Source organism: Thamnophis elegans, chromosome 3 (assembly GCF_009769535.1).
Source record: "Thamnophis elegans isolate rThaEle1 chromosome 3, rThaEle1.pri, whole genome shotgun sequence".
Classification (NCBI taxonomy): domain Eukaryota; kingdom Metazoa; phylum Chordata; class Lepidosauria; order Squamata; family Colubridae; genus Thamnophis; species Thamnophis elegans.
In genome coordinates this window covers 75,850,296-75,922,384 of record NC_045543.1, presented here as the reverse complement: position 1 = coordinate 75,922,384, position 72,089 = coordinate 75,850,296, and the positions used below count along the sequence as shown (strand labels likewise).

Here is a 72,089-nt window from a genome sequence, read left to right as displayed (position 1 = left end):
TTTCTGTGTGATGCAGCAGGATAAATGGATTTTCATCTTTCTCACCATCTGTTTATTATTGTCACTAGTACTATCAGTCAGCAGTGTGTCCCAAAATACCTAAAGTACGTCATTTTTGTTAGTTTGGGGCTAAGACCATTTTGGCAAAGTAGTGATGCAAAGGAAGGTCAGGAAGGCACTATTATATCAGTGCAGTTTTTATTGAGAATTCCAATGAAACGATTATTGGGGTTAAAAACCATGCATTCTTTTCACATTGATTTTACGACTCCATTGTTGAGAATTCTACTTTGTACCTGTATGCTGCACAATCTAACATTCTTTCTTTCAATATATAACTACAAGTGTGCTCTAAAAGGGAGCATTTTAAAGTGCGCAAAGGTAGTCAGAAAAGCATTTTAATGAATCTAGTTGATTTCTGTATAACCTCCTCCCCTTCCACAGGGGTCTCTTCTGTTCACTCACTCTCAATTTTTAAAACACTGCAGTTAATATGGAGCTAAATGTAGAAATAGCAACTTGGTTTATTGTGATTAACACTGACAAAAAAGCAGTTTTTTATTGCCATATCTACCCCCCCCCCCACTTCTATTTATAAATTCAGACTTTGGTATGATCTGCTGCTGTAAAGTCTCTTCTGTTTATTCTCAGGCTTCCAATTAAATAAAATGTTTAGGGATGCTCTTGGAAATGTTCTGAGGGAATGTTGCATTGAACATTTGAATATTTTTTTTAAAATCTACCCTGTTTCCCCAAAAATAAGACCTTCCCAGGTAATAAGCCCAATCGGGCTTTTGAGCACATGCGCTAAAATAAGCCCTCCCTGAAAATATTGCAACACAGTAGCAGGCATGAGGTGACCATGCTTGCCGCCTCCTGCACCTCAAAAATAATCAGACCTCCCCGAAAATAAGGTCAAGGGCTTATTTCGGGGGTCAAAAGAAAATAAGACCCTGTCTTATTTTTGGGGAAACACGGTACCTACCTACCTTCCTTCCTCTCTACCTCCATCCCTGCCTCCTTCCCTGCCTCCTTCCTTTTTTCTTTCATTTTTTCTCTTCTTTCTTTTTCTTTCTTTCTTGTTTCTGTCCTTTCTTTCTTTCTTTCTTTCTTTCTCTTTTTTAATCTGAAAAAAGAAAAAAGAAACACGGCATGAGCATTTCAACCTCATTTTGAACCTAGGGCTGTCAGAACCAGGTTGTGAAAATCTAAACCACATTAGAGAGAGCAAAGAGTTCTAGATTTCTGCAACATATATAGCTCATAATTATATGGATCCACCTGTGTGGGTTTATTGTTTGAAAGCTGTAATATTAGATATGCCTGCATGAGAAAAAGTATGCTTTTTTATTGGAGACTCCAACATAATTCATGGAGAATGTTAAATAATTTTTGATTCTGCTTCAAACCTGATTTGTTTTTATGTTCCCTATTGAAAAATTAATTTTGGCATCAGAATCTGTTGGTGTTTTTAAAGGCCGACTGAAGGAATATTTTTATTTAATTAGTTAAAAGCTTCCTTTTGTCATATTCACTCCTTTTTCATCAGTAGCGCTCCTTTACTGATTTTTCATTACCCTTCCTCCGTCGTTTCTTCCTGAGAAAGAAAATCAATAATAAAAATATTGAACGGCTTAGTTACTGCTTTTCTCTATATTCTCTTTACAGCAAAAAGCTACTATTTTGTTACAACACAAAAAGACAGGGAAGTTAAAAAGTAATTAAATTCTTTATGGCAATGAAAACTGCTTAAGGATGATGTAATGATAATATCCCAGTTGGACTTAACAGGAAACAATAAAGAGACAAAATCTTTAAGCAGGAAGCTATTAATTAGACATGTACGGGACCTTTGATAAATGACATTTGTAAATAACCATTATAAAGAAATCATTGAAAATGCTTTACAGGGTAATACTGTATTATGTTAAGTGTTGTTTGAAGCCACTGTTTTAATAATCAACAGACATGCTCTTGACAGTATAATTAGAGTGCAATTTATCATTCATTCAATTAGGAACTTAACATAATATTAGGCATGACTACTATACAGCTATAGATTGCATCATAATTGCATTAATATATTTAGGGCTAATTTAAGGCCTGAGCTCAGCAGGAATAGGTTACATGAATCAAGATAATACACTGATCACTATTATTATTTCAATTAAATTAAGTCAAATTTTTGGAATAAAACATTTCAATGTATTTCCTTGTGGGCATATCACTTAGAGACTTTGATAGAAGAGAATATTTGCATCTCATGGTTGAACTCTTGAGTTTGAATGTTTCCTTGCAGACATTTCATTAACAAACTTGGTAACAACATCAATGTTAAAAGGTAGTGGGGTTTGCTCTTATTTTTATATACTAGTTGCCAGTATTGGTGGAGTGTATCTTGGTGGTTCCTTGATTAGGCAGTTGTTTACTGTTTGTTAGTCTGCATTGGTAGTTTCTTCGTTGGGATATTTGTTGACTTGATTTCTTATTAAGTGTTGGTCTCTGTTCATTGCTGGTGAGGATGGGTTTTGGTCTTTTTGTTTGCTCTTGGGCTTTTTGATTATCTCTTTTGAGTGGTATGTAGATGTTTATCTCTATGTGCCTATTGATGGCCAATTTGTCTGAGTGCCGTCTTTGACGTTCTTGGACTTGGCTTGCTTCTAGGATGTTCACAGTTTCCTAGTTGAAATGATAAATTCAGTCCTCCACAGATTTAGTTTGCCTACTTTGGTAATGAAATGCCTATAAAAAAAACCCACAGAGCTCAGAGAACACCAACAACTAGTTAACTGGCCAGCTGAAATATTAAAGGTTCTTTATCTAAACCCTAATTCAAGAAATTTCATCCAGCAGTTGAATAGCGTGGGTGAGGGAACAGCATTTCCAGTAAAAAGAACCAGTCTAGATGGACTAAAGGTTTAATTAACCCTTAAGCTGCATATTTGTGGCACATTTGCATTCTCAGATTTATCTAGGCCATGATGAGTGTGCAGCCCTGTGATACGATATGAAGCTGTTCAATATTTTATCAAATGCTGCTTATTTTTCCGTCAGCCTCCCCTGGACAAAGAAGCAAGACATTTTCAAGTATTTCAAGCAAGTAGATGTACTCTACCATTAAGAGTGACTCATCCATTTCTCTAAGAAATCTTTTCCAGAGAAGTGGAGGATTAAAGGAGTGAACAACTTGCTTGGGATTGCAGGGTAAAGAAAATTTGGCACAAGTTGCCTCCCTGCCTTTTTACTAAATCCTATTGCATCTGTAGAAGGACCAAACTACATCATTGCCTTTTGCTGACACACACACACCGCACCCTAAAATGCTCTCTCACCTAACAGTTGTTAATTTTATATACATATTGATGCTTAATTGTTTGATAGATGATAGAGAGACAGACAGACAAAGAGACAATGATAGATGGTAAACAAATGATGGTAGATGATAATATAAAAAGGATAGATAGATAAATCGGAGAGAGAGAGAGAGAGAGAGAGAGAGAGAGAGAGAGAGAGAGAGCGAGATAGAGAGATACTACCAGCATACATGGAGATATGCTTAAATTAAGGTGACCAGATTTTCAGATTGGTAAAGAGGGACACCTTTGACCGGAGGGGGGGGGGGGGGCTTGGTTAAAATTTTTATATGGAGCAACAAAAATTTTCATACAACGCAAAAATAGTATTGTAATATTTTTTTTATTTCAACTTAACTACAATTTACAAATATAAATTGTAACTGTTGCCAAACATCAAAATTTTGATCACGTGACCATGAGGATTCTGCAACGGTCGCTAAGTGTGAAAATCATTGTTAAGTGTGAAAAATCATCATCAGTCACTTTTTTCAATGCCATTATAACTTTGGTCACTATATCACCTTTCTTGCCACAGTTCTTAAGTGAATAACTGTAGCTGATAAGTTAGTAACATAAGTGAATCTGGTTTCCCCATTTTACTTTGTCAAAAGGTGATTATATGACCCCAGGACACTGAAACCATCATAAATACGAATTGAATTGAATTGAATTGAATTGAATTAGTTTATTTGTATGCCGCCCTTCTCCCTGAGGGGACTCAGGGCGGCTCACAATTCAGGAGGGAGGGGATGACAAACAAATTATAGACATAAGACAATACATTATTAAAAAGAAAGCACAACAGTAATACCATTCGGGCGGGGTTAGGGTCTTTAGCCCCAGGCCTGCTGGGACAGCCAGATTTTAAGGGCGGTGCGGAAGGTCTGAAGGGTGGTGAGGGTACGAATCTCCACGGGGAGTTCGTTCCAGAGGGTCGGAGCAGCCAACGAGAAGGCTCTCCTCCGGGTAGTTGCCAGCCGACATTGGCTGGCTGATGGAATTCGGAGGAGGCCTAATCTATGCGATCTTATCGGTTTAGTGGAGGTAATTGGCAGTAGGCGGTCTCTCAAGTACCCAGATCCAATACCATGAAGGGCTTTATAGGTGACAACCAGCACCTTGAAGCGCACCCGGAAACCAACAGGCAGCCAGTGCAGCTCGCGGAGGATAGGTGTTACGTGGGTGAAACGCGGTGCACCCACTATCGCTCGCGCGGCCGCATTCTGGACCAGCTGAAGTCGCCGAATACTGTTCAAGGGCAGCCCCATGTAGAGCACATTGCAGTACTCCAGCCTAGAGGTCACAAGGGCACGAGTGACTGTTGTGAGAGCCTCCCGGTTCAGGTAGGGGTGCAACTGGTGCACCAGGCGAACCTGGGCAAATGCCCCCCTGGTCACAGCTGACAAGTGGTGTTCAAAAGTCAGCTGTGGGTCCAGGAGGACTCCCAAGTTGCGGACCCTGTCTGAGGGGCATATCATTTGACCCCCCAGCCTGAGAGATGGAGCACTTGGCCAATTATTGGGAGGGAAGCACAGCAGCCACTCGGTCTTATCTGGATTGAGTACAAGCTTGTTAACCCCCATCCAGTCTCTAACAGCCTCAAGGCCCTGGCTCATCACGTCCATCGCTTCATTGAGTTGGCATGGGGCGGACAGATACAACTGTGTATCTTCCGCGTACTGGTGGTATTTTATCCCGTGCCGTCGGATGATCTCGCCCAGTGGTTTCATGTAGATATTGAAAAGAAGGGGGGACAGGACCGAACCCTGCGGCACTCCATATGTAAGGGGCCTAGGGGTCGATCTCTGCCCTCCAACTAACACCGACTGCGACCTGTCCGAGAGGTAAGAGGAGAACCACTGTAAGACAGTGCCTCCCACCCCCACCTCCCGCAGTCGTCGCAGAAGGATACCATGGTCGATGGTATCGAAAGCCGCTGAGAGGTCAAGGAGTACCAGGATGGAGGCGTGGCCTCCATCCCTGGCTCTCCAGAGATCATCAGTCAATGCGACCAAAGCGGTTTCAGTGCTGTAGCCAGGCCTGAAGCCGGACTGGAATGGATCAAGATAACTGGCTTCCTCCAAGGACCGCTGGAGCTGAAAGGCCACCACCTTCTCAACAACTTTCCCCACAAAGGGGAGGTTGGAGACTGGACGGTAGTTGTTTAGAATGGCTGGATCCAAGCATGGTTTCTTCAGGAGGGGTCTCACCACCGCCGCCTTTAAAGCGGGGGGAAAGACCCCCTCCCGTAGGGAGGCGGTAACAACCGCCTGGATCCAGCACCGTGTCACCTCCCTGCTGTTAACAACCAGCCAGGAGGGGCACGGGTCCAGTACGCATGTGGAGGCACCTACAGCTCTCATCGCCTTGTCCGCGTCCTCAGGGGTAACAGCTTGAAAATCAATCCAGCGATGGTTTACCAGATTATCCCTTAGTGCCTCGGCTGGTTCTGCAGAAGTGGAGTCCAAGTCCGCCCGAAACCGAGCAACTTTGTCCGCGAGGAATTGGACGTAATCCTCAGCCCTTCCCTGCAAAGGATCACCCGTATCCCTCCTATTTAGGAGGGAACGGGTTATCCTGAACAGGGCAGCTGGGCGCGACTCGGCGGAAGCAATCAGAGAGGCAATGTGAGTTCTCTTGGACGTCCTGATTGCGTGGATGTACTCTCTGATGCAAGATGTTAAAAGTGCTCGGTTCGATTTGGATTTACTGGATCTCCACTGGTGCTCTAGGCGTCTCTTTCGGCGCTTCATCTCCCGGAGTTCCTCAGTAAACCAAGGAGCCCTCCTGGATCCACTGCCTCGGAGCGGCCGTAGAGGCACAATCCGGTTAAGAGACTCCGTCGCTGCCGAATTCCAGGCAGCAACCAGAGTCTTCGCCGGACTGCGGGCGAGAGTATCAGGAATAACCCCAAGCTCCGTCTGGAACCCCAAAGGGTCCATAAGTCGCCTGGGGCGGAACCACCTGGTCGGTTCCTCCTCCTTACAGTGGGGGTTTGGTCTCCGAAAGTCAAGCCTCAGTAGGTGGTGGTCCGACCATGACAGGGGTAAGATCTCACTACCCCTCAGACCAAGATCACAACTCCACTGCTCCGAGAGAAATACGAGGTCGAGCATGTGACCCGCTGAGTGAGTTGGTCCCTGGATTACTTAGGTCAAGCCCATGGTTGTCATGGAAGCCATGACCTCCTGCGCTCCGTCAGAGTGTTCACCGAGCGAAGGCAAATTGAAGTCCCCCAGAACCTTGGAGTGGGACTAATAGGGCCGGAAGGAGGGATCTCTATAACATAGCGAACCCTCCTTCCCCGGTAATGGCTCGCCCTAAAGTCCCCACCATATCTGCCCCTCCCAGTTAAGACCGTAATGCTCCGCCCCACTCCCGGGTCCATAGGTCCCCCATCCTCCCTCAAAGCCGCCGACATCCCCGGCAGGCCCTCCGAACCATACATTCTAAGGATGGAGGTTAAACCAGGCCCCCCTAACACTTCTGCAGAGCACTCAGTGTAGGAGGAACCCGGTTATAGTCCCAGCCTTATCAAACATACTCAATCATACAAACAAGCAATCCCCACGACAAATTAAAAACACAAATACAGCAATATAAAAAATAAAAGTGGGTACAAACATACAGCCTAATCATACCTCAAGCACTCACCATACGTTAAAAAGTACGGAGCACTGTGATAGTGCGCTATCAAACAATGGTGTAAAAATGAAGAGAGAGCTGCTCCGCTCTTCTCCCTCTTCTATGTCCCAGAGAAAAGTCCACGGCTGGAAGACCAGAAATCAATGGTGTACAAGGCAGTCGCACGTGGAGAGGGGCAAGGCAAAAATGCCTGATGTTCACAGATAGAAACCGTTCAGTCTTACCCCCCTTAAAGTCCCAAAGGAGATCAGCGGACCACGTGGAAGGAAGTCTCTTTCCTGAGATTATATAAGGTCCATAATCCGGTGGGCCAAAGTCTGAAGCTGGCCCCAGCTGCTCAAGAAGGAGGGGGAGAGAGCACCTATTTTCTCGATACCAAGTCCTTGCCCCTGTGGCCGCCATCATCTATCGCTCCTAATAAACGGCTAGGGAGATGGTAAAAAGGCTCCCCAATAGCTGGGGGGGGGCGGCAAAGGAGCAATGTCTGAAGGCGGCTGTGATGATAAGGAGGCCAAAAGGTAGAAAAAGGAAGGGGCATCCAGGCCTCTTTTTTCCTCGGAATCGGAGCACAGAATGGTGATAAAACTGCTCAGGGCTCCGTCCTCCTCTCCACTCGATCACCAACCAGACAGACAAGCGGCCAGATCTTTTTTCCCCAGAGGACCACAGGACAAACAAGGCAGCTGGCAGCAGGGCGAGCAGAGTAGAACGGGGGGGGTGTCCAGGGGGGCTACGGCGGCGGCAAAACACAGCCAGCTGCCCGATCCGCCGCTCTCAACGATCTCCAACAAGTTTCCGATGACCCCCACCTTCTAGATCACAGGAAACTGAGCCCCCAAGCTCACCGCACCACTCGGATCAGTCACAGCAAGCGGGGAGAAAGGGAGCGCCGAAAACTTACAAATCGCTGTGATCAGCAGCGCGGCGCTGCCATCTTCTCCTTCACGCCACAAATCACTGTTCCAAGCCGCCGCAGTTCTGCTGCTCAGGGAGACGACCACGGGCAGCTACCAATTAAGTACCGGCCCTTACAAGATTCCTGGGACCGAGCCCTACCAGGGGGCTTTGTTGAGAGTGTAAATGGACTCCGGAGGCTCTTGAGATCTTCTGTATTTATCACTGGCTTCTGTGGAACAAGAAGCCAGGCAGCCATCCGAGTCCCGCACGAATCTGTTGCCAAACATCAAAATTTTGATCGCGTGACCATGAGGATGCTGCAACGGTCGCTAAGTGTGAAAATGGTCCCTAAGTGTGAAAAATGGTCATCAGTCACTTTTTTCAATGCCATTGTAACTTTGGTCACTATACCACCTTTCTTGCCACAGTTCTTAAGTGAATAACTGCAGCTGGTATTTTGTATTTTGGATAGAATCTTTTTTTAAATAGTCTAAGACAATTTAAAAAAAGAATCTACACAGAATAAATTGAAGTAAAACATTTCAAACTATTCCACACAGAATAAATGGAAGTAAAACTATTTTAAAAAATTCTATGCACAATATATTTCAAAGTATTGTGCATAGAATTTTTAAAAATGGTTTCACTTCAATTTATTTTGGATAGAATCTTTTTTTAAATTGTCTTAGACAATTGTTGTAAGTTGAGGACAGCTAATATTTACAGGACCAATATATATTCTAGAAACAAACTTCAAAAACTTAATCTCTTTTGGTATACTGCAGATTTAATAATATATTTTAGGATTTTATGCTGAATATTGATATTACACAGGTCTTTTTTTCCTTCTTTTTCCTTCTTTCTCCCCCCCACCGCCCCCTTTTCTGCTTCTTAGCATTATTATGAGATATGGTTATTTAACTGTACGGTCACTGGTGTATTTTCATTTATTTAGTATACATCGATAATAAAAATATATATCTAAAAAAAACAACTGAGCACCAAGAGGAATATAACCATTAAATCTGTCTGTGGCATTGGTACTCCAGCCACTAATTAAGTTACCGGTAATATTTTTTCTTGCATAATCAGGGCCTGATTACCTCCCAATAGTGTATTGTAAAATCATAAAGATATTGATAAAATGCAGTCTGGGCAGTGTTTTTATCTTTCCTGTATATACCCATTTTTACACTAGTTCAGGAAATGGAGCGATAACCTAATCAACCCTAGCCTATCACTCCAATTCCTGAAATGGTGTAAAATGTGTATGCGCGCACACACACACACACACACACATGATCGTTTTTCACACTTGTGACCGTTGCAGAATCCCCATGGTCAGGTGATCAAAATTCAGAAGCTGGCTAACTGACCCACATTTATTACAGTTACAATGTCCTGAGGTCACTTGATCACCTTTTGCATCCTTCTGACAAGTAACATTGATAAGGAAGCCAGATTCACTTTACAATTGTGCTACTGACTTAACAAGACCAGTGATTCACTTAACAACTGTGGTAAGAAAGGCTGCAAAATAGAGCAAAAATCACTTAACAACTGTTTTGCTTAGCAACAAATGTTGGGCTTAATTGTGGACATAGACCACAAGATGAAGAGCGAGAGGGAGGAGGAGCCAACGTTGTGACGGCACATCATGCGGACTCGACTGTCAGAGCCCGGCGATGACACTTTTGCCCTTGGACAGTCTGGCAGGACCTAAACCGTCCAGAAGAGATGGTGACTGGGAAGATAAAACCTTGCTGGTCGCAGGGACACCACAAAGTCCCTGATCGATCCAGGGGTAGCACTTCCAAAGGTGGCAAACAGGCAGCCCCTAGGCTGATATAGTTGGAGACGGCTCCCAAAGGAAGAGAAAAAGTGAAAGCGTTCCATCTGATGAGGTTTCTTTTTCTTTCTCAAGATTGCCCTAAGAAACCCTTTAAAAAAATTAATCCTCTAAGCAAGAATAAAGCGGAGAATTTAATCCCTATTGAGCTGCCTTAAAAAGTTTTTTGTTCCTGCTTGTAACGATGTTTTGTGGATTGAAGTGATTGCAACATTTCCTGTTTCTCCGCTTGAAGTGTACGGACTGATCCTCTATTTTTTTCTACTACCTTAACTGTTTCTCTTGGTTTAAACTAATTTTTTCCCTACTTTAACAAATTCTATTTGTTATAAAATCACACTAAATATACTTAAGGAAAAAGCATAAGGAAAAAATAATTGAATCTGCCATTTGAAAGCCTGAGCTTGAAGTTTTCTCCTACATTGAAACAATGTATCCTTTGTTCTTTTCTATTTGACTTCACTGACTTTGCAAGGGAAGGGTTTGGAACTTGTTTATAAAACCTGATAAAGACTCAAGGGCATGAACAGTGTTTTGCTGGTGCTCTTGGAAACTATTTTGGCAAGAGAAGGAAAAGGAAAGAAAGAGATAAGAACCCTTCTGCTTTGAAAACCACAAAAGAACTTGTGCTTAAGATTGAAAATAAATATATACAGGCTAGAGTGGCAGATTCCTCTCTCTTTTTCTTTTTCTTTACATTGGATCAATATTCAGATGAAGAAAACTTAATAATCCAAAACATCCTGGCTGGTCTCCAAAACATTTCAGAAGAATTTGAGAGAAATGGGACAGACTATGGGGTGCCACAGTAAAAGAGGAGAGGGTTGGAGCTCCAGAGATTAAAGAAGAGAATGAAAATACAGAAAACAAAGACAAGACCTTAGATGAACCCATTAATGGAATAAATGTGAGTGAAAGTGAAAAGAATGGAAATTGGAAAAGTGACTTTGACAATTTGGAGCTTTCTCCCAAATTCCAAGATGCAGGAGAAAATAAAAGAGCGAAAAGGATGGAATTAAGAAGACAAATTCATCCAGAAATAAATTTGATAACCAAAGTTAAGCCTACGTTAATAACAATTCAAGGGCAACAAAACTACATGAGAGATCCTTCAAGCCACAAAGTGCAGAGAAGTTCTAAACTCTGAAAAGGTGCTAAAAAGAGAATTGACCCAACAGCTGGCGAGAGAGAAATGACCATTTTGCTACTGGAAAGACACTGGTTGATAATGCCACTCGATGATAAAAATTAGCTAACTTTTGATGATTAATAAGTAGGGATTTTAGTATTTGATAGACTGTTTTAGATCATCATTGAATTTTTATTCATTAACATATAATTTACTATGATATTAATAATGAAACTATAACTTTAATTAGGATAAATAACCGGGCCATAAATTATAAATTGAGATCTGGTGAAAAGACTTATAAACTTTATAATTTTTTTGTTTAGATCTTGTCATGAAGGTATAAATAATTTGGATTAGAAGAGAGGAGACGTGATATAAACTAGCAAACAATTGGGTTTTTTTCTCTTAAGTATAATAAAGAGAAAGAAATGTTAATGTATACTTTTGGTGACTATTAACTAGAAATGTCAACACTTTTCAGATTGTCTTAGATTTTAAATGGTTATTTTGTTAACACTTATTAATAAATTTCTGTTCAGAGATGGCTATAAAGGTAAATCGCTCTTGGGCCTGTGGAGAGGAGAGGTGAGAAAAATAGTAAAAAAAATTAGCTAATTACAATAACAATAAAGAAATATTAATGGACAATATTTAATGATATATACAGGTGTGTTGTACTGGTAAAAGTAAAACAGACAGAAGTGTTAATTTGTGAGTTTTGGAGGGGGGGGAAGGAGAGGGAATGTTAGATATCCTTTTAATCATCTTTCTTTTAGAATATGGTATAAAGATGTAAAGTTATGGCAGATTCATTGAGACTGGGGGGGGGGGGGAATGCCAGTAGGTGATTGTGTCCTTAAAACCCTAATTCAATGAAAATTGTGGCATAGTGATAGTAAAATATATAAATTCTATAATGTACAACCCAAACTGAATGAAATATATGTAATGATTGTGGAAGAAACACACGAAATATACCTGTAACCAATGGATATGCTTTCTACAAGATATAACAAACGATTATTTTTTCTTTTGTGTTTCTCTTTAATAAAAACAATAAAAAAATTATTAAAAAAAAGATGAAGAGAGAGAGGAGGAATTCTGGGAGATGAAGTCCACAAGTCTTAAAGCTGTCAAGTTTGAACACCCCTGGTGTTTTTCTAAAGGGTTAGGGGTGCAAGGATCTTGTAACTTGATAGCTTTAAGACTTGCATGGTTCAAATGCCAGAGTTTATGAGCCAATATTTTGGTTGCTAAGCAAGAGCGTTGTTAAGTGTGTTTCACCACATTTTACAAGTTGGCCACGCCCACCCAGTCACATGGCCGGCAAGCCACTCCCACCCAGTCACATGGCTGGCAAGCCACTCCCACAAAGCAGGCCACACTTATAGGAGAGGTTCTAAAAAAAATTGAAACTCACCACTGGTACACACACAAATTTTGCAGAGTGATTGCTTCAGCAGTTTATCCTGGCATTAAGCTTCCAGCAGAGAACAAAATGGGTTAATGAAACCTATGTTCCGAGGTTTAACTGTGGTCGGGGGAGTATAAAAACAGGAATTTTTCACCAGTCTCTTTTAGCTAACCACAAGTGCACATATTCAATGTTCCCTTTTTTTGTGGGGGGGGAGCAAGTTAGAAGATTTCTGGGGCAAACCTTCACTGCTGACAGAGCAGCATCCACATCAATGACATAATGAAAGATATAAAGTGAAAGCATGCATTAGGGAATAGCAAATGAATAGATGTGAGCAGAGAATAATGAAAAGGTTAAGAATGTCTATTACTGGACTAGAATGGTAACTTTTAGAATATTGCTAGAGTGGTGGTTGGAAAATTAATGTATAGGACAGTGATGACTAACCTTTTTCTCCTCACGTGCTGAAATTGCACGTGCCCACACCCATAATGCAATGCACCCTCCCCCCTGCCCATGCGTGCATGATTCTATCATGCTCCCACCCTCACATGCATGCAACCCACGTGCCCCATTTTTGCCCTAGCAGGACTCCCTGAAGCCTCCTGGGACCAAAAATGGCGCATGAGGTTGCACTGCACCCCCATGCTCCCCCGTCCCCCACACGTGCAGAGATGATCCTCCCACTCCCTGTGCATGCACCTGCATCTCCCACATGCACGGCGGAGACCCAAAAATCAACTGGCCGGCGGAAGGCCCAAACGCATGCGTGGTAGAGCTGAGCTGGGCAACGGCTCGCTTGCCCAAAGAGAGGGCACCGTGTGCCACAGGTTCTCCATCACAGGTATAGGAATTGTATTTATATCTATTTATATCTAATTTATATCAATGAATCTGCCATAACTTTACATCTTTATACCATATTCTAAAAGAAAGTCGATTAAAAGGATATCTAACATTCCCTCTCCTTCCCCCCCTCCAAAACTCACAAATTAACACTTCTGTCTGTTTTACTTTTACCAGTACAACACACCTGTATATATCATTAAATATTGTCCATTAATATTTCTTTATTGTTATTGTAGTTAGCTAATTTTTTTAACTATTTTTCTCACCTCTCCTCTCCACAGAAAGATAAGAAGCATTCTTAAAGTTGCTTGTTTGATATTTTGGGATGTAGCTCTCTGTTCTCCATCATTTTCTCACGCCCCCTGAGTTCACTGCAGTTCTATATCCAGGTTCAAGGAGAAGAGCCTTTTCTGCTGTGGCCCCATCCTTGGCCCCAACTTTGTGCAACCCTCCACCACCAGAGGTGAGAAATGGCCCTGCCCTTTGGACCTTTAGGAAAGGTATTAAAATTTGGCTCTGCCAGTTGGCTTGGAGTCTCAAGGGGGACACTCAATGCTGGAAGCGGCTTACAGGGTCAGAAGACCTTGTGTCATCTGTCTCTTAGTGTTGGTGTTTTTTGTAGTTTTACATTATTAATTTACATTTTAATAATTCATATTTTGATTATTAAGGCCCAGAGTCGCCTAAAAAGGGAGATGGGCAGCATAAAAACTTAATAAACAAATAATTATTTGTTCACAAACACAGTATGCTTTTCTATACCATTTGCATCTATAGGGTTTGCTCCAAAACCCACCTAATAATGGCAACACTTTTCTTGTAAATGTGTATTTCCACCTACTTGCTGGCCATCAAATGGAACAATTTGTTCAGCAACTACAGCAACCTTCCCATTGAAGCTTGAAGTCTCCTTCCTTTAACCCCATCTACTTGTATTCTTCTGGGAGTTGATTGCAGAGAGAATTTTCTGGAAAATTTCTGGACTATGTCAGGTGAAGGGGATGCGCTCAAGGGGAAAGTTTATAGCCAGCATGACTCCAATCCAGGTGTTCTTGAGGGCATCCCTTTTCCCAGACTAAACTCAATCCGTCAACTGTTAACGCTTCCCACAAACTTCTCAGCATCAATCATTCTCACAACTGGGGTTCTTCCCTTCAAGAGTCCGACAGATACCAAAGAAAATCCTGCAGCCAAAACTACTCAGGTGTTTTTCTGTGGACTCCCACAATGGCACCTTTTCTTGTAGCCATTTTATTCTGGGGCGTCCTTTACCCGCTTGGTGTGTGTGTGTTTGCTTTGCTCGCAGCAAAAGCCGCAAAAGGTTGGTTGAGGTTGCTCAAACTTGACCTCAGCATTGTGACTTTTGACCCATGATAACTCTTTGGAGTACCAAAACAGGGATTTCTTCCCTCTTCCCTTCTTTCTCTCCCTCCCTCTCCCTCTCCCTCTCTCCCTCCTCTCTCCCCCTGTCTCTCCATCTCTCCCTTTCCCTCCCTCCCTTTCCCTCTCTCTCTTTCTCTCTCTCCTGATCTGTCTTCCGAGGGAGTAAGCTTCATGTGTTGAACAAGGTGTACAGAAGAGATAAACTGAATAACAAAATAAATAGGAAGGGACCTTGAAGCAGGAGAGTCTATAACATTTTGGACAAGGAAAAAAGCACTGCTCAATTGTTATAAAAGGGGAAAAATTCAAACACACAAATAGCATGGATGAAACTGAGTTGAGGTAGCTGGAAGGGGAGAAGGCTGTGCATAAAAATCTGGCTGTGGTTCAGAATATCACCTAGAGATATGATGCTGATTGGCTGAAACAATCTGGGATCCAGAGATGTACCCAGTCTACTCAAAATGTAGATAATCAGCTTCAGCTGATTTTACTTTTGTTCCTATCTCTCTCTCATTGTTTACAAGAACTTTGGAGTGCAGTGATAAGCAATTCAGTAAGCGGTATCAGATCCTCCTCCTTCTGCCTGTGACCAAATTGAACAGGAAGATTGCCGCCATTATCCCTATATATATATCACATGCAAATTGTGCAATATTTGGGTGGAGGAAGTACAATGAAACAAGATCAGATTAACTTGTCAGAGGCTTGATTTAATCATTCAGTTGTTCATTCACAACCCAGTGATTAAAACAATTGACACAGAGCAGTTTATTATAATTTCCTGCCTTTCCCATTCCATCCAGTTATGCCTACATGGGCTAACATCCTGCTAGATTTGTTAACCCATTGATGTTCTAACTTTTGGACGGAGTATTTCATATCAGGTGCTCAGGGGTTATACACGTAGTCTTAGCCACCATTCATTTAGTAACAGTTTGAAGTTACAACAACACTGAAAAATGTGGCAAGGGATCTGTCTGTGGAGATTCTCAGCCATCCAGCCATCTTTCATGCCGAAGGCGGGACTAAAACTCACAATCTTCCAGTTTCTAGCCTGGTGCCTTAACCACTAGATCAAACTGGCTTTTTAAAAAAGGAAAAAAACTTTTTTTAACTTTCTAATAAAACTTGGATCATGTGGATTTTGCATAAGCTGCAAAAATACTGCAGCACAAAATTGGCAAATATTCTCCAATATATGTGTAGGGTTATATAGCCCCTACACTATTTGAGCTCTTCATACATTTGAGTCTCCAAATCTTGACTGTACATCATCACTAGATGGCACAACCTGGTTTGTTTTATCTGATCACTGCTAAGTCTTCATGAAATTATTATATTGTATGTATCATACGGATTACTTAAACTTCAATTTTTAAATCTGAGGTGACCTGAGAGTTTACTGAAGACCAGTTTAATGAAAGGATTGGCAGCTAGTTCTTCAAACCAACTCATGAAAGAAATGTCACTGAATTCTGAGATTTGCTGTGATGCAAACCTATAATTTTCTCTCCACACTAATTTGACTGTAACAACAAGAATACCTTCTGTCATTTCAAGTGGGAGAAAATTTAAACTAGGGATAAAAGTCTTCTTATAATATGATATGGCAAAGAATGAAAAGATTTAGGATCCTTCTTGAATTCTTACCTGCTTGCTTTATTTGGATATCTTCAGAATATCCCGATTCCAAAGAGCTCCTGTTGACATGCTACCAGAGATCAGAGAAGAGGGATCCAGTGTTGGATTCTGGTTTCACCCCTCTGTGTTCAAATATCTGTGTCTGGAAGGGAAATGCAGAGAAATTGTATAAATGTATTTATTTATTCAATTTCTACAGCCACCAATCTCAAAGAAGTGACTCGGTGGAGAACAATTATGAAGCAATTAAAAATAGTTGCAACATAGTACAACATTAAATATATATGACAGCCATGAAAAAATGTAATCACAGTTGCCAATGTAGCCTTGAAATGGGGCCCTTCGCACATACAGGGGCGCAGGCCTAGGCGCAAAGCCAAGTCTTCAAGGCCTTACAACAGAGGTGTCAAACTTGATTTCATTGAGGGCAACATCAGAGTTGTCTTTGACCTCGAGAAATGAGGTGGGGGTCATGGCCGGGGGGGGATGTGTCAGCTCGACATCAATTGTGTTGGTGCCTGTAGTGGCCTGAGCGCTATGCCAGTGAAAATGGAGCTGCAAAAGGCCGTGCGTGGCCCTCCCGAGCTCCATTTTTGCTGGCAGAGGCACCCCAGGGTGGTCCTTCACTGTTTCCAGGGCAGCCCCGTGGGCCAGATCCAAGCACCCTGCGGGCCTTACAAGAAGCCAACGGACTTAGAATCAACCTGAATTCTGAGGCAAGAATGTTCCAGAGGGCAGAGAAGGCACATCTTCTAGTCTTCACCTGCCAATACTCTGTGGCTTATGGAACCCATAACATGTTCAGCTTGCTGGACCAAATGAGATGGGTAGAAACCATTGGGAGAAGACATTCAGAATGCTATTTTAGAAGCTAGGACTGGCGGGCATTCATGCTTTGCAGTGTTTTAGATAGGATTTCAAAAAGGCATTTCAAAATACCAAAATGCAATTATAGCACCGCACCTCACTACAATCCCTTAAAAAGCAACCACATCTTTTTTCAAGATCAAATGCAGAGGCACCAGTAGAATCCCTGCTTTAAGATTCAGCTGCTTTAACAGATTGCAGATCATGCTTCTAGGTGTTTCAAAACCCTTTTCTAAATTATTCTGAAGTGCTGCAAAGTTCTATTCGCTTCATTTGAACCTTATAGTAGCTGTTACTTGAGTGAATGGCAGCAAACTTGACCATCCGCTCAAGTAAGGCAGCACTGTGTAACAGCTATTACATTTTTGTGTTTAGGATCTGTAGGCTTAGGCTTAGAACAATACTTTTTTTTGGTAGATGGATAACTGGTTCACTAAGCCAGGTGGAAATTATAGCTTTTAAGCTTGGTGGAAATTATAGCTTTTCCACAGGAGGAGAAGGCGAAGCATGCTACATTAGATGAAAGAAAATAAATCATCATCTAACTAATGATTATCCAGCTGTCTTCTCTCATATCCAAAAATAGGATATAAAGGCTGTTGGTTCCTGATATTTACAGATTCTGAAGATAGAATGATTAGCTGTGAAATTGTCTAGTCTGTAGAAGCCATATTCACCCAATATGTGCTTATCAAATAAATAGGAAAAATGGATGTAATATTCTCAATTTATGAACATTCAATCCAACTGCAGAATCAAATCTATGCATATATCATATAAATGAGAAGTGACCAGAAATCCAGGACGTAGGCAAAATGTATGGAAATAAGTTTGGTAATGCTGATTTCCTCTTTTTGCAAATCTGGTACCCCATACCAGATCCACCTGGAAAAATCTCAGACCTTTTGTCAATTTATCCTAAATTCTTTGTCACTTTCCTCCTCTCTTGCTGTTTCTTCCTTTCAGCAGGAGAAGCCACCAGTACTTTTCATACCTGAATACAAGATGTAAACAAGCATATTAGGCAGTGCGGATTTTTAAATCATGTAGAAAATGTTCTGAATAAACCCTATTTAGTTTCAACAACAAAGTGAATCTTTAAAGAGTCATTTCAGGCTTCAGATGTGTTTTCTGACCCTTCAGCAATTAAACAGCAAACTTACAAAAACATAAGCAGCAACTTACTGCATCTGCTTACAGCAGCTAATTCTAAATTTATTTGAGAGTGGTTTTTTTTTTTTTAATGAAATGTCACTTTGGGGTCCTTGGTGCTCTCTGAGCTTTGTTATTTTCTTGCAGACATTTTATTAGCAAACTAGGTAATGAAAGGTCTGCAAGAAAACCACCATGCACAGAGGGCACCAAGGATCCCACAGTTCAACCCTGAGCTACAAATATTCTCTTCTATCCGTAAACGGCACTTTTGCATTTGCCGTCAATTCTATGATGAGACTAAGTTATAATACTGAACGAATAGAATGTGGTTCTATATATTCTATTCTCCTTTCATTATTCTTTTCTTAAAACCATAATCATTTTGGTCATTCGTTTGCATCTGTTTAAGCTCTGGCTCATCACATGATCAGATACAGATTAACAGAGTTGGATGGGACCTTGTAGGTCATCTAGTCCAACCCCCCACCCAAGCAGGAGATCCCACACAATTTCTGAAAGATGGCAGTCCAGCCTCTTCTTGAAAACTTCCAGTGACAAAGTTCCCACAATTTCTGAAGGCAAGCTTTCCATTGGTTAATTGCTCTATGTAATATTTATGTATTGATTACTGATAATACCTCCCAAGAATAAGTTTTCAAAAGTGGCTTATTTGTTTACATACTCCAAATTTCCTTCCTGGATTCCCAGAGCTATTTCAGATCTCAACTCTAAGTATATGGAGCTGTGATTTTTCTTGCCCCAATTAGTGTTAACTTATGCTGTACTTAAGTTGCCATTATACTTATTTAATATCACTTCTGCTGACCTCAGTATTGAGCATAAGAATCAAGAAACACCATTTCATCACTGCCTTTCTCTAAGTTGCTAGAGGTCTTGGAGCGATGAGAATTCCTCACCCATATTTTACACAAAGGGACATAAAATAGCTTACACATGCACCATCCACATTTTTACTTCATGTCTTTGTCTAGCCATCTTCAAAAAACTCACCATTTATGATGGGACTCTCCCTAAGATGCTCTCTTAAAAGAGATCCTAGGTAGTTGAAATAATACTATTCTGTTTGAGAGGGGGGAGGGAGAAAGGAAAAGGGAGAATGGAAAAGGAAGAAAGGAGAAAGGAAAAGGAAGAGGGAGGGAGGAAGGGAGAGAAAGGAGGCTAGAATTCTGACAAATGCCCACAAGCTCCACAGAACTTCAGCATTTCAAACAAACCTTGAAATTTTGTTCTGTTTTCAAACATCTGACATCTGCACTTGAAATAAATTGGCTGAGCTGGTAAACCCTAGAGGAGATGAGATCACACAGATGTGGATCTAAGTCTGAAGAAGTATGAAAATCCTGTGCAGAAGGATCACTTCATTCAGAGGGATCTTCTTGAAGTTTCATTCATCATCCTGAATTATTTAGCGCCAATCACAATTTTATTTCTTCCCTAACCCAGGTTTGATCTTTTGTAGTCTGGTGCCCTATGGAAGTGCTAAATAGCTGGGAGGGTGCCTGGTTGGAATATTTGGGATAACTTATATGTGAATAAACTGAACAATGCAGTCCCGCCAAGCTATATTGCATATATAGCATTGCTTTTTCTGGCTTCTTTTAAGCCTTCACTTAAAAGGAGCATTTGCTGAGCTTCTTCCCTTCTCTTTGCATAAACCTCTCCAGTTCATTAAATTCTAACAATCTCAGTGTTATAGCCACGAGAGCAGACATCCATTTGGTGTCTCTCAACAGGGGGCGTGCCGGGAAAGCATTTCATTTGGGAGTCAATTCTTCAACGCTTCCAGAAAAGTGGGGCATCCTTTTGATCAGAAAAGCATCGTTCAGTTTCTAAAGCAATCAAGAACCGAGCTGAACAAACTTCCACATAGGTGTTAGTTAGATTAACTAACAGGTATTTTGACATGTGGAATGTGAGGTAGATCCTGAGAATTTGCCTCTGCTGAATTCAGAACGCTGCGATTCAAAGATGACGGTGCCATTTGTCACTGCATATATCCTAAGGGATGCAGAACATATCCCATTTTCTTCAAATGTTCCTCAGAAGCCGCTGTAGCATGTCTATGCCATCTGGCTTCAGATTATATCTGCTGCCTGTTCCATATTCAGCAACTTTGTTTGTCATAACAGATATTTCAACAATTCTAGAGAAATGGATTCTTCATTTAAATAATGATCAAATGGAAAATAAGATGGAGATGCTTAGACTTCAGTGGCTTGGCTACATACAGTTGTTATTGTTAGTTGCAAAGTTGTGTCCAATCCATCGCAACCCCATGGACAATGTTCCTCCAGGCCTTCCTGTCCTTTACCATCTTCCGGAGTCCATTTAAGCTCATACCTATTGCTTTGGTGACTCGATCCAGCTACCTCATTCTCTGTCGTCCCCTTCTTCTTTTGCCTTCAATCGTTCCCAGCATTAGGCTCTTCTCCAGCGAGTCCTTCCTTCTCATTAGGTGGCCAAAGTCTTTGAGTTTCATCTTCAGGATCTGGCCTTCTAAAGAGCAGTCAGGGTTGACCTCCTCTAGGACTGAGCGGTTTGATCACCTTGCAGTCCAAGGGACTTGCAAGAGTCTTCTCCAACACCATAGTTCAAGGCCTCAATTCTTTGGAGCTCAGCCTTTCTTATCGTCCAACTTTCACAGCCATACATTGCAACTGGGAAAAACATAGCCTGATACCTTTAGATAAACAGCAGACCAATTTGTAAGTCTGAAATATCAGTGACAATGAAACAAGAGGCATATGTCAAGTAGGCCCATCAGAAAATGCCTTATGCTGAGCCAGGTCATGGGCCAATCTGACTCCAGAAGAATAACATTGACTCTAAGGCAACATGGCTGGCTCAGGAATTCTGGGAGTTGAAGTCCTAAGGTTGTAAAATAGTTGCCCACCCTTGCTCTAGGGTCTAAGGTGGGGATGAATCTGATAGCTTCTGTGTGCCAAAACCATATAAATAGAGGGATGACACCATACGTTGACTTAGGTTGGAAGTTCAAGAAAAGCATTTAACATTTTCCAAGGTGTACAATTCTAGAATATTCCTCCACCCCTAAAAAAATTAATTGTGAGGAATCAGAATCTACTTTCATTTACCTCAAGCCTGAATAGATCCACAAATATTCTCAGTTGTGATTTTTCTCCATTTTTTCTTGCAGGGTTTGCACCAGAGGTAGCCTCGCTTCATATAGAACTAGGTGGTAGTTCTGGTGCTCAAAATTGGGCCATTCACTCTGCTCAAATAAAATTAACAGAGCCAAGAAACCATCTAGAGAGAATTTGCTATCAAACAATGATGTTTGGTAAGCCCTTGGTTACTGGTCAGGCCATTGTAGTGGTATCCTCTTTAGAAAATGGCTATGATAATAATGCATTTATTAATCATTTGTACGAGAGGAAGAAGAGGAAGCAAGCAGAGGGAAGCAAGAAAAAAGAGAATAACAGAAATCAGCTATGATAATAATGCTGATTTATGGGTAGTCCTTGACGGCAATTCAACCCAACATTCCTGTGACTAAGCAAGACAGTTATTAAGTGAATTTTGCCCTGTTTTACAACCTTTTGTGCGACAGTTGTTAAGTGAATCACTGTAGTTGTTAAGTTAGTAACACGGTTGTTAAGTGAATCTGGATTTCCCATTGACTTTGCTCATCAGGAGGTCTGCAAAAGGTTGATTCCATGGCCTTGGGACACTGCAACCATCACAAACACCGTATTTTTCGGAGTATAAGATGCACCTCTTCCCCTCAAAATAGAGGGTGAAAATCTGGGTGTGTCTTATACACTGAATACAGCATTTCTGGCCTCCTGAAACCCCACCCCCTTTGCAAAAATGGCCATGCATAGCCTTTATAAGGCTTCCAGAGTGTTCCTGGGGGCTGGGGAGGGCAAAAATGAGCAAAAAAAAATGGGCTGTTTGTGGGAGGTCTGCAGAGTGCAAATACTTTGTTTTTAATTTGCCTTTTCAAAATCTTGGTGCATCTTATATGCCGAAAAATCTGGTACATGTCAGTTGCCAAACATCCAAATATTGATCATGTAACCATGGGGATGCTGTAATGGTTATAAGTTTGAAAAATAGTCATAAGTCACTTTTTCAATGCCATTGTATCTTCAAACAGTTACTAAAGAGATACCAGTAAATTGTCAGTCAGGGACTACGAGTACGGATTTACTCCAAAGGTTTTAAAACTCTAAAGCAGGGCCATTCTAACATTTTAAACCGCAAGTGGTATTTTAAAGTAGAATTTCCCCATTGCTCTCCTCCTCCCCTTCCATCCTGCCCCTCAAAACTAGGAACATTTCAATTCCCCACCCGATTAATTCCTCTCACCACATTTACTCAGTCAACCTGGGTGAGAAAAAAGCTGTTGGGTCTCATCAGCACATTAAGTGTTTCATTCCTCTTTGTACAGTATAATTCTAGGGTGATTAATTAGCTGGAGTACTTCAGATCTCAGAAACAGAGCAAACCGTTAAGGTAATTGAATTTTACAGTCGGCACAACAAATTAAGAGAGAGAAGCAACCCACCACATAACAACTTTTTTTCCTTTTTTTGCAGTTCATTAGCAAAGGCATAAATACTCCTAAACACAAGGTGGCCAAATAGATTTTCCTTCTGAAATGGAGCAATGCTGCCTTTTCATGGGACACTTCAGATAAGTGTAACAGTATATCTCGATCACTTGTTTTTCCCGGGTTAAAGCCATTCCTAGATTTATTTCCTCTTAGGGTTATTTTTTTTGTCTTCCCACGTACATTATTTTGCAGGTGAGACTTGTGTTAGGAATCAGTCAGGTCAAGGAAGAGTTAGTAGGCTATTTGGAGAATGTCTTCTTAGAGGATTAGCCGTTTGTTTGAGTTAATAAGAAAAGGGAAAGTATCAGATGGGGTTGTTACCGGAAGAAGGGAGCCACGTTAGTGGCAAAATTATCTGGACAAATTTGGTAGGACCTTTTTCAACTAATGCATTTTATTACAAAGGACCAGCTTTTTCCTACACAATCTGATTAAGTGAACTACAACTCACAAAAACTTATGCCTTTTAGGAAAAGAACTGCCAAATTCCTCTTGATTGCTTATCAGTTGAGGGGCAGCTTCTAGACCAGGGGTGTCAAACTCAAGGAGTGCAGGCTAGATCTGATCCACTGGGTGCTTAGATCTGGCCCGTGGGCCTCCCCTGCAAACAACAAAGAAGCAGCCGACGGTGCCCCTGCCAATGTGGCCCACCCAAGCTCCGTTTTCACTGGCAGAGGGCTGCAGGAGGCCATCATGACCAAAAACGAAGTCTTGATGAGTGACGTCAAGTTGACCATGCCCCCTGGCCACGCCAAAGAAAATCCCCCTGAGGTCAAACACAACTCTGATGTGGTCCTCAATGAAATTGAGTTTGACACCCCTGTTCTAGAATAATACATTGAGCATTGCCAGCATACCTATGAAATTCTTTTGAAGTGTATGAAGGTGTAGAGTGGGGCTGGATGATATTTTGGAGACCATTCTATACCATTGCTATGGTCTATAAATACCATTAATTAAAAAATTAAAACTAAACAAGTACAAGGGAAGACAAACTTTCTTAACTTTCCAATTTTATTCAATAGATCAGTGTTAGTTTATAATGCCTTGGTAAGACCACACTGGGAATATTGCATTCAGGTTTAGTCACCACAGTATAAAAAAGATGTTGACACTCTAGAAAAAGTACAGAGAAGAGCAACCAAGAACTAAGGAGACATTTCCTGACAGTGAGAACAATTAACTAGTGGAACAGCTTGCCTCCAGAAGTCGTAGGTGCTCCATCACTGGAGTTTTAAGGAAGAGACTAGATAGACATTTGCCCTGAGTGATATAAGGTCCCCTGCTTGAGCAGGAGGTTGAACTAGACTTCCAACTCTGTTATTATGTTATCAGAATAACATTTTGCTTCTTCTAAGAGTCTTCATGCACTCACTCTCGGCTACTCCTTTCTTCCCGTCAGTCATCCTGGTCATTCTTGCTAGTTCCCTTGGAAATAAATCTGATGGCCGCATGAATTCTTGCAAAGAGCAATGTACAGTATGTTTCCCTGCTGTAAAATATCAGCAGGACTTCCTTCATCCCAAATCCTGCTTACCCGCATTGAATATTGCAATAAAAGTATTAGCTATACTGGTTATCAAGGATATTGTAGCTTGAAGGAACAGGAGAAAAGATTTTTAGTTGATTAAAAAAACAGCTTCGATACAAATTGATTTCCGTACTGTGGCTCAATCAATACATGTGACTTTAAGAAAGTTCTATTGATTTTAATAGGTCTTGTTTCTCAGTAAATGAGCTCAGGATTGAAGCCCTTCAGTCCTTCTTAAAGAAATAACCTTCTTAACCTCGAGAACTTTGAATCAAATTATTTTTGCCAGCAAAAATTTGCTGCCTTTTCTTGCATCATCTCATATAGAAAGCCTTTGTATATGCACTTCTGTGCATTAGGGACTCAATTGTTTTGAAATTTAGCAGATGATCGGAGTGGGCTAGTATGCTGCTCACATGTTTCCTAATTAATTGAATATGAACAGTATTGCAGAAAAGTGTTTGAGTTAGTTTATTATCTCAGAGGATGACTACATTCTAGTTGAATGTAGTAAGCCGCTCCAATCTCTATAGCAGAAAATATGACAACAGAGTGGTCAATGGCTGGAATGCACTACCCGACTCTGTTGCTACATTCTCAAATCCCCACAACTTTAACCTTAAACTTAGCGTGGACCTCACCCCTTTCCTATGAGGCCTGTAAGGGGGCGTGCATAAGCGCACCAGCGTGCCTATCGTCCCTGTCCTATTGTCCCCATTTATTCGTATCCATTTCCTGTGTTCATATCCATGTTTATACTTATACCTGTTATCTCATACATGTTTGACAAACTAAATAAATAAAATGTATTCAAAATGTCCCGGCCACCAAACATTGCTTAAACATTGTTAGAGTTTTTTAGAAGGATTCCTGAAGCTATAACTGAGCCAAAAAGAGGACTTCAATGAATGCCTTTCTAATTTTATATGGAGATGTGTTAGGCCAAGGATGTATGATTATTAATAACTTACCACTAGGTAAGTGCATAGAGGATTGCAGAATAAATTACGCTCATTAGCTTTGCAGACTAACCTACTTGGTGAAATACAATCAAGAGTGTATAACATGAAGTCCCAGGCCCTACCATGTGAAAAGTGTTGTACATTAACAATTATTGGTGCTATGCATTAATGAGTACAGCTTCTGATTCTGATGTGTAAATTTTAGGAGCAACTCTTGATATTGCTTCATGCAATTTGTCACCTTCTGTTTTGCTGTTTGTGTACCGTTGCCTTTCTCTCTTAATTGTGCTTGTCTTGTTGAGGACATTTCCCGGGACAGATTTTCCATTTTAGATCTGTCTAATGCAGCTTGCCCAATCCAAGCACAGGAAAACTGCCTAATCCAAACCATTTCTTTTTATGCAAAGCACCCTACAGCTGTGGGAAGGCAGTTGAACAATATTCTCCCACCAGCTTTTCCAATGCTGTAGAGCAGTGGAGAGGTCAAACTCAATTTCATTGAGGGCCACATCAGGGTTGTGTTTGAACTCATGGGGTCAGGGTGGGAGTGGCCAGGGTGGGCGTAACCAGCTCAATGTCACTCATATCGGGGGTGTCTGTGGTGGCCCAAGCGCTCTGCCAGCGAAAATGGGCTCCCGGCTGCATTTTCACTGGCAGAAGCACTGCAGGCCAGTCCTTTGCTGTTTCCAGGGTGGCCTCGTGGGTCAGATCTAAGTACCCTGCAGGCGGGATCTGGCCCCCAGATCTTGAGATTGAGACCTCTACTATAGGGTCTCCAGCTTGAGCCAAGGGTTGGACTAGAAGACCTCCAAGATCCCTTACAATTCTGTTAGTCTGTATTCTATTCTGTACACAGGTGGTTCATGGCTTACAACTATTCACTTAATGACCATTGGATGGCACTGAAAAAAGTGACTTATGACCAAAATTTTGGGCTCAGCTGTGGGTTGTAAGTCAAGGACTACCTGTACCATCTTCCTATTCTTTGATACCAGAGAGATCTTCCCAATCAGCCCATCTTTATCTCACATGCGTTCACTTTTCTTTCTTGCCTTTTGAAGTGATGCTGGCTTAGATGGGCTTTCTATTCTCCTGTATTCTTTTATATACCATTATTCCTAACTTAATGGAATTTGGTCAGCGTATTTTCTATCGACCCACAGCTGCTTGATATCTCTCTTTAGACAGCTTATTTTCCTTACTCTCAGAAAGCAACAAGCTCCGCTTCAAAATATAGCTCTCAGTTCTGTTAACAGTTAAGGTAGTTCATATCCCGATAGAATTCTTTACTCTTCCTGCTTATTCAGGCATCACACAGACACCCACATACTAATAAAAGGGAAGAGAAAATGTAGAACATCCCCTGCATATCAAGTCTTTAATGCAATATCTGTGTAAAATAAGAGAGTGGAATTGATTAAAGCTTGAACTGGAAAAGAGTTAATCCAAGGCCAACGTAGGGTAGTAGTTAATATGTTTGATTAGCAAGCTTTAAATTTCACTCCTTTGCAGGCCTATCTAGATGACCTTGGCCTATTTGCTAGTGTTTAGGCTAGCCTAGCTGTAAGGCAAGGGTGGGTTACTATGGCAACTTAACCACCTGTGGACTTCAACTCCCAGACTTCCTGAGCCAGGCTGGCTCAGGAATTCTGGGAGTTAAAGTCCACAGGTCATATACTTGCCATTCTGCTCTAACGGTTGTTATGAAGATGAAGAAGAGAGGCAAATGTTTTGTATCTTCATCTGCTGAAAGAAAGCTGAGAAAGACACGTACTGCACAAAGCATTTGCTCTGAGTTCATCAGGAAAAGATTCCGATGTTTGCTTTCATGAAAACTTCAGATTGAACATGATGCTTGGGGATTTCACTGACATGTCCCTGTAGTTTTTTTGGTTCAGGATTAGCCCTCAACTCTGATAGGTCTCGATAGTCTCCTAAACAAGTCCAAACCTGCTTAATTTTCTGATATCAGTCAAAATACATCATAAATACTCTATATGTCATGCTACTTATTAAATGTGGCTGGAGTTTCCATTGTCTTGTTATGGTTGCCACTTCAACTATTTCTGCTAACCTTTTTGGTGCCTCCTTCTACAATTATTCCTATCCCATTATCTATTAAAGAAAAGAAAGATTAGGGGTGACATGGTAACAGTATCCAATATCTCAGGGGTTGCCACAAAAAGAGGGAGTCTAGCTATTCACTAAAGCACCTGAAGGCAGGAGAAGAAGCAATGGATGGAAGCTACTCAAGGAGAGAAGCAATGTAGAACTAAGGAGCAATTTCTTGACAGTTAGAACAATTAACCAGTGGAACAATTTGCCTCCAGAAGTCGTGAATTATCCAACACTGGAAGTTTTAAAGAAGAGATTGGACAACCATTTGTCTTAAATGGTATAGGGTTTCCTGCCTGAGCAGGTTGGACCAGAAGACCTCCAAGGTCCCTTCCAACTCTGTTATTCTATTCTATTCTATTCTATTCTATTCCATTCCATTCCATTCTTAAGTCAGACATGTCACTAAACAGCAAAATTGCGAAACTAGGTCTCACTTACTTTGGCCATGTCATGCGGGGAAATTCACTGGAGAAAGCAATTATATTTGGTGACTGGATACCATCAAAACTGAATCTCCAGGAATCGGACACGACTGAATGGATGACTTCATCATCATTATATCTATTAAAGAAATAAAAATAAATAAGAAGACTTATTGGGGTGGGATTTTAAAGCTTTTCCAAGGTTGATTTGCTTCATATCATAATATTTGTCTTCTGGTAGATTGCTCTTGCTTTGGTGACATATATTAGCTACTGGATTAGGGAAATTCAAACGCAGGTCCTGATTAACCATGGAACCTGCTGTTGTGGATAAGTGGAGCTGACGGCAGACTCAGGCAATGAGGAGGTTGGGGAGGAATGTGGGCCAGTTCTGGAGTCTGGAGAAGGTTCTGATGGATGCTCTGCATCAGACACAGAGATAAAGCCAGGGCTTTCCCAGCCACCGGAGAGGCAGCTGCCTGGAAGCTGATATGAGTGATGAGGAAGGACAGCTGGGCCTGTTCTAGATGTATCTGTGTGCAGAGCAGTTAGGAGAGGTGAACAACAGAGGACAAGAAGTCATCTCGAGAAGCAAAGCACATGTGGACACTCAATGGCCCCTCCCTAGCTGGGGAACAAATAGAAGGGAAGGTGAGTGGTTGTTGTAGGAGACAACAGTTCGTATCCCTGAAGATTTTGCTCATTGTGTTTCGTGCCTTATCGCAAAGAACTGATAAGATCTGTTACTGCACTTAACTCCTTGAAACACTATTGCCTGGACATTTTGGTGGGTGAATGCAATTAATTCATAAGAGATAAATAAAGAGAGGGTTTCATAACAAGGAGTTTGTTTCTTGTTTCTGCTAAGGCTGGGTCAGCCCACCTGCTGTGGTATTTGTGGATTTCAACTCAACCTAATACCGTCCCCCGAGAGGGTATAAATGCAACGCAATCCATGCATGGATGAATGGATGGATGGATGGATGGATGGATGGATGAATGGATGAATGAAAGAAATAAAGAAATTCTATTTATTAGAGAGCCACTTGGGGATTTTTTGCCATTAAAAGTGATGTAATTTAAAACTCAAGATCTGAACTTCTAGGCTGATCCTAGAAGATACTGTATCTCCCTCAAAATGTGATCCCAAAGTCTTTATTGCTTATTTGATACAATCAGCCCAAATTCTCTGGACCTCAAATAAAGAACTGCCTTCAACCTTTCTACTATGCAGATATTTGCACTTTCCTGATTTGACTTTTAAAAATGGAGTTCTTACTCAGTTGGTCTTTCTGCATTTACCTGACATTTTCCAATGATCCTATTTTAAACCCAGAGATGTACATTCAGAAACCAGTATTGGCATTTGTGGATTTAGTAGTTAATCCTCCCCTGATAACAGCATTCTGTAATTTTCAGCTGACTGGCAACCCTGGAATGTCCCATTAACTCTCAGCCTTAATTTAGAAAGAGCCGCGAGTTTCTTCCTTGCTTTTCTCCCAAGTGGTCCTTGGCTCTTTCTTCTGATTCGTTGGCCATTTGTTTTGCGTCACTATGCAGACAGCCAACATTCTCGGGGATCTCTCATGCAGTGAATGATAGATTACAGTTTCCTGACAAGGCTTGTTTAAGACACACACTTTCTCTCTCCCCAGGGCCTTGGCTGGTTGTGTCTACCGAAATACCTGCAGTGTTTAAAAATAAAATATTTGAAAATAAGAGGGAAATTATTACAGGGGTAATTAAGTGGCATTGTGTCTGGAGAAATGGGCAGGCTCTCTCTTTGGTACTGGGCTTTACGTAGCAAGCAAGGAACTAATTTCTACAAATCTTTTCTCCTTTCATAGTGGTGGAACTGATATGGTCACCATATGTGCACATTATTCGATTTTTTTAATGATGTTTTGCTGTACTGAAAGGTTCTGTTAAGCTGTTGCCTAAACAACAAATCTATTGTTATTGCAGTGAGTCCTGGACCGAAAGCCACAACTGAACCCAAAATTTCTGTTGTTAAGGGTGACATAAGTGAGTTTTATTCCATTTTACGACCTTTCTTGCTACAGTTGTTAAGTGAATCACTCCAGTGGATAAGTTAGTAACACAATTGTTAAGTGAATTTGGCTTCCCCCTGGACTGGCAAAAAGAGATCACATGACCTTGGGACCCAACAATGGTCATAAATATGAGCCTGAATTTTAATTCAGGATAGAATAGAATAACAGAGTTGGAAGGGGCCTTGAAGGTCTTCTAGTCCAACCCCCTGCATAGGCAAGGAGCCCTACACCCAGAGGTCGATTTCTGTTGGTTCGAGAGAACCGGTAGTGGCGGTGGCAGGAGGCTCTGCCCACACACCCGGATACTTCTGCGCATGCGCAGAAGTACCGTGAGCGTGCACACAAGCATGCACAAGCGAACCGGTAATAAAAAAAAATGGCAACCCACCACTGCCTACACCACTTCAGACAGATGATTATCCAACATCTTCTTAAAAACTTCCAGTGTTGGCACATTCACAACTTCTGGAGGCAAGTTATTCCACTGATTAATTGTTATGTTATGTTATGTTATGTTGATTTTATTTATATGCCGCCCTTTTCCCCCGAAGGGGACTCAGGGCAGCTCACAGCTCAACAGGGAAGGGGATACAAACAGAATTTAAAACGACATAAAAAACAATGCAAAATTAAAAACACAACAGTCATACCAATTTGAGACGGGGGCAGCAGTTCTTTAGCCCCAGGCCTGTCGGAACAGCCAGGTTTTAAGGGCTTTGCGGAAGGCCTGGAGGGTGGTGAGGGTTGGAATCTCCACGGGGAGTTCGTTCCAGAGGGTCGGAGCAGCCACAGAGAAGGCTCTCCTCCGAGTAGTCGCCAGGCGACATTGGCCGGAGGATGGAATTTGGAGGAGGCCTAATCTGTGGGATCTAATCGGTCTAGTGGAGGTAATTGGCAACAGGCGGTCTCTCAAGTACCCAGGTCCAATACCATGAAGGGTTTTATAATTGTTCCAACTGTAAGGAAATTTCTCCTTAGTTCTAGGCTGCTTCTCTCCTTGATTAGTTTCCACCCATTGCTTCTTGTCCTACCCTCAGGTACCTTGGAGAATAGTTTGACTCCCTTTTCTTTGTGGCAACCCCTGAGATATTGGAACACTGCTATCATGTCTCCCCTAGTCCTTTTTTTCATTAAACTAGACATACCCAGTTCCTGCAACTGTTCTTCATATGTTTTAGTCTCCAGTCCCCTAAGAATCTTTGTTGCTCTTCTCTGCACTCTTTCTGGAGTCTCCGCATCTTTTCTACATCGTGGCGACCAAAACTGGATGCAGTATTCCAAGTGTGGCCTTACCAAAGATGATGCAAAGGTCCTAACTGTGAAAAATGGTCATGTCACTTTTTTCTATGCGGTCGTAACTTTAAACAATCAGGAAATGAACTGTTGTAACTCAAGGACTACCTGTACTAAAGTTCTGCTCATTTTAAGGCAGCATAGATGGACTTTGCTTGGACAGAATTTTGTGGATGGTGATGTTTGACCTGCTGAGAATTACCCTGCCAAAATGGGTGGGGCCAAAAATGGAGGTGGCCTAACCAGAGAAAAACATTCCCCATTCCAAAATTATATGTATTGTGACATATTTTTAAATCAATTAATTTCCTTAAATGGTTAATCGATTTCTTGAAATCTTGTTCTTTTTATACACCCACTAGCTGATAACCTGGCTTTGCCCGGGTATGTATTTATCATAATCCTGTATTAGGCAGGAAAAGCCCTGATTTTGGCAACAATTAAATTAGTTACAAATGTTTTCCCCATGCCCCAGTAATTGATCATGGCCATACATTTGTCCTCAAAGATAATCAAAACCTTCTTGATACTGTCTGGACCAGAAATAATTTCTAATGTTGGATTTAACCACTGCGCCAAGGTGGCGCAGTGGTTAAATGCAGCACTGCAGGCTACTGCTAGATCAGCAGGTCAGCGGTTCAAATCTCACCGGCTCAGGGTTGACTCAGCCTTCCATCCTTCCGAGGTGGGTAAAATGAGGACCCAGATTGTTGGGGGCAATATGCTGACTCTCTGTAAACCGCTTAGAGAGGCCTGAAGGCCTATGAAGCGGTATATAAGTCTACTGCTATTCCCCCCTTACCTCCTTGTGGAGTACTGTGAAGCTGTTACCATGGCAACTCCATTGCACTGTACAGTAGAAGCCATTTTACGGCAGTACTGAAGAAGCCATTTTAAGGCACAACAGGCTGTATCTTAACAGAAAACACACCCCAAGGATGTTAGGGGTGTCTTATCCCCACATTATTTATTTCCAAAGAGTAAGTCATCTATGTACCACGTTTGGTTGGAATTGTTCTAGGCATTCCAGAGTTATGCTGGAACATTTATACACACATATATACATACACACAGAGAGAAAGAGCCATTTTTATATAGAAAGCTTATTTTTTTTAAAAAAAATCTATCATCTGGCCCTAAAAGAGCTCAAAGAGAGCCTCCCCCCTTAATATCTTGTATATTAAACACACACACACACACACACACACACACACACACACTCAAATAATATAAAATGCTTTCCCATCATTGACTGATGTCATTTTACAATGACAAGTGAAGTGGCACCTGGAACTGGCAGTGACATAATTTGCAGTCAACCTCTGGCACCAGCCTCAGGACAGAGGCACCACATTTCATGATGTTCAGAGCCTAGAAAAGCTAGTTAAGATCCATGGCCTATTTCCATCTTCTCAAAGCACATCTGACTGTGCCTAAATATCTTATTCCCGGTATCAGCAAGTCATGCATTAGCCCCTCTAGCCAAATATTGCTTATCTATAGGCATTATAATTATTACAGAGACATCGGAAGCACGGCAAAAGAAGCAATCCCTTTACCAATCCACCTTTCAATCCTAATTCCATGCCAAAAGCAAAGATCATCCCAGGAAGAGTTTTCATCTGAATGGGAAAGAAACATTCCGCAAATTAATTGCAAGACAGAATTCAAACCCTGCGTACCAGGGGCGGCGGGGGTGGGGGGGAGGAATTAAACAAAAAGGTCAGGTGATCAAAATCTTATTAAGTTCTCTGTTGTTTATTCATGGCAAGCGTTCAGGAGTTTGTGCCAATACATATTTGACATTCAGTCCAACTCGTAAGTCAGATTTAAGCTGTTGGACAGCCTAATACGCATCAAGCAGCTGTGGAAATACATCGGGTGGGGAGGGAGGGAAAGAGAAAACCTGTATGTGACATACAAATATGGGGCTTTATCTAGGGAACATGCCACTGAAATAAATGGGTCTTTAAAAAAACACTTCCACATGACACTCTTACAAAGTTCCCATCAGCTGCAGAACGATGTTCATAAAGAGTTTATTACAAGATGCTTTCTTCCCTTTGAGGAAAGACAAAACAAAACACAAAACAAAACATGGTTGCCGCAATGTAGAAAAGATGTGGAGACTCTAGAAAGAGTGCCGAGAAGAGCAACAAAGATGATTAGGGGACTGGAGACTAAAACATATGAAGAACAGTTGCAGGAACTGGGTATGTCTAGTTTAATGAAAAAAAGGACTAGGGGAGACATGATAGCAGTGTTCCAATATCTCAGGGGTTGCCACAAAGAAAAGGGAGTCAAACTATTCTCCAAGGCACCTGAGAGTAGAAGAAGAAGCAATGGGTGGAAACTAATCAAGGAGAAAAGCAACTTAGAACTGAGGAGAAATTTCCTGACAGTTGGAACAATTAATCAGTGGAACAGCTTGCCTCCAGAAGTTCTGAATGCCCCAACACTGGAAGTCTTTAAGAAGATGTTGGATAGCCATTTGTCTGAAGTGATGTAGGGTTTCCTGCTAAGCAGGGGGTTGGACTAGAAGACCTCCATGGTCCCTTCCAACTCTGTTATTTTATATTCTAAAAATTATCAATGTAAATCATGGCCATATGCCATACATATGTGGTTTTTAAATCTCTGGGATCTCTACTTAAAATAAGCCCAGGAACAGAAGCAGAAAAATTCCTATCTTGAGTCTTTAAAGTAGAGGTGGGAAATCTGTTACGTTCTAGGTACGGGTGAACTTCAACTGCCAGCAATCCAGTTGATGTGACCAGTGGGCAACAAGAAAGTCCAGTTGCTTCCTGAAAAAAGCATCTTTGGGACAACCATGACATGGATGACTGAGAAGGTCTACAGACTTTTAACTATACAATTTGGGATGAACACTCTTTGAATGGTGTGGGAGTAGGAATGGATTTCCAGAGGAAAAATTGCAGACTACAGGAACCAATAGAACTACTCAGGTGACCCTGAGGACACAGATAAACCTCCAAGTGCTTCAACGACCCTCTAAAAGGATGCAGATGACCAGCTGTCTGCAAGGAACATAAATCCTTTCATTCCCCACTATCCTGTCAGAGCTGAAGAAGCTTCTTGGATGAGAAGTGAAACATCTTCAGAATAAAAACAAGAAAGTCCAGTTGCCTCCCGAAAAGGCACCTTAGGGACAACCATGACCTGGATGACTGAGAATCTCTACAGACATTTCAGTGGTGAGTCATTCAACATCTGGAGAGCTACGGGTGTTTCTCTTTTACATATACAATTTGCAGGCATTGAAACACTAATGGACTGTAATATTTTGGTGGTTGCAAGTCTAAAGGCACCTACATCAACATTTGTGAAAAGTGTTGCTTCACTAAAGATTAAACTACTACAACTGGGGTGAGAAACATATTTTGCTCTGACAGCTACATTTTGCCTGAGCAAATACAGCAATGACCACCAGATGACAATGATTGGGGTCAAAGGCAAACGGAAGGGTCATCTCACTTACTACAATAAACCATTCCATATTCTGTTCCCAAAGGCAACTGGTTAGTAATTGTACAAATGAAGCTGGCATGCATATTATATTGTATTTTGCCTAACATGTTCTCCCTTTATTAAAACAACAAGCAAAAAAAAACAACAACTATGCAGAGCACCAGAGTCCATTACATTGAATCAGGTACTGAAAGCTTGACATAGTTGACTTCTAGCTTTTTGAGGTCTGACCAGACATAAGCCACCTTCTGCCTTCATGGATGTAGGGACCAGAATCTGGCTTTGAAACAAAAACAATGGTAAGACTTCCAAATTAAGGTTCAGCATCCAGGGTCCCTTTCTCTGTGTCCAGTGATAAGGTACCCTGTTTCCCCAATAATAAGACCTCCCCAGAAAATAAGCCCAATTGGGCTTTTGAACACATGAGCTAAAATAAGCCCTCCCCTGAAAAAAGCCCTCCCAAAAATACTGCAACACAGTAGCAGCCATGAGGTGACCATGCTCGCTGCCTCCTACATTTCAAAAATAATTTTTAAAAACCTGAAAATAAGACCAAGCACTTATTTCGGGGGTAAAAAAAAATAAGACACTGGTGTGTTTTCAGGGAAACACAGAGTATGTGGCACAGTTACATTTATATTCTGGGTCAGTGTTTCTCAAACTTGGGAACTTTAGGATGGGTGAATTTGAACTCGAAGAATTCTCCTTCCATCTTAAAGTAGCTAACTTTGAGAAACTTTTCTCTGAATGAACCTGAATCTCTGCACCACCACAGCACTGACAATTCAGAGCATTTACAAAAATTGGTGTTAGCTTTTGGATGGATCCCACGTTGAGGGGGTTGCAGAGGAAAACCAAGGGCAAGATGAATGTTTGAAAGGAGGGATTTCATGGGAGAAACCGTCGGCTCTCCTTCATTCTGGAAACATGCCAAGAGGATCCCAAGAGTGATATATTGATTTTGGTATACTTGCATTTTGAAAAAATTATGATCCAAAGATTATTGGCTCTGGAGACCTTCACGTCACAGATAAAGGGAGCCGAAGCTAAAATAGGATAATAGCCTTTAAATCCCCTTCTGTAACTACTCAGTTCTTCCCTGTCAGCAAGATTAACGCGATCAACAGCAGTGTCTCCTTCCCTGCCCCTCTTTTCCATGCCTGCATCCCATCCTGAGTTTTAGCAACAACTGGAGTGAGTGAAGAGTGACTGGAGTGAAATGTGAGGCTGCAGCTCGAGTCACGAATGCTCCGGGCAAGAAGAAGCAGAGCCAGAAAGCCGCGGCAAGAAACACTTCAGAAAACCTGGGTGGTGGGGCTAGAGAGTGTCACCCATGAGAAAGTTCAATCAAAAGAAGCAACTTTCCATCTTGGATGAAAAAGCACCTAAAACTCCACTGCAGTCTTCCGCAGAATGCAAGGCAGCTGAGTGCATAGACACCCAAACAACTATTCCCTATGGATTGCATCTGTCCCAGGAAACTGAGAAGTACTTGGGTGAGGAAGAGGAGGAGGAAGAGCAGAAGAGACTTCTTTCGAAACTTGCATTTGATCCCGCTTTTGCTTCTGGAACATTAGCTTCCTCCTCGGTGCTCAATATTAATGTTGGTGGCCGAACCTACCATCTCACGTACCAGGCAGTGGCCACCTATCCCAACACCCGCCTCGGACGCTTGGTTACTTCCACCGATCGCCATCGCCAGCTAGGCCTCTGTGATGACTACGCAGCTCAGGGGGATGAGTATTTCTTCGACCGAGACCCTGCGGTTTTCCAGCTGGTCTACAACTTCTATGCTTCTGGGGTGTTACAGGTACAAAATGAGCTGTGCCCCCACAGCTTCTTGGAAGAGTTGAGCTACTGGGGAGTCCGTCTCAAATACACGCCCCGCTGCTGCCGGATCTGCTTTGAAGAGAGATGCGATGAGCTGAATGACCAACTAAAAGTGCAGGAGGAGCTCCGTGCTCAGGCGGCTGTCCAGGAGAGCGAGGCCCTCTTCTGCCACATGCGCTATGCCACGCAACGGTGGCGCCTTTGGAACCTCATGGAGAAGCCCTTCTCTTCCACCATGGCCAAAGTTGTGGGGGTTGCCTCCAGTTTTTTTGTTCTCATATCCGTGGTGGCCCTTGCTCTCAACACAGTCGAGGAGTTGCAGCAGAAGGACAAAGCCACTGGAGAGATGCGGCCAGTGTTGGAACACGTGGAGACCTTCTGCGTGGCCTTCTTCACTCTAGAGTACATACTGCGGCTGCTCTCTACTCCTGACTTACAGCGCTTTGCTAGTAGCGCTCTCAATGCTGTGGACCTCATTGCTGTCTTGCCCCTCTACCTTCAGCTGTTGCTAGAGCTTTTTATCGATGAGATCCACACTGGTGGGCATGGGTCCCAGCATGAACATGAGATTGAGAAAGTGGGCCGAGTGGGCAAAGTAGGGCAAGTGCTACGCATCATGCGCCTGATGCGCATTTTCCGCATCCTGAAGCTAGCCCGCCATTCCACAGGGCTCCGAGCCTTTGGCTTCACTCTGCGCCAGTGTTACCAGCAGGTGGGTTGTCTCCTGCTCTTCATCATCCTGGGCATCTCTGCCTTCTCAGCCATGGTCTACACCGTGGAGCATGACGTCGTTAGCACAAACTTCACCAGCATTCCTCAGGCCTGGTGGTGGGCTGCCGTAAGTACCCGCTGTACTCTTTGGAGACCTGACCCCCTCACTTCTTGCTATTTATTTATAAAAAAAGCTGCTTGTTATGAAAGCAGCAGGATATGCCCAGATTTTGAACATCTGTTCTGAGTCTTTGGTTTTAGAGGAGCTGTAAATGCAGACACACCACCCCACTTCCCACTGTAAGCTTTAGTACATCTGTTTCAGTAGATCAGTCTGTAATCAGTGAAGCTCAGATGGAACTGGATGTCTTTTTATGGCAGCGTTCTGCACGGGTGGGCTTCTTCATGCAGCTCTCAAGGGCTACTGCATGAGAAAGAAGAGGAAAGTAGAGAAGGGAAAACATATTGGAAGCCTGAAATTTGCAGAGGTTTCTGTATGCTTTTAAAAAAGGATCAGAGGTTTCTATATGCCAACTGACATCCAGCTATTACTTATTTATAGAGGTAGTAAGGATGGCTTCACCTAATAATGTCCCAAGAATAAGTGAGATATGTAGAACTTACAGGTGGAGCTTCCCTTTGTCTCTGTAAAATCAAGAGATGGGCAGATGCCAGAGGTAATCATCAGATGACAGACACAGAGGCTCCTGAAACAACACAGGCAAAAGACCAGAGCATTAGATGAGCTTTCTTTTTTATTATTTTTATTAAGCCAGTAACAATGGCCAAAAATAACAAAATGGGAGAGCTGGCTGGGTCACTGGATTGTAATGTGATACGGACTTTATAATGTAGAGACCTGTTGTTGAAATACAATAGAGGCTGCCACTAGTGATGGATGAAAATTGTATTCCCAATAAATCTGTTGTCTTGGATAAACAACAACTGGACAAAGGTGTGTCCGGCAAATGTCTCCCTCATCCTTTTGCTCAGCTGTTCTTTGCTAAGTTGCCAAGGTTAATCAAAAATGGAAACTGGAATTACCATCTTACGTCAAGAGATGGCTGGCTGGATATTCTGCCGTATATCCAGTTTTGGCTTTGCTCCATGTGGTGCAATATGCATGCATCATCCCATGGGATAGATTCTGCATTGGGGTATATACAGCTTTCTACATGTACTTCCCAGGAGGGGGGAAATGCCTTGTGTTACCTTGATTTACCCCTTGAATTGAAAAATAAGACTACCCTTTAAGAAAGTTCAGAAACACGAATATTGTCCAATAGGAAATGTAAATGGTTCTGTAAACAGCTGCATCCAAAGTGATCATAAAATTGGAGTGGCTCTAGCATCTTCTCCAGAAGTTGTCAAGCTAATTTAGGAATACATAGCATGCTACGACACATCTCCACTAATGCTAGAGGACTTTGAAGCTAGAGGACAACAGTCGAAGTATACACCATCATTAGCATTTTACTCAGATGAATGTGGGCTGACTACATGTTTATGAGCATCCATAATCTGCTTAATAATATCACCCAGAATCGGGGTACTAACCAATAGAATGCAAAGTATCCTCATGAATAAATCCTGAAGTTGAATGGGTTTTGCTCAATTCTAATACTCGCTGGTGATATTAAATAACACATCTGTGACATAACTTTATTCTGCATAGGGGTGATATATGAAAGCAATTCTTCCTCCAGTAATCCTGCTAAATAGCCAGGAGTAGCGGCTGAAGACAAGATCCTTCACTGACCACAACATACCAGTGTTTTGAACTTCATTCAAATGAACCCGGACAACACTAGTTGTGACTTGTTAGACAACTGAGTACATGCTGTGACTCCTTTCATAGGTTCCTCTAGTCCCGTGTTTATCAACCTTGGCAACTTGAAGATGGGTGGACTTCAAGTGCCAGAATGCTCCAGCCAGCCAATTTTGAGAGTTGAACTCCACTCATCTTCAAGTGGCCAAGGTTGAGAAACACTGATGAATGAATCAGACAGATTCATTCTCTGTAACCCTGAGGTGGGGAACCTGTAGTTCTCCATACGTTACTAAAATTGCAACTTGCACAAAATCCAGCTACTATGCAGAGCAATAGTGTTAAGTGGTATCTGAGCAGCAACTAGAAACCCTGGGCTTCCCAGCCTTGCTTCAATGCAAGTCCATACAGCTTCATAGGCCTTCAGTGGAAGCCATGACAGGTCCCATAAGTCATGACATGCCATCATACAAACGATTCCAATTACATAATGGTTCAGTTGTGATGTGGAAGATGCCAATTACATAATGTATGTCATTAAAATGGTGATGTCACAACATCTATGGTGTCACCTCCCTCCTGTAGACTTTATGTGCAGAAGAATGTATGCAGGAATAATTGCACATACCAGTAATTTTTTACCCCAATTGATTTGTGCCTGGCTGATTGAGATGAGAAATATAGTGCAGAAAATAATACTGCATTTTTTTCTTTACCAGTTCACATTCAATTGAGGTGAAGAAGAATGTATATTCAAATTAGTTTTCCAAGAAAAAGTGGGGCTTAAGTGAAATGTTTATGTTGTGTTCCTGTGTGACCTAAAGGTGCTTTCTCAAGAGGCAACTGGACTTTCTGGTTTTTCTTTGAAGACATTTGGCTTCTTATCCAAGCTCTGAGAAGCGAAACGTCTTCGAAGAAAAACCAGAAAGTCCAGTTGCCTCTTGAAAAAGCACCTTTGGGACAACCATGACCTGGATCAGAGATGGTATCAGCCAGTTCTGACCAGTTCTGGAGAACCGGTACTGGAAATTTTGAGTAGTTCGGAGAACCAGCAAATACCACCTCTGACTGGCCCCAGAGTGGGGTGGGAATGGAGATTTTGCAATATCCTTCCCCTGCCACTGTCACCAAGCCACGCCCATAGAACTGGTAGTAAAAAAAAATGAATTTCATCACTGAAAGACAGGTACATAAATTGAAACCACATGCAGTAGCACCGAGGACAATTCTACACTCAAAGGTGCTTTTTCCAAAAGTCAAGTGGACTTACTTTCTTTCTTTTTATTTCTTTTCTTTTCTTTTCTTTTCTTTCTTTCTTTCTTTCTTTCTTTCTTTTTCTTTGAAAATGTTTTACTTCTCATCCAAGAAACCTCTTTAATGAGAAGCGAAATGTCTTCAAAGAATTTTTTTTGTGAGGGGGGAGAACATGACCTGGATGACTGAGAATCTCCATAGATCAGGGATCCCCAACCTGGTTTGTGGACCGACACCAGGCTGTGACAGCCAGAAACTGGGCTGTGCAAACAAGTGAAGCCCCATCTGGGATGCAGGCAGCATGTGAAACCATGCTCCCACCACTCCAGTTCACGGAAAAAAAAAACTCTCTCTATAGAACCAGTCCCTGGTACCCAAACGATTGGGGGCCACTGCCATAGATAACTATCACTAATCAAAATAAAAATTTCCCCAAATTCCTAAAAAGGGAGAAGGAGAACAAAGAACGGCCTTTGATCTGTGGCAAGGCACAATTGACTAGCTTTAGACTAGCTAGCCTGACTGGCATATGGGGGCAACCCTTGTTCTCGCATTTCCATGCACGAAGCACTGAGGAACAGAAAGAAACTTCCACCCCAGAGTACGTACAAAACATAATCACATGTATAATTCAGAGCAGCGTTTTTCTCGATGATCCGCTTTTCTATCCCGGCTGTACATAAGATGAAAGACGATGAAATCACACCAAGAACAACGCAGAGCTACTTTCCTATGCTCTTCAGGAAATCACAAGAGTGAAAAATGCTGTTCTGTAACCGCTGGCTATTGTCAATAACACGTCTCTCCCTTTCATCTTGTTGTTTATTTTCAGAGCAATTTCTCCGCCATTTACATTCAATTCCTGTGAGCCAATTTCCATTGGAGCCCCAGACTAATCACATTTCTCTCAGGTGCGCCCTACGAACCAATTCCCCCGGCTCTGCATCTGAAAAGTCAGACTGGTTATCAAGCGTAGCAACAATCCCAACAATTAAAAAAAAATAGATAAGATTTTCCCGATTTGCATTTCCCCTTAAATCTACATGCAAATCACCTCTGTGAGAGGATGCTCAGCAAGCTTCTGAAAGGCCACAAAGCTGTCATGGTTTGGCACAATAAAAACAGAATTTGGTCTCACCAGGAAAGCAGATGATCATTCAAAAAATGATTACAGGAAAAGTATGCAGTGAATTGTGAGTTTTGCTTTTGTGAGTGTAGGTCGGACAATTTCTCCTGAGGCCTAACTAAAGATTAGCTCAGCCCTGAATTGATTCTTAAACAAAATGAACATGTACAGATGGTCCTCGACTTAGAATAGTTCATTTAGTGGCCGTTCAAAGTTACAACGGCACTGAAAAAATGATTTACGATGGTTTTTCACACTCACAACCGTTGCCGCATTTGATCATGTGGTCAAAATTCGGAGGCTTGGCAACTGATTCGTATTTATGATGGTTGCAGCATCCCAGGGTCATGTGGTCAACTTTTGCGACCTTCTGACAAGCAAAGACAATGGGGAAGCCATCAGAGGTGGTATTCACTTACCTTCTCTATCGGTTTGCAAATGTGAGGGTGCATCAGAGGTGGTATTCAGCAGGTTCTGACCAGTTCTGGAGAACCAGTAGTGGAAATCTTGAGTAGTTCAGAGAACTGGCAAATACCACCTCTGACTGGCCCCGCCCCCATCTATTCTCTGCCTCCCGAGTCCCAGCTGATCGGAAGGGAATGGGGATCTTCCCCCCTGGAGTGGGGTGGGAATGGAGATTTTACAGTATCCTTACTCTGCCACGCCCACCAAGCCACGCCCACAAAACCTGTAGTAAAAATTTTGAATCCCACCACTGACACGCACGCATGCACTCAGGCTTCCACGCATGCACTTTTGGCAAATAAAAGGGGCCTAAATGTGATGCCATAGAGCCGAGATGGGTGAGTGAGGCCACCTGCAATTTCTGCTACCAGTTCAGCTGAACCAGTCCAAACCGGTAGAATGCCACCTCTGAAAGCCAGACTCATTTAACAACCATATTACTAACTTAACAACTGCAGTGATTCACTTAACTGTGGCAAGAAAGGTTGTAAAATGGAATATACAAATGTTTCACTTAGCAACTTAAATTGTGTTCGGTTGTGGTCATAAGTCAAGGCCTACCTGTATTTAGGGCACCAAGAAAAAGGGGACACTCCAGCTATCATGCCCTTAACCCTTTCACCACTACACTCAATTTTGGTTTTCAGCACTGACTGAGTTTTAGTCTCAGGTAAGTAATGGAACAGCTGAGGGGCAACATTGCTGGCCCGTGCTCAGAGCATCAGTGAGCCTTTTTCACAGCTGAGAGCTGCATTTTCTTATTAAGATTCAGCTACCAAGCCCTTCAGGGGACCAGATGTATCCCTTTTAGTGATATGTTCCTTTCAGGGAAGGCTGATTTTTGTCCTTTATCCTGGCTTCTGGCTGAGACGTATTTAAAAGCTTAATGCAAGAGACGTAATGATTTGTGTACATATTTTAAAACGTAGCAAGCCGCTAGATATCAGGTTTTTGATGTCAAATTTTGTGGGCAAAGATTAAGGTGCGGGGTACGAGAGCTTCAAAAGCCAGGGGGGAGCTAGTGGCACCATTCCTGTCCTTAAAAAAATACTAGATAATTACATTCGTCTCAGGAACTGGCATCAGGCAGAGGCCAGGGCTGAAGCCTACCCTTGGGACTTGCTATCTAATAATATGGACTACCCCTGCAGTTGAATTAAGAGTCTCTTTTAGTAGGCTTTTATAGAGATTACTGTAGAAGATTACTAATGCAACAATGTGGGATCTCTTTTATTATATTGATAATCTAAAACAGTGGTTCTCAACCTTTTCTTCACCACCGACCAGTGTGGGATTCAGCCGGTTCGCATTGGTTTGGGCGAACCAGTTGTTAAATTACTATCAAAGTGGATCCCGGGCGCTGTGCTGTAATGAAAAAAGGGGCAACGGAACAGCTGGCGCAAGGGAAGGAGAAGGCCATTTTTCTTCTTTCTTCTCCCTGCTCCACCTCCTTCCCTCATGCTGGCTACTCCAGTGTCTCTTTCACCATTGCAGTGCAGCACCCCAGATCCACTTTGATAGTGTGTGGGGGGAGTAATTTCACAACTGGTTCACCCAGGGTCAGGTTGGCCGTCGCGGGAGGCTCGTCCTGCATATGTAGCAGAGCTGGAGGATGGGGCTGGACCACGCCTCCCACAACAGCCAATCTGACCCTGGGCGAACTGGTTGTTAAATTATTTGAATCCCACCACTGTACCCCTAAGATTTGAATCATAACATTTCTTCAAGGTTCGTGGACTTCCTGTGACAACATCGTAGGCTGCCCTCCCCAAGGGTCTGCAGACCAAAGGTTGAGAACCACTGATGTATGATCCTCTGTCTAAAAGTCCACTTCTTGCTCTTCTGAATGATTTCCCCCGCTCCTTTATTTACCTAAAGGTAAGCCTTTCTACTGTGGGATATGGAGACATGTATCCGGAGACCCACCTGGGACGGGTGTTTGCGTTCCTCTGCATCGCTTTTGGGATCATCCTGAACGGCATGCCCATCTCTGTCCTCTACAATAAATTCTCGGATTACTACGGCAAGCTGAAAGCGTATGAATACACGGCTATACAGAAAGACCGGGGGAAAGTAGAATTTGTGCAACGGGCCATGAAGAAGATGTCGGAGTGCTACGGAAAGCAATCAGCCCCATCCCCAAGCCACAGATAGAATTAATACAGGTGGTCCTTGACTTACAACTGTTCATTTAGTGACCATTCAAAGTTACGACCGTGAAAAAAGTAACTTACGACCATTTTCATACGATTGAGGCAGCATCTCTATGGTCATGTGATCAAACTTCAGACACTTGGCAACTGACTCATATTTGTGACGGTTGTCCCAGGGTTAGGTGATGATTTTGGGTGATCTTCTGACAAAGTCCATGGGAAAGCCAGATTCACTTAAGAACTTAACAATTGCAGTGATTCGCTTAACAACTGTGGCAAGAAAGGTTATAAAATGGAGCAAAAGTCACTTAATGTTTGACTCGCTTAGCAACAGAAAGTTTGGGTTCAATTGTGGTCGTAGGTCAAGGAATACCTGTACTCCGGAAAGAGCAAGAGGGGGAGGAAGAGGAGGATGGACTTAGAAATGACACTTCATTTAAAAAGAGAAATTTGTATTGAGTTCCTCTCTCTTATTAATTTGCTTAATAAAGATTCCAGCTCGTATTCAAATAGCTGATAATGCCTTGAAACTGGCATCCAACAATGAGCCAAGGAAGATGATGATAAGAGCCAAGATAAATAGGGTGCAATGTCAGGTATTTGGTCTGCAGATACCTTCAAAGGAGTACAGATAGTCCTTGAATTATGACAGACCGTTTAGTGACCCTTTGAAGTTACAATGGCACAGAAAAAAGTGACTTATGACCGTTTTTCACACTTTTGACCGTTGCAGCATCCCCATGGTGACATGATCAAAATTCAGCCGGTTGGCAACTGACTGATACCGTATGTATGACAATTGCAGTGTCCCGGGGTCAAGGGGTCCTCTTTTGGGACCATCTGACAAGCAAGGTCAATGGGGAAGCTGGATTCGCTTAAGAACTGCAGTGATTCTCTTAGCAACTATGGCAAGAAAGGTCATAAAATAAGGCAAAATTCACAACAGCTGTCTCAGAAATTTTGGGCTCAATTGTCGTAAGTTGAAGACTACTTTTATTGACATCTCTACTGGCGTGGTAGATGTTTTGGAGACTATCCTGCAGAAATGTGTCCATTTTACTACATAATTTTGATTGCGAAGAACAATTGGAAGTACTTTCCTTCCAGTTTTCCACGGTCCAATTTATCTGAAAAGCACAAAGTTGAAGATTTGTTTAAACAAATAAGGAATGCCAAAATCTTCCAGACGTTTAAATTCACATGTTTTATGTACCCACATTCATAACAATAATATTAGGGTCAGACAGTTACTTAATTTTTCTTTAGGATTTTCTTCATCTCTCTTTAACTGTTTTCTGAATCTAGGACTTATGAAATTAGGATTAGGTTGCCAGGGTAACTTTTAGAAATAGTTTTCTAAGTAATAAAATACCAGGGTTTGCTAATTGATGCCCATATATAACTTAAAGAGTGATATAGGAGTAGGGAGAGAGTGATATAACAGCATAGGAAGTGCCAAATCAAATGTCCAGTTGAAATGTAAAGAGCTAAAACATGTTATTTAGTAATCCAAATGCATAATCCACCTAGCTTCCAATATAACAACTGTAGCATAATTCACTTTAATTTTTTGGTTTGTTTGGTTATATTGGTTCCTTGGCTCTATATAATATTACAGAGGAGTCAAACTTTCCTAGTTGGCACCTCTGCTTTTTTTAACCGTAAGACCCAAAATTCCTAGCTAGCTTGATGTTTGGAAAAAGGGCAAATTGAGCATCTTGTAGAGCAAGGCTGCTAAAGAGCGAGCTCACGCCAGGAAGGCTGTTGACTTCCTTGCATGTATTGTGCAGGGATAGCAAGTGAGCCTGGTGGCACCTTCTGGAATGGAAGAAATTCTCCACACCTTTAGTAAGGTCAGTGCTGTAACCTTCAAGAACAGCTTTAGCCTCACAGTCGAGTCTGAGAGTGAATACTCTCACATCAGACTGATGTCATTAATTCTGTTGAGACAATTTTAGATAGATAAATAAATGATACATATACAGATGATAGATGATGATAGAGATAGATGATGATGGTAGATAGATAGATGATAGATTGATTGATAGATAGTTGGATAGATAGATAAAAGAAAGATGATATATTAGATGATAGATAGATAGATAGATAGATAGATAGATAGATAGATGATATATAGATAGATAATATTCTATTTAAGATTAGGAAAGGGAAGTTCTTGTTAACTGTGGATAGTTCATCTATGACAAGCTTCAGTAGGTAAGACAAAACCAATAAGTTAAAAATTTATCCCATTATTTTTGGATGGTGGGAGTGATGTAGTACATTTTGCCTGACTCCCTCCCTCCCTTCCTATTTACCTTCCTACCTATCTACCCCATTTCCCTGAAAATATGACCTCCCTGGATAATAAGCCCAATTGGGCTTTTGAGCACATGCGATAAAATAAGCCCTCCCCCTAAAATAAGCCCTCCCCAAAAATATTGCAAAACAGCAGCAGCCATAAGGTGACCACACTCACCACCTCCTGCATCTCAAAAATAATAAGACTTCCCCAAAAATAAACCCAAGCGCTTATTTCGGGGGGGGGAGGGTTTCAAAAGAAAATAAGACCCTGTCTTATTTTTGGAGAAACACGGTACCTACCTACCTTCCTTCCTCTCTGCCTCCATCCCTGCCTCCTTCCCTGCCTCCTTCCTTCCTTTTTTCTTTCATTTTTTCTCTTCTTTCTTTCTTTTTCTTTCTTTCTTGTTTCTGTCCTTTCTTTCTTTCTTTCTCTCTTTTAATCTGTTTAAAGATTTACAGTAAATACATCTACTTCCTGCTTCAAAATATTGTGTAACTACAATATCCCTTTTCAGCAATGCAGGTGGTTTGAGGATCATTAAAAGGGAACTAAGGCTCATTCCTGGTAGGAAAGATCCAATTTTGGAGTTACTACTGAAGGAAATAATTTGGGCCATCCTCTCCTAGCTTTGTATAAACATTGCATCCAGACTCCTGTCCAGATAAACCACCAGGGAAGAATTACACGTACATTGCAGTTACTGCCAGTGCACTTCCAAGATCAATTCAAAGCACCGCTTGTTATCCTTAAAGCCCTAAATGATGCTGCACCGGTTTGCATCAGGAAATGCTTCAGGAAACCTGAATCTGCTTCTCCAGGCTGATCATTTGTAGAATGCCTGGGGAAAGTCTCCTCATTTCATGGGAATTAAATTGCAGACTTTCTCTGTGTTAGTCCCCACTCTGTAGAATAGCCCCCCTGCCTCCCTCAGAATTGAGACAAGAAATATTTTGGAAATAACCCAAAGCAGTTCTACTCCAATGAACCTTCGGCCTTTTGATCATGCTTTTATTGTGACTTGGGTTCTTTTTGGCTTGGTTTTTTTCATTATATGCCACCCAGAGTCTTTTGGGATCGGGGTGCATTACAAGTACCAGTGAAGAAGCGAATTCATCCAATAGTCCTCTCAGTAGATGCACAGGGTTTACTTCTTCGGGGTCTCTACTGGCCAGATCCAGGTTATCTATGCTGGAAGGCCGCTACAATGCAATCTGAAACCGAACCCTCTAAATCAAGGGTGTCAAACTCTATTTCATTGAGGGGCACTTCACAGTTGTGTTTGATCTCGGGGGCCGGGATGGGCATGGCCAGCTTGACGTTACTTGTGTCAGGGGCATCTGTGGTGGCCTGAGTGCTCTGCCAGCGGAAGCAGGCTTTGAAGCTCTGTTTTCAGCCATGATGGCCTTTTGCCGCCCTTTGCCAACAAAAATGGAGCTCGGGGAGGGGGAGCGCATGAGCTCCATTTTAGCTGCAGAGGGTGGCCAGAGGCCGTCACGGCTGAAAACGGAGCCCAGGAGGGATGTTTGGCCCTCTCGAATTTCATTTTTACTGGCAGAAGCACCGCAGGCCGGTTCTTTGCTGTTTCTAGGGCCGCCCATGGGCCAAATCTAAGCAACCTACAGGCCAGATCGGTCCCCTGGGCCTTGAGTATGACACCCTTGCTCTAAATATTCTGAGGTATCACGTTAGAGCTCAGCAGGTACCCTTGTTAACATGCAGGAAAGAAATAACAAAGTAGGAAGATAAAGACCCCAATTTTCATACGAATCACAGACTCAAATGTTATTATGGAGATTGCCGTATATCAGAGAAGGGTTTCGTGTCTGACTATGAGTTTCCCCCTGCCTGCTGTTCTTCAGATGCACGAGGCTCTTTTCATCTGCAACCAGCGCGGTCTCTGGGCCTCAAGTCTTGAATGATAGATCAACAAGTCAGGAAAGGCTTTGTTAGACAACTGGGAATATAAGGAATGTGGTGAGGATTCAGCAAACACACATTTTATTCCCAGATGCTATCTCAGCCTTAGATTAGTTGTGAGATAGATGTCTTGTTTTGCTGAACATTCATTTTTTAATAAAGTAAATATTGTATGTCCTGTGCTTGCTGGTTACTACTGAATTATGAAAATGACCAAATCCTCTGCTGACAATCTTTTCACGGGTGTAGGTATGCTGGTCTTGTTGTACGGGAAAAGACCCGATTTTGGGCACAACAATACAACAAGACCAGCATACCTACAACTGTGAAAATCTACAAAAACATATGTTTGTGTGTGTATATGTATATATGTATTTGTGTATGTGTGTATATGTACATATATGCATATATGTATATATGTATTGTGTCACAGGTTCGATTCCCAGTAAAGGTATGGCTAGCTGATGAGAGCTAAATAGGTTGAAATAGATCTATACTAGTATCCATTTATTTATCAGCACAATTGTGTATACACACACACACACACACACACACACACAAATATATTTGCCTGGTTCAGGCAAACTGGTAGTTCCGGTGTCTGCTGGTCTTTTTGTACTCGTGTCTTTTCCTGTGTAAGAGTGAGATTGTCTTGACAATGTTTCAGTGAGATCTCACTCACTGAAAGTTTGCATGAACCCAGCAGAACACTTCAAATGCAAATACAGTTGTTTATTGGTCAAAGAAGCAAGATGGGTACAGTCCCAAAAGTCAGCTTGGGGCCACAAAAGTTCCAACAAAGCTGTGACAGTTTGTTTGAAGCAACGTGCATTAAAAAATGAGAGGAACTTTAATCATATCATTGTGTCATCGATTTCACCTTTTAAACCACCACTAGTTCTTTTGTTAGATTTCTTTCTCATTACTCAGAAGGCAACATTTCTGGAATTCGTTGAAATGGTTTACCGTTCTATTTTAAATCCCTAACTAACAGAATAACAGAGTTGGAAGAGACCTTGGACATCTTCTAGTCCAACTCCCTGCTCAAGTAGGAAACTCTACACCAGGGGTGTCAAATTTGCAGCCCACAGATAGGATGCATCATGCGCTGGCCACTCCCACCTCTGTTTTAGCAAAGTGGGGGGAGTCAAGATACGTCACCTGACAATGCAATGACATGAATTTGACACCCCTGCTCTACAACATTTCACACAGATCTCTTCTTAAAAACTTCCATTGTTGGAGCTTTCACAACTTCTGGAGGCAGGTTGTTCCACTGATTAATTGTTCTCACTGTCAGGAAATTCCTCCTTAGTTCTAGGTTGCTTCTCTCCTTGACTAATTTCCATCCATTGCTTGTAAATTCTAAATTCTATTTTAACCTTAGGGCAAAAACAAGAGGTTCAATACACATTCTAATACAACATCGTTTACTACCAAGAACATTATTGTGAAACCAGAGTATTTTGACAGCAAAGGGAAAAAAACATAGTGACTAGAAAAAGAGAGGTACTGATTACCATCTCCCAATAAGGGGCAGGAAAGGGAGAGAAAGAGAGCTCAAAATCTACTATCCAAAACGTATCTCATAAGCAACTATTATTTTGTATATTTGCAATATCCATCAGGATAAATACCTACGAAGGTGACATTGAGATCCATTGGTATGATAGGATGCTAACAATGGGTGAAAGGCAAAAAATAGATCCCAACTTCAATGGGCTTGGGAACAGGATGTTGGGAGTTGATGGAAACCCTCCAGAGTCATGAATGGAGGGGAGGGGGAGGCTGTCTACTGGGCAGAGGCTGTGCTGTTGGCGTCTATTAATAAGCCCAGCGACAGGACCTTTTCCAGCCACAGAGCCTGGGCGGTCCCGAAACACATCCAGTGATTTGGAGCTACTACAGCTCTGTTATCACATTCTCGAGATGAGTGTGAAATACAATTGGGAAGCTAGCCAAGGATGGGGGTGGCGGGAGGAGAGGGGAGAAGCTGTTTTCCAGCAAACTAGCTAGGGGACAGAAATATCTACAGAATCTACTTTGTTGGCAGCCTCAGGAGATTATGCTTATCTATCAATGGAAAGCAATAAATTCAGCTAGCGCTTTTCTCTCTCTCTCTCTCTCTCTCTCTCTCTCTCTATGCCAGAGAGGACCATCTGTTGTTTTTCACTTCAGAAACTGAAGCGCACACCGTGTTCGATAGAAAGAGTCGGAGGGAATCTCTCTGACAGACGGGAATCTAAGGATGTTTGTGGCTCTTACAGTGATAAATCAACTGTATTTACCTAAAAGGAAGAGGATATTGAAGTCGCAACAGCCTTCCGGGGGAATGCCCAGCATCTCCAACTTATCAACCTAGGTTTGCCAACTGCAGTCGATACCAGTCCTGGAGTGTTCCTTCTGCCCATCAGTGTTTGCATTTGTCACACACTTGTGCGTGCGTGTAAATATATCTGCGAGAAGCAAAAAAAAACAAAAATGAGCAAAGCCAGGGGAGAACAAGAGACACTGATTAATATTAACTGCGTGTAAAATAAGGTACTGGTTTTAAATGAATTGCTCCTCCATCTGCATACACCAACTGGTCCTCCTTCACACAACGAAACACCACAGCACATGCACACAGTTTCTTCTTCCTCCCATTCTTAGCGTAAGAAAAAGTGGTGGTGGAGAGACAGCTAAAGAGGTGGTTGCATTGCCGAGGGGAAAAAAAGAGGGGAGGGAAGTGGATAGACAGAGGCATCTGTCAGGTGCAGTCAAAAAAGTCAAGATGGCAGCCACAAAGTGCGATCAAAGCCCTGACCGAATTATTATGTGGCCAGTATCTTCACATTTTTGACCATACCCTCCAGAAAAATTCCGCAGATAGATATCAAATGATGGGAAGAGATAATTGGGTGGGAAAGGAAAAGAGAGGGAAGCTCCCTTTAGGGGTTACTTTAGCACAACATTCAGGGAACAAAGGAATTATTAATTTTCAAGCAAGCCTTCCAAGTCTTTTCTTCTTCTTTTTTCTAAGCAGCATTTCCACTCTCATTTAACCTAATTTGCTGACATTTCTTTTCAGCAATTGTCAGGAAATGCCTAGCTATATACTGGGAAGCAAAACTTGATTGCATAAATTGTGGGCTATTCCCTGGTGCGGTGGCTCAGTGGCTAAGATGCTGAGCTTGTCAATCAGAAAGTTTGGCAATTCAGCGGTTCGAATCCCTACTGCCACCTAATGGAGTGAACTCCTGTTACTTGTCCCAGCTTCTGCCAACATAGCAGTTCGAAAGCACGTAAAAATGCAAGTAGAAAAATAGGAACCACCTTTAGTGGGAAGGTAACAGTGCTCTGTGCACCTTTGGGGTTTAGTCATGCTGGCCACATGACCACGGAGATGTTTTCGGGCAGCACTGGCTCTTCAGCTTTGAAACGGAGCCCCCTAGAGTCGGGAACGACTAGCACATATGTGCAAGGGGAACCTTCACCTTTACCTTTTACTTTATTTTTTGGTGCATAAGATAAAGTTAACGAAATGTTTTTGCTGACATAGAGAACTATGTGAAATAATTAGACCCAGGAGATCAAGCTGAATGGTGGCCTAAGACATGATGTCCAACACTGACTCTATAGACACTGAATTACCACTTAAGATTCCCACACAGAAGAACTTTTAATCCTGTATCTGAAGATCATCTCTGGCAATCCCTGGTTTAGGATTTGGGAAACTGGGATTTAAATTCTCTCTGTAACAGCAGCAGCAGCAGCAGCAGCAACAACAACAACAACAAAACCCAGAACAAAACAAAACCTGTGCCCAGTGAGTAGTTCAAGTAATGCCCGCTTAACAACTGTTAACAACAACTTAATAACAACCTGTTTAGCAACTGTTTGAAGATACAACAGCATTGAAAACAGTGAGTTATGATTGGTCCCTGCACTTACAACTGTTGCAGCATCCTCATAATCCCGTAATTGAAATTTGGGCATGTGACAATATTTCACATTTATAAAGGTCACAACAACAGTGAGTGACATGATTGCCATTTACAATTCTCCCATCTGGCTTCCAACAAGTAAAAGCAACAAGGAAGCTGGCAGGACCTCCCAAGTCACAGTCACTGGCGAGTCACATGTCTCATTTAATGACTGGAACCAGGACTGGTTTAATATGATAGTTGGGCATGGTCATAGCATTATGGTTTACTTAATGCTTCCCTTAACAATGGGATTGCTAGTTTCAGTTAAATTGCCTATTGGGACCTAAAGCAGGAATGGAGCTTTGGATCCAGAGTAGAGAGCTTGTTGTGTCTGTTGGTGTCACAAAAACATACAATGAGATGCCTACACCAAATGTAAAGCATCTTTCTACGTTTGGATTAAATTTACCAGACAATCTTAATCGGGATGGACTGTAACCAGTTTAACAACCAGTTCAGTGATCATGTGCTTTGCGTGCGCACGGAGCATTAAAAAACCACCCATTTTAAGCTCTAAAACTCACCTTCTACTGCAACACCAGTGAGTAAAACAGCTGGGGCACAGCAATCCACTGTGCCACACGAATCAGCTGAGCTGAAAAATATAGGACAGGATAGGGCAGAGACAGGTGAGCTGAGTCAACTGCTCACCGGAATTACCAGCTTGCCTGAACCAATTCGAACCGGCAACAGCCCATCTTAGTCTTAGCTAAGTTACAATGAGAATGTTTTGAAGAAAGAAGAAACATCTGTATGTTCCAATTTGTGGAAGAGATACGTATGGGGGTAGGGAGGCAAACAACCAATGCCAGTCTAAGAGATATTTTATTGAACCTCCTAAACACACTTAATTTTATTCAAAGTTTGTTGAACTCAGTGCTGATCCCTTTCTGGATATGATGCGGTAGGAAGATTTTGGCATGTTCAGCGGTGCTTGTAGTTCAATAAACTTCAGGACATTACTGGAATCAGCATGTTCTGGTTCAAACATTCTCTGAACAATTGTTTGAGGAGCCTGTCAGGAAGCCACTTTCATTTGTCACTGGTGGGGAAAAATGCAAAGAATCATAATGGAGAATGTTGTTGGCAATAGCTCTAAGGCTAAGGAGTATCCATGTGCCTTCCATACATGTCACATTTTCAGATGTGTTCTTAGAAAGATACAATTTCCTTTTCAGAAAGTGTAGGCTCAGACGGCCTTTCAAATGTTAACAGGGTGGAAATGGGGTGGGAAAATGAAAAGCCACTCCTCATATCTCATTCTTCCTTCAAAGAGTTCAAAGCTAACTAAATGGAAACATTTACTTTCATCCTCCTCTCAAATAGCCGTGCAGGAGGTTGAACCTATCTCCTCCTGACATTGACACAAGGTGAATTAATGTGAGAAGTAATTTAGGAAACTGTCCCGGCGTTGAAGTTCAATGTGCCGTTTGCTTGAAGAATTTGGCAAGAGTGCTGCTGCTTTGCAAGATAAGGAATTCCATTGCCCTGTTCTCAAGGGCTTTGGGCACAGCAGACATGGAAATTTCCACATTAAATATAAACATGCTCTTGACATTCCTGGGTTTCAAGGTCCTCCTGAAAACTGGGAACTATTTATTGAGAAGCAGAAGCAACACCCCCAAAAGCTCAATTTCCCAAAAGAAATAGTGTCCACGTTCAAAGCAAAACATAACAAAGAATTACTCCATATAATTACCTAAGAAGGGTGAAGAAGTACCCTGTACAAAGAGAAGCAGTTTTGGAAGCTGATGCCAATACAGCTAGTGTGGAATAAGGAGCATCCTTGTAACAGTAAGTTTTGTGAGATGGCATATCAGCTACTACAGTAGAAGGCGCTTGCCTACACTTATTCTCTCTGTTGTGAAGGCCTTCAGCATTCTCATGTCATACGGTAGGAAACGAAGGCCAGATAAGTTCTGCTCTGGAGCAGTCCCTTGTGCTGAGGGAATTGGAGAACATAAAACACAAAACATGTGTCTCCCTTGCTTTGGTCCCCTGTGTTGACTTTGGATTGGGCTAAGAGGACAAAGATTCACCAGAAACGGGGTTCCAGGAGAACTCTTGTCGTCCCAGAGTTGGTGGTTTTGTTTTTTTTTATTTTGTTTTTTTTAAAACAAAAGTAGAATTTAGCAATGAAAGGCTTAAAAAGGTACAAAGTAGTTCCAGGAAACAATGCAAGAGGAAATAGATCGGTTTCTTCATTTTGCCATTTGTGGCTTAGATCCTGGCCCTTTCTGGTTGGTAAAAGCCCGTAGCAAGGTAACAAGAGGCTGAGTTGGGTAATTAACAGAGGGAAAGAGGGAAAGAGAAAGACAGAGTGTGAGGAGGGAGGGAGGAGAAAGGGAGTGAGGGAGGGGGAGAAGGAGAGGGAAAGGGATAAAGAGAGAGAGGGAGAAGGGGAGGAGAGGGAGACAGAGAGGGAGAGGGAGGAAAGGGAGAGGAGGAAAGAGAGGGAGAGGGAGGGAGGGAGAGGGGGAAGGAAGGGGAAAGGGGAAGGGAGAGGGAGAGGAGAAAAGAGAAAGGGGGAGAGGGAGGAAAGGGGAAGAGGGAGGTTGAAAGGGGGAGGGAGAGGAAGAGGGGAAAGAGAGAGAGAGGGAGGGGGAGGGAGAGAGAGGCAGACAGGCATACAGGCCATGGTGGTGGTGTACACTTCAAGCCATCACTTAATCATGTTGGACAACTGCCATTTTTCCATTTTTGAAAAAAACTTAACAACTGCAGTGAATTTCCGAAGTGAGGCGTGGGAGGAGTAACACATGGGTATTAACTCAGCCCTTTAGCCCTGGAGACTAAGGTAAATCTTGAGGCCACACCTCCATTCGTCCTTCTGACCTCCCAGATTAACCTCAGTCTCCAGCCTAGAAGGAGTGTTTTTCCTGACTCTCTCTCACTTCGTAGACTTAGGAATTTTTTTCAGGTTTTTTTGTTTTAGCTTCTCACCTTTTGGATTGCTGCACCCTCCTCCTTCGTGCTCCACACACCTAGCGTTTCAAGCCTCACCGCTTGCTAGCATGTTCCCCGGGCGACCAGATGGTCGTGTAAGAGAGGAAGCAGTCTCTGAGCCGCGCGGCTCACTGGAGCGGCTACAGATGATCCAGAAGACCTCTGCAGGCAGCGGAGGACAGAAGGCCCTGCAGGATCATCCCTTGTCGTTCTCAAGCCCCAGAGGAGTTTAGGCCGCAGATCAGCGGCCGCCATCTTCAGATCCGCCATCTTGGAGCACATGAGTGAGCGCATGGCCGGCATACCTTCTAAGGTCACCAAGAGCACTCAAGAAGCACCAAGGAGGCCGGAAGAGGCCTGGAGCGGCCCCCATTCTGCCGGTGATCCGCAGAGGGGCCTGGATTTCAGTGCGTGCTGCCACTCGAGCCGCGGGTCGATGGCTGGGGAAGAAAGCGCGAGCTAGAAGAGCATCGCGCAAAGCAGCTGAGCTGGCAGAGAGTGAGGAGGGGTGATCGGCAGAACCGTCAGTTGCATGGGAGAGGCGGCGAGGAGCGGGGGTGCTGGGCCTAGATTCCCAAGGGACTTGGATCCAGCCGAGGGGACCTCTAGAGGAGCTTCCCATGTCACCAGAGGGAGGACCCCCATCAGGAGAAGCACCCCCAGGAGAAGCACCCCCAGGGCATCCAGGAAAGAGACCCATGCTAAAGGGGGTAGAGTTACCAGAGCCTCCACAAGAAGGTTTAGGGCAACCATCAGCCCATCCCCTTCCAGGTCTCGCTCCCCCCGCAGGCTGCCTACGCTGGTAGAGGCCCAGCCCCACCCCAGCTCTCCTAGGAACTCAGGGAGAGGGCACAGCTCTTTATCGCCCCCCTTTCGCCTGCCCACCCATCTGAGACTAGGAGTGATCCCTTTGGGCGCAGAGCTCCCAGCCCTGCAAGGCACAGGTTGGCACCACAATCCCCAGAGGCAAGGGACTTCCTACAGCCTACAGAGCTCCATCCCTCCCTTCCAGAGCTCCCCGATAGCTTTCAGGAGGTTTTAGCCAGGGCCATAGCTCAAGGGATTGCTTCTGGGATGAAACATCAGCCTCAGGGGTCTAAACATAAGTCTTCCCGGGACCAGCCCAGGGATCATCAGAGCCACTCCAGAGCTTCTGCTACCAGAGAGCCCAGGTCTTCCTCCCATTCCACTGCCAGTGAAGCTTCAGATTTAGAGGAAGGAGAGTTGGTGGGGTTTTCTGACGATGAGGATGCTCAGGCTCCTGAGCCCCCAACATCACTAGCATTCCCCCCCCCCTGTTTAGCTCCTTACTTTGTAAGGCTAGGGCCACAGCAGACCTGGATACTCCTCCAGATTCCAGGCCTGCGACTGCCACGCCTAGGACTAGCGGGAGTAACAAGAAGGGACCCTTCCATAGACCCCCGGTAGAGAAGGAGGAGATCCCCACTCCAGAGATGTTCCTGGAAGTCCTTAAATCCCAGTGGATTAAGCCAAGATCCTTTCCCAATCCGGGGGGCAATGAGCGGAGGTTCTATTCTACCTTTGCCCAAGCTCTTCCCAGGTCGCCACCCTAGCCTCAACTTCAGCCGTGGTGACGGAAGACATCACCAACTGCGTTAGGCAGAGGACAAAAAGGTGGAGATCATTTTACATTTTACATAAGACATTCCAAGCAATAACCTGGGCCATTAGGGCGGCCACTTCTGGATCTTTTTTCAATAGATCTACAGTGCTGTGGCTGGAACAGCTGAGAGACAGAACCCCGGCTACGGAGGTACGACTGCTGCAGGAAATCTCTAAGCTGCTGGCAGCCACGCAGTTCTCAGCGGACGCCACCCTGGATGCAGTTAAGTATGCGTCTTGAGCCTTGTCATCCTCTGTAGCGTCCAGGCGCCTGCTGTGGTTGCGCCACTGGCAGGCGGAGTCCCGGGCTAAGTGGCACCTGGCTGGGGACAAACTCTTCGGTGCCTTGCTGGATTCTATCCTGGTGGAGGACAAAAACAAGCGGAAGGTTTTCCCGGCTACGACCAAACAGTCAGATTACCGACACGCTCCTTATCCCAGGAGAACATCTTACCGCCCACCTGAATCAGACATCCAGAATCAAAGGGACCAGACCCCCAGGTTTCATAGACAGGGGGATAGGCAGTTTCCTAGGGACAGATTCAGGGGCCAGCAGCAGAGCAAGTGGCCCTTTCGAGGAGGGGGCAGCCGCCCATTCAGCAGGTTCAAGTGATCCGTCCGCGGATCACCCCATTGGCAGTCGCCTCTCCCTTTTTGCGGATGCCTGGGAGCGCATCACCTCAGACGACTGGGTCCTCCAGACTGTTAAGCTGGGGTTACAGCTGGAGTTCTGCTCGCAATCCCCGAATAGGTTCCACACCTTCGCCTCCTCTGCAGATCCGGCCAAACGGGCCCTTAAGGCAAAGGCCATCAAACACCTGTTAGATATCAGGGCCATAGAGAAGGTCCCAGAGGGGGAGAGAGGTTCCGGATTCTATTCGAACCTGTTTCTGGTCCCCAAGAGTTCAGGGGGGTGGAGAGCCATCCTGGATCTTAAACTACTCAATTCCAGGGTGTCTACCGTAGGTTAAAGATGGCCTCCCTGAAATCTATCTTAGAGGGCATCCGACAGGGTGACTTCTTGGCCTCCATAGACCTCACAGAGGCCTACCTTCACATCAGAATCGCCCCGGAACATCGCAGGTTCCTTAGGTTTTCCCATGAGGGCAGTCATTTTCAATATAAGTCCCTTCCCTTTGGGCTGGCCTCAGCTCCCAGGACCTTTACCAAGGTGCTGGCCGCGGGTCACCTGCGTTCCTTCCCAGTATGTCTTTTTTGTTACCTAGATGACATCCTCGTCCTAGCCAGGTCCCCAGACACTGCCAGGCAGGACCTGGGGATCACCATCGACCCTCTCAGGTCCCTGGGGTTCTCTATCAACCTAGAGAAGAGTCACCTGGTCCCATCTACCAGGCTCCAGCAACTAGGGTCCATTATAGATTCGGTGTCTGGGGAGGTTTTCCTTTCCCAGGATCGAAAGGACAGCATTGTGCAGCTGATTCATGAAGTTCACAAATTACGCTCTGTCCCTGTAGTTCTTCTTTCCAGGCTCCTTGGGAAATTCATTTCTTGAATAGGGATCATGCCTTGGGCTCGCCTACACGCCAGGGAGCTTCAGTGGTTCCTGCTTCCATACCAGAGAGCCGGGATGAGCGATACCAGCTTCAAGGATTGAGTGTTGCCCCAGGTGCTGCTCTCGCTCCATTGGTGGCTGACCCCAGCATTAGACAGGGGATCCCTCTTCAAGGAACCAGCAAGGAAGGTACTCACAACGGACGCGAGCCTGTTCGGCTGGAGACCTAGATAGCCCAGGGCTGCTGGACTCCAACAGACCTGCGCAACAACATAAACTGGTTGGAGCTCAGGGCCATCCACCTGGCCCTACGTTACTTCAAGACCACGGTGACCGGTCATCATGTCCTGGTCTGACGGATAACGTGGCAGCCAAGGCCCACGTGAACAGACAAGGGGGCACCCATCCAAGGCCCTTTGCGATGAAGCCCTCCGATTTGGGAACTGGGCAGAGAGGCATCTCCATTCCATCAGAGTGGAACACATCTCCGGGACAGAGAACCAGCAAGCGGATTGGCTCAGCAGGGAGACGGTCGACAACGGAGAGTGGCAGCTCCATCCCAGTGTCTTCTGACAGATCTGCGAGAGGTTCGGGCACCCATCAGTGGATCTCTTCGCAACCCCAGCGAATGCCCAGCTGACGAGCTTTGTATCGAGGTTCCCGTCCAGAGGAGCCATGGACATGGACGCCCTTCGCTGCAGATGGCCACTCTATGCCTCCCCCCCCTTCCCCTCATTCCTGGAGTTCTGAGGAGGTTGGTGTCAGAGGGAGCAGAGATAATTCTAGTGGTTCCCTTCTGGCCATGCTGTCCCTGGCTAGCAGACTTGGTGGAGCGGTCCTCAGCTCCTCACTGGAGGATTCCCCCGGGGGAGGTATCCCTACACCAGGGGTCTCTGGAGCATCCGGATACGGAGTGGCTCCATCTGACCGCCTGGCGATTGAGCGGGAACAGCTGAGAGGTGCACAATTTTCCGCGAAGGTCATTAGGACCATCGAGGTGTCCAGGAGGCAGTCCACCACTCGCATCTTCACGGACTGGTGTAAAGCAAAGGACATCATATCAGCTTCGGCTTCTGTGCCCCAGGTTCTGGACTTCCTACAGGAAGGTCTGGAGAAAGGTTTGGCCCCCAGCACCCTTAGGAGACAAGTCTCTGCTCTCTCCACGATCCTTGGGTGGGGGTGGATGCTCCACCTTTGTCCCAACATCCAGTCCTCAGGCGTTTCCTTAAGGGAGCAGCGAATCTGAAACCCCCAGTGGTCCATCGATTCCCTACCTGGGACCTACCCACGGTCCTCCAGGCATTGACGGAGGCACCAATCGAACCCTTGAGGAAGGTTTCCCTACAATTCCTGACCCTTAAGGTCATCTTCCTGGTTGCCATCACCTCAGCCAGGAGAGTATCTGAGCTCAATGCTCTTTCCAGCAGAGCGGACCTCTGCACCTTCCTGGAGAATCCTCAGACTGGACCCCACGTTCATGCCCAAGGTCAATACTCCCTTCCACAGGGCTTTAGAGATAGTTCTGCCGGACTTCTGTCCGCAGCACTCCAGGGATAGGGAAAGATATTGGCACAGGTTGGACGTCAGAAGACCCTTGTGCATATATCTGAAGCGCACGGTGCCCTTTAGGCATTCAGAAGCCCTCTTCGTGTCCTTTCAGCCATCCACCCGGGGAGCTAAGGTTTCCCAGGCCACCATTAGCAGGTGGATCAGAGCGGCCATCTCTCAGGCCTAGGTAGGAGAGTTCTGCAGGGAGTCCTAGACTCTTAAGGGGCTCAGGCCCATTGATCCCTCCCAAGGACATCTAGCTTTGGTATGTCCCATGTGTTACTCTTCCCACGCCTCACTTCGGAAACTGGCAGTTGGTCTTACCTGAACTGCATGTTTAGAAGAAGGCGTGAGAGGAGCCACTTCCTCCCCGTTTAGGGTGCACTGTGCCAGGGGCCTGAGTGGTTCAATGGTCAGTCAGGGCCAGGCAGGAAGGATATGTGCGTGTGCTGTCTCTGTCCCTACCTTCCAGGTGCTCTGCTACGATCCATCGGTTAATCTGGGAGGTCAGAAGGAGGAACGGGGGTTGGCCTCAAGATTTACCTCAGTCTCCAGGGCAAAAGGGCTGGGTAAATACCCATGTGTTACTCCTCCCACGCCTTCTTCTAAACATGCAGTTCAGGTAAGACCAACTGCCATTCACTTGGCCAAAAAAGTTCATAAAATGGGGCAAAACTCACTTAAGCAACGGTGTGCTTAGAAATGGAAATTTTGAGCTCAGTTGTGCTTGTATGTCAAGGACTATATTAGAGAGACAGATGCTAAGGATTTGAAAGGAACTAGATACAGTTCAAACTGAGATATTTTATTACAGGAAGAAGGGGGGGAAAGAAGATTAGGAACAACTGATGACCTGCATGGAATACAGCCGTTTCATCTGCTTTTACCTCTGAAATGACTATTTGAAAATTATCTCTTGGGTGGGATGGGTGAGAGGCAGATAGAAGACTTGGAAAAATGTTGATACTCAGATTAAATTAAAGCCAATCAATCACTTCAATCCTTACTGTAAAGTATCCTTTGGGTATCTTTTTAAGATACCAGACAGGAAGATTACAGTATTTGCCATGATAGCCAGACAATAAAGTCACCTTCGTTCTATATATTCAAAAAAAAGAAAGAAGATAAAGTGGATTTTAAAAGATACGCAAGTTAAAGCAATCAATATTGCAAAAAGAAATGACAGCAAATCTTTGTGGGGCACATCCTTAGGTAAACAGTGATAAAAAAGGGACTAGTTCAAAAGCAAACAGGTCTATGACCGTGTTTATACACACTAAGTAGATGGACGGTTCATCCCATGATGAGGGAATGTTGTCCATTTCCACAATCCTGAAGGCACAGAACATACATTGCTTGCAGTTCTTTTTTAGACTTTTCAGTTCCTACTTTTCAAATGTTTGTAGAAAGGAAATTGGCTCCAAGCAATATTTCAAGCCTAAATACACACATGCACTCTCCTAGTTTGAAGGAAAGTAAAGCAGTAACAGAACAGAACAAGACAGAATATTTTCTGACAATTTCTTAAGCTAATTATTTGTTACTAAAAGGCATGATAAATATCAGTGAGATGGGTGGCACAAATGTAATACATAAATAAAACAAGTATGTATGTATGTATGTATGTATACACACACACGTGTGTGTGTGTGTGTGTGTGTGTGTGTGTGTGTGTGCTTTCGTAGATTTTCACGGGTGTAGGTATGCTGGTCTTGTTGTATTTGGGTCTTTTCCTGTGTAATATTTTCTTACACGGGAAAATCTTACACGGGAAAGGACCCGAATACAACCAGCATATATCTGACCCATACCTACCTTCAAATGAATTGCTTTAACCTTCTGTGGAAGAATTAGCATTGAGCAAATTTTATATTCATTTTAGGACACTTTAAATCAAAATCATTTAAATGGCGGATCGGCAATCTTGGAATGGATGTTTTGGCTTGGCCAAATCTCTTTGGAAAAGTAGACATTGGATCTATTAAAAACAAAGCATTGCAGACAACATTAGACTTCGAACGTCTAGTATCAATACTTATTAACAGGAACAACAAAGAAAAAAATCAATAGCCTATTGGAGAGAGGAAACATTAAAACATGCATAGGCAATGTAGAATACTTCTCACTGCCTGACCTCCTGGCCACCCTTGATTTTATCTTTCAGCTATTTTAAAATTTAAAAATAAATCCAAACCTGACACTCCTCAAAGCAACACATCTGCCTTTAGTATCCATTTTGTTTATAAGAATGTCAGTAGGGGAGCTTTGAATGGTTTTGGAGCACAAAACTACTCACTGAACATAAGATTGCTGGAGGCTACAGAACAGCACATATTTTGGAACTGTTTCCAGATGTGTACACACACACACCTACACACTTGTGGCAGGATGTATTTGGGGAAGGGGAACAAAAATAGAGTACACTCACCACTACTTTAGAATACATAGATGTTTCGTGATCAGCCACTCTCATTAGGAACAGAGGAACCTTTTGGGAAATTGTTTTGGGAGAGCACCTTCAACATACTCTTAAAACACTAAAATTCCACTGAATTCAGAAAAGATGGCCTACCATGATGTTAAAATAATTTTTTGAAAAATTACTCTACCCAGTTGGGTTTTTTTAGGAAAGCCAAAAGAAGTCATGGAAACAACCTTTAAATGTTAGCTGCTGGAAGCAACAATAGAAAAATAACAGAATAATAGAATTGGAAGGGATCTTGGAGGTCTTCTACTCCAACACCCAGTTCAAGCAAGAGATTCTATGCCATTTCAGACAAATGGTTGTCCAATCTCTTCTCAAAAACCTCCAGTGTTGGACAGTGGTGGGTTTCAAAATTTTTTAGAACCTCTTCTGTGGATGTAGCCTACTTTGTGGGAGTGGCTTGCTGGCCATGTGACCGGGTGGGAGTGGCTTGGCAGCCATGTGACTGGGTGGGCATGTAAAATGTGGTGAAACTCACTTAACAATGCTCTTGCTTAGCAACCAAAATGTTGGCTCAGAAACTCTGGCACGCAAGTCTTAAAGCTATCAAGTTACAAGACCCTTGCACTCCTAACCCTTTAGAAAAAAAAAAACCCCAAGGCTGTTTAAATTTGACAGCTTTAAGACTTCAACTCCCAGAATTCCTCCTCTCGCTCTTCATCTTGATGATGTGCAGACGGGCGGGGAGGGAGCTGGAACTGGTTCTAAACGGCACTGTAGATTTGTGGAACCTCTTCTATAGAAGAGGTTAGAACTGGCAGGAACCCACTCCTGGTTTAATCTGATACTCTCTGTTCTGAAATACAATATTGAAGTTAAAGCAGGAGGAGACCATCACTATGGATATTGGACATCTGCCAGAATCCCAAATGCAGTTCTACCAGAATTGAAGTGCAAAACATGCTTGTTATATGCCAAAGATTGTGAGAAATGCTTTGTCTTTTTAAAAGACAGCTCATTCTGACAGGTGTGCAAGTGTATTTCAGCCCAGTTTCTTTCCACTATCATTTTGTTGTACTTCTACCATGGAGTTGTAGGACATCAACAAAGATTTGCTTGAAGTCATTTTCCACTGACCTTTGCACACAATAAGCCAATATTAAGCCAACATGTATTTAATATCCCAAGAGACAATCCTAGTAGGAGAACTTTAGGAGCTCATCCTAAGCGTTTGCAGGTGCTCTGGATGCAAATGAGTGTGTGCCTGCCAATTAACCTAGTTGAGATTAATCTTTAAGCTTTATCCAGGCCAATAAAGTTTAGGACTATGGTTTAGACAGTATTGTGTTACCCAGGCAGACAGTTGCTTTATTTATCCTGGCTCTTTTGGCTGTGTAACCTTTAGGACAAGATTAGCGAGCATATTTGCTTACTTACAACTCAAAAATCTGTTGTGTCAATGCAATTGGCCAAACATTATTGGCACTCGTGTGTATTTTCTCTCTCACTCCCTCTTTCTTTCTATGTCTCTCTCTTCAACAAAGATCTTTCTACCCAATTTAGGATGGCAATTTATAAATTATTTTAAAAGGGAAAGATGAAATTCATTTGCTGTTGCTCTGCTTACCACGACTGTGTCAGGAACAGGCAATCTTTTTAGGCAGGGGAGAGGCTGAAAGCATCAGGTGAGCTTGCTCCTAAAATGGTTGCCAAGAGATGGTTGCCAGGTCCCAAAATGGTTGTCATAGCAGGCATGGCAAGTCCTAAAATCCCAATTCAGCAGCGAATTCTCTCTCTTCTCTGAGTGCATTGCTTGGAGATCCAAAAGCATTTCTGGAAATTAATATATGAGACAGTCAGGTTTTGCTTTGTCATATTTTATTTTGGACTTTATTCTGGACTATTTAAAAAATGAATCAGAATAGCATTCCACTTAGCTAACAAAATGGAACTTGTATGGGAACAGCATATACAATAAATGTAATCATATAAAAGATCTTCCATTATACAGAATAGGTTTTCTTGAGATAGCCAAAGACAGTTGCACCCTCAATTAGTTAATTTGCAGAACAAGATTTAAACAGGGCTCCAACAGATCTCAGCCTCTGCTAATTAAGGAGCAATTAATTAAGATGTAATTAAATTCTAACCAGCAAAAGCTGAGGAAGCTCATATTGGATGCAGAGTTGTGCTCCCAAGCCTGTGAGAAGTTTGGCAAAAATCTGGCAATCTTGAAGCTTATCTAAAGTCAGCAATGAAAATGGGATTTTCAGAGAACCAGTACATGAAAATGCGTTGTGTTGTCAATTATAACAACATAAATTAGGTTACTTTCACACAAAAAATAGCATCTCAAGTTATCAGACTGGTTTGGAGGACCCATTCGCTAAGCATGATCTTATTCCATCAGAAAACAGCAACTCCAGCAACACCAGTGACTGTGATAGGAGGAACTACCTATTTCTGTTGTCCCACCAGACCTGTGCCAAGAACCTTCTGTGAAACAAGGCCATCTAGCGGTCACCTAGGAGATAGGTGTGGGCCACCTCCGGTGTGGGGCCTGCCCTTTGAAACTCTCTCCTTCTGAAGAGTTTGGTCTCCTGGGGAACCTGGCCTCTGATGTTAGTGGAGTCCCTTGTGTGTTTGTCTTGTGCTATGAGATGGTTGATGAGGACGTGTATTGATTTTTAATTATGGGTTGCTTTGTGGCTTTTACATTATTTTATGTACTGGCTCTGATGGCTGCCTGGAGATATTTGATAAAAATGGGTAACCATATACAGCTGGTCAACTTACAATCACAATTGGACCCAAATTTTATGTTGCTAAGTGAGAAATTGGCTAAGTGACTTTTACCCCATTTTATGACTTTTCTCGCCACATTTGTTAAGTGAATCGCTACAGTTTGTAAATCAGTAATACGAAGGTTAAGTGAATCTGGTTTCCCCATTGGTTTTGCTTGACAGAAGGTCGCAAAAGGTGATCACACCTGCAACCATTCATAAAATGTGAGTCAGTTGTGAAGTTCTGAATGCAAATCACGTGACCATGGGGACACTGCAATGCCAGGGTCATAAATGTGAAAAATGGTCATGTCCAGGGGTGGGTTGCTGCCGGTTTTACTACTGGTTTGCAACCTGCACGCTACGCGCCCCTGCACTGTTCAATATAAATTGTTCTTCGCGCATGCGCAGAACGATTTACAGTGAACTGCGTATGCAGTCACTAAAAACCAAAATGGTGGTGGCCCAGCGGTGGCGAGGGAATCAGTTTGGGAGCATGGCAGGCCTGGGTCGCTGCCGGTTCTGCGACCCAGGCCTGAATTCCACTACCGGTTCAGCCGAACTGGACCGAACCAGGAGCAACCCACCTCTGGTCATGTCCCTTTTTTCAGTGCCATTGTAATTAAATTAAATGCTGTAAGTCTAGGACTACTTGTAATTTCTTTAAATAATTAAAATAGGTAATAGGTTAAATTCAATAAATTGGATTTATTGAAAAACTTCCTCCATCAGGCTTTATACACCTGGAATCTGAAATATAGAACACAGTCTAGGTAATATTCTCTTTACAAGAAGGGGGCTTGTAGGAGTCTGCAGCTGCGCTCAATGCTTTTTAAAAGAAGAGTAATGGCAAAGCACAGCTTTTGTGAAGCTGGGCATGGAGCGCACTGCAGAACGGTGGGTGATCAGTTGAAAACCCTATGCCAAGGAGCTCTCCTTAAACTAACGCAGTGCATTTCATCTCCACAATTGTGCATGCTTATCTTCAGGCGGCAAGCAAGTTTGGCTGGACCAGTGCCACTTATAGTACTGACTGATGTCAGACTAATGTACTTGCTGCTGGTGTTTACTTTGTGAGTAACACTGTTGTTTGACTTTAACTTTGAAAAATAGGTGCACAGTTATATTCCTTGGTATGGCCTAGTTTTCCTCACTGCAGTAGCTGAGCTACATCTTTTCATAGAAGTAAAAGAGCTAGTTTTCTTCTCTGCTTATCTTTTTCCCACTTCTACTATTAAGATACACAGCCCATTAAATGAAGGAGAAAAAGCAAATCATCTATGGCATCAGAGACCAAAGGAGTCAGGAAACAAGAATCTAGATCACGGGTCCCCAAAACCCAGTCCATGGATCAGCACTGGTCTGTGGCATGCCAGAAACTGAGCCAGGCAAATAAGTGGTCCCACCCACGGGATGCAGGAAGTACATGAAACAACACCCCCTCTGATCTGTGGAAAAACCTCTCTCCACGGAACCAGTCCCTGATGCTCAAAATATTGGGAGCCAAACGCTGATCTAGATTGTATATGTAGCTATTTATCTATTGAGATTTATCTGGCTTGGGACCCCAATGGGGGGAACAGCACAGTGGAGGTGGTTGAGTAACAACAGATTGCACCTCCCGTGTAATTAGGTTCTAGAAGTTTTTTGTGGTTGGTTAACCTTATTTGTTTTAATGTAGATAGATAGATTTTTATGATTGTAAGCAGCCCAGTTACCCTGTGGTGAGATTAGCAGCCAATAAAATGTATAGTTTGTAGTTTGTAGTTTAAGTTTATTTATAGGCCGCCCTTTTCCCTGAGGGGACTCAGGGCGGCTTACAACTTATATAGGAAGGGGAAACATACAATGACATATAGGACAATACATAATTAAAAGAATAGAGCAACATTCATCATTCGGGCGGGGATGGATTATAATCTTTAACCCCAGGCCTGACGGGATAGCCAGGTCTTGAGGGCTGTGCGGAAGGTCTGGAGGGTGGTGAGGGTACGAATCTCCACGGGGAGATCGTTCCAAAGGGTCGGAGCTGCTACTGAAAAGGCTCTCCTCCGCGTAGTTGCCAGTCGACACTGACTGGCAGATGGAACTCGGAGGAGGCCCAATCTATGCGATCTAATGGGTCGCGAGGAGGTAATTGGCAGGAGGCGGTCTGTCAAGTACCCAGATCCACTACCATGAAGGGCTTTGTAGGTGGTAAGTAGCACCTTGAAGCGCACCCGGAGATCAACAGGTAGCCAGCGCAGCTGGTAGGTGTTATGGTAGGTGAGGATAGGTGTTATGTGGGCGAACCGAGGTCCACCCACAATCACTCGCGCGGCCGCATTCTGGACTAGCTGAAGTCGCCGGATGCTCTTCAAGGGCAGCCCCATGTAGAGCACGTTGCAGTATTCCAGCCTAGAGGTCACAAGGGCCCGAGTGACTGTTGTGAGAGCCTCCCGGTTCAGGTAGGGTCGCAACTGGCGCACCAGGCGAACCTGGGCAAATGCCCCCCTGGTCACAGCCGACAGGTGGTAGTCAAAGGTCAGCTGTGGATCCAGAAGGACTCCCAAGTTGCGAACCCTGTCTGAGGGGTGTAATATTTGACCCCCCAGCCTGAGTGATGGAACACTGGCCAAATTATTGGGAGGAAAACACAACAGCCACTTGGTCTTTTCCGGGTTGAGTACAAGCTTGTTAGCCCTCATCCAGTCCCTAACAGCTTCAAGACCCCGGTTCATCACGTCCACCGCTTCATTGAGTTGGCATGGGGCAGACAGATACAACTGCGTATCGTCCGCATATTGGTGATATCTTATCCCATGCCTCCGAATGATCTCGCCCAGCGGTTTCATGTAGATGTTAAATAGTAGGGGGGACAGGACCGACCCCTGCGGCACCCCATATGTTAGGGGTCTAGGGGTCGATCTCTGCCCCCCGACCAACACCGACTGCAACCTGTCCGAGAGGTAGGAGAACCACTGCAGTACAGTGCCTCCCACTCCCACCTCCCACAGTCGTCGCAGAAGGATACCATGGTCGATGGTATCGAAAGCCGCCGAGAGGTCAAGGAGAACTAAGATGGAGGCATGGCCTCCATCCCTGGCTCTCCAGAGATCATCGGTCAATGCGACCAAAGCGGTTTCTGTGCTGCAACCAGGCCTGAAGCCGGACTGGAATGGGTCTAGGTAACTGGCTTCCTCCAAGGACCGCTGAAGCTGGGAGGCCACCACCTTCTCAACAACCTTCCCAACAAAGGGGAGGTTGGAGACTGGACGGTAGTTGTTAAGAACGGCTGGATCCAAAGATGGTTTCTTCAGGAGGGGTCTCACCACCGCCGCTTTAAATGCGGCGGGGAAGTGCCCCTCCCGAAGGGAGGCGGTAATAACTGCCTGGATCCAGCCCCGTGTCACCTCTCCGCTGTTGGCAACCAGCCAGGAGGGGCACGGGTCCAGTACACAAGTGGAGGCACTCACAGCTCTCATGGCCTTGTCCATGTCCCCTGGGGCAACATCCTGAAACTCAACCCAGCGATGGTCTACCGAATTATCCACCTGTGCCTCGGCTGGATCTGCAAAAGTGGAGTCCAAATCCGACCGAAACCGAGCAACTTTGTCCGCTAAGAATTGGACATAGTCTTCAGCCCTACCCTGCAAGGGGTCCCCCGTATCCCTCCTATTTAGGAGGGAACGGGTTATCCTAAACAGGGCGGCTGGACGGGACTCAGCGGACGCAACCAAGGTGGCAATATAAGATCTTTTTGCTGCCCTAAGTGCCCTGATGTATTCCTTGGTGCAGGTTGTTAAGAGTGCTCGGCTCGAATCGGATTTATCGGACCTCCATAGGTGCTCTAGGCGTCTCCTCCGGCGCTTCCTCTCCCGGAGCTCCTCGGTGAACCAAGGAGGCCTCCGGGATCCGCCACCTCGGAGTGGCCGTAGTGGCGCAATCCGGTCAAGGGACTCCGATGCTGCCAAGTGCCAGGCAGCAACCAGAGTCTCCACCGGACTGTGGGCGAGAGTATCAGTATATAAATAAATAAATATAAATATCAGTATTTATTTTTCCCCCTTAATTTTTTTCATCAATAACTCAAGGCAGTGGACATGCATAATACTCTTCCCTCTCCCCATTTTCCCTAACCAACACTGTGAGGTGGGTTGGGCTGAGAGTTACTTCATTCAGCTGGATTTCAGGTCTAAGGTGGGACTAGAATTCAGGGTCTCCTGGTTTCTAGCCTGGTGCCTTAACCATTAGGCCAATACTGCCTTTTGTACATGTTGTTCCACCCACCCTGACCAATAACCCCAGTGAAATAGGTTAGGCTGAGAGGGGATGCCTGGTTCCAAATCACCCAGGTCTGAGATAGTATCTGGTCTTGCTGTTCTTCACTTAATACCTTAGCCATGATACTACACTGTCTCCCAAATAAACAGTGGGAGGTTAGAAACAGAAAGGTAATTTGAGTAGCAAAATTCAAGAGGCAAACATTGGAAAAGGTATAAGAATTTATTGACAAATTAAAATATGTGATTTTTTTTTTAAGTTAACCCAACTCTGCCCAAAACCCTTTCCATTTCTTTTAAAAATGTGTCTGGTTGTCATAGAGGAGGGCTGTCAAACTTGTGGCCTGGATGCATCACTCGTTGGCCACGCCCGGTTTAGTGAAGGGGGGGGGGAGTCCTGATACGTCACGTGATGATACCCTGACATGAGTTTGACACCCCTGTCATAGAGGAACTGAATAATTATTAAATTAGGATAATAATTTCTCCAGCAATGCCTTTGCTGCTGCTGTACAGTCTTTAGTCCTTTTTAGTTTTGGAATAATGCTCTTTAGTCCATCTTTGACTTGTGTTGCAACTTCTTGATCAGAGCTCTGAAGAAGGCTGTAAGAGGAAGAAAGAGAAAGATATGTTTTAAACAGTGTCCTTTAAAAATCAATGGTTTTCCCAAGTGTCAAAAATACCATGGTTAGCGGTATCAAAGATTGAAAGATTGAAAAGAATTATGTGCTACCCACATCTAAGTGTTATCATAGGTCAACAATGTGAGTAACCAATGCTACTTCCATCTCATGCTCAGATATAAACACAGATTCTAATTTCTTCTTCTTTCTTTCTTTCTTTTAACACATTTAAAAAGAGGCTAGGGAGAATTGGATTTGTGTTGTATGTGTGCAAATTCACAAGGGCATCATGATTAATAATGGGATGCAAAATGGGGGGAAAAAAACTTTCATTACTTTTCCAGAGGCTTGTTTGTCAAGATTTTTTTTATATCAATGGTGAAGATATCAATGTTGGCCTGAAAAAACCTTCTGCATTTTTATCATAACTTTCCATTTAAACTGTCACATCCAACCTTGTGTTATTTTAAAACAAAATTATTCTGCCAAACAAACAGAAGAAAAGAATTAAAGTAGCTGGGATTGAGAAAAAAATCTGTTTTTCAGTATGATCCAAAATAGTTCTCTTATCTAAGAACAAGCACTCTGACCTAGTATTACATATTTGAAGAAATAATGTAAATTACGTAATATGCCTACAGATGACTATAATGAGCCTTCTAGGATATTTTTTCTTTATAGGTTTGTTACTATTTTAGGGAAGGACAAGCATGGGTGCAAGCAGCCACCAAGATTACCAAAATGTTGGAGCAGAAATTTAAGCTGATTAGACATGTTCCCGTCTCAAATTTTCATACAACACTAGAGCAAGATATGAATACTCTGCATCTGCTTTTGAATCCACATTAGATATTGGATGATAGAGAGATCTGCAGTGGTTCTGAAGCAGACCAAGACTAAAGATTCAGTAGGACATTTCCCAAAGGAGTCACACAATTTCCTGCAGTCACACAATTGCTCATGAAAATTCAGGAGGTTGGATAGGACTCCTTTAGGGAGCGAATGGTGCTCAAGTTTGATCTCAAGCATCTTTGTCTGAATTATGGATCCATCTAATTAAATACATGGCCAGTTGCGCTAATGGGCTGTAGCAATTTTAACCAGTGGTGAAATCTAATTTTTTTTTTACACCGGTTCTGTGGTTATGGCTGGGGGGGGGGGGGGGTTCATGTGACTGGGTGGGCGTGGCCAACCTTTTTGCACTTTTTAAAGCATTTTTTTCCTGCTTATTCGCCCAAACTGGCAGGAAAAAATGCTTTAAAAGCGGGGGGAAAGCTTCTGACGAGCGTGTGGTTCGCAGAACCAACAACAATCGTCCCTACCGGTTCGGCCAAACCAGGCGGATTTCACCTCTGATTTTAACTCTCTCTAGCTCGTCCATGAATTAGGATTAGTTTTCCAATGAGATGTCAAAAATAGAACTATTTCAAATATAGTAGATCAACTGAGTTCTATTAAAATAATGGAAGAAAACTAAAAGTCAGTACTAGCAGTATCAACCATCTAAATTAATAGTTGTAAAACCACCCTTGAGAGATAAAACTTTTAAAAGGCAACAATTCTCCATTTCTAGAGTTAAAGCAGAAATAATCAGGGTATCTCTGCTAAACCAGATTCCTCAACATCTTTTGCACCTCAAATAGAAAACTTTGCCACGTGTAGGGAAGCAATTCCTGACAAATCTTTATTTATGTTTTTACAAGGAATTAAGCATTCCTGTCAAATGTATGGGTTCTGTTCTAAGGTACAATTAAAAATCCCCACGGTTCTATTTCAGAAAAGCAGTGGCTGAACAATGGAAATTCACAATGATAACCACGTTAAATGGAAGTTTGATTTAAATCAGGTTTTTGCACTGATTTATATAAATAGAAACTTTTTTCTGATCTGTATCAAAAGCACTAGAATTTTTTTTTAAAAAAGAATGGGATCATGAAGAAAGAAACCAATTATTTTTAACAGATACGTATGCAGTGCTGATCAAGCTTGGCTAGGAGAATATATATATTTAGGGGGCAGGGGAACCATCAGATTGACAGGCACTTTGGGTGAGCCTAAAGACCCCTCAGGTAGGACTCCATGCATTCAGAACTCTGTTCCCCCCCACCCACTCAAATTCAGATTAGTGAAACAAAATAAATATCTCTTGCTTTTTGGTGATCTTGATCAACATTTCTGTTAACAGAAGCAAGGAAACAAGTACCCT

The 72,089-nt window shown here is 43.3% G+C and overlaps 2 protein-coding genes and 2 long non-coding RNA genes across 7 annotated transcripts in view; 1 reads left to right on the top strand and 3 right to left on the bottom strand.

Annotated features, from left to right (window-relative positions):
• Positions 1–34,747: 34,747 nt before the first annotated feature.
• On the bottom strand, positions 34,748–37,911 carry LOC116505489. Of its 2 annotated transcripts, none has more exons than XR_004254949.1 (2): positions 37,829–37,911; positions 34,748–34,943 (listed from the first exon to the last, which is right to left on the bottom strand). It is a non-coding gene; the product is annotated as an uncharacterized LOC116505489 (long non-coding RNA). The 2 variants fall into 2 exon arrangements; XR_004254950.1 differs by having other exon boundaries at positions 34,748–34,939; positions 37,829–37,910.
• On the top strand, positions 35,246–44,230 carry KCNV2 (potassium voltage-gated channel modifier subfamily V member 2). Its single transcript, XM_032212737.1, has 2 exons — positions 35,246–37,331; positions 43,696–44,230. Exons 1-2 carry the CDS (start codon positions 35,997–35,999, stop codon positions 43,969–43,971), a joined length of 1,611 nt encoding a protein of 536 aa, XP_032068628.1. The 5' UTR covers positions 35,246–35,996; the 3' UTR covers positions 43,972–44,230.
• A 716-nt stretch (positions 44,231–44,946) lies between these two features.
• LOC116506545 lies at positions 44,947–52,725 on the bottom strand. 2 transcript variants are annotated; one of them, XR_004255043.1, is made up of 3 exons: positions 52,685–52,725; positions 50,481–50,648; positions 44,947–45,097 (listed from the first exon to the last, which is right to left on the bottom strand). It is a non-coding gene; the product is annotated as an uncharacterized LOC116506545 (long non-coding RNA). The 2 variants fall into 2 exon arrangements; XR_004255044.1 differs by lacking the exon at positions 44,947–45,097 and adding an exon at positions 49,531–49,574.
• A 16,744-nt stretch (positions 52,726–69,469) lies between these two features.
• The window catches only part of PUM3 (pumilio RNA binding family member 3), a 33,842-nt gene continuing 31,222 nt past the window's right edge, over positions 69,470–72,089 (bottom strand). For both annotated transcript variants that reach the window (XM_032213942.1, XM_032213943.1), the window contains exon 18: positions 69,470–69,863. In XM_032213942.1, coding sequence (XP_032069833.1) covers positions 69,731–69,863 — 133 coding nt within the window. In that variant the 3' untranslated portion in view covers positions 69,470–69,730. The remainder of the gene's footprint in view (positions 69,864–72,089) is intronic.

Coding starts and splice junctions, on each gene's coding strand:
- KCNV2 (XM_032212737.1), top strand. CDS start 35,997: ATGAGAAAGTTCAATCAAAAGAAGCAACTTTCCATCTTGGATGAAAAA. Junction 37,332..43,695: donor AGGCCTGGTGGTGGGCTGCC/GTAAGTACCCGC, acceptor ATTTACCTAAAG/GTAAGCCTTTCTACTGTGGG.